The 72,089-nt window shown below is 32.6% G+C and overlaps 5 protein-coding genes and 2 pseudogenes across 7 annotated transcripts; 5 read left to right on the top strand and 2 right to left on the bottom strand.

Moving 5' to 3' along the window:
• The first annotated feature begins 17,065 nt into the window (after window positions 1-17,065).
• Window positions 17,066-18,648, top strand: LOC111986208 (serine acetyltransferase 1, chloroplastic). The gene has a single exon (XM_065772925.1). It carries the CDS (start codon window positions 17,225-17,227, stop codon window positions 18,359-18,361), a length of 1,137 nt encoding a protein of 378 aa, XP_065628997.1. The 5' UTR covers window positions 17,066-17,224; the 3' UTR covers window positions 18,362-18,648.
• A 3,264-nt stretch (window positions 18,649-21,912) lies between these two features.
• On the top strand, window positions 21,913-23,552 carry LOC111986201 (premnaspirodiene oxygenase-like; annotated as a pseudogene).
• Window positions 23,553-29,415: 5,863 nt separating this feature from the next.
• Window positions 29,416-30,532, top strand: LOC112036881 (cytochrome P450 71D9). Its single transcript, XM_065772940.1, has 2 exons — window positions 29,416-30,319; window positions 30,498-30,532. Exons 1-2 carry the CDS (start codon window positions 29,416-29,418, stop codon window positions 30,530-30,532), a joined length of 939 nt encoding a protein of 312 aa, XP_065629012.1.
• Window positions 30,533-42,116: 11,584 nt separating this feature from the next.
• Window positions 42,117-44,511, top strand: LOC111986207 (cytochrome P450 71D9). The gene is made up of 2 exons (XM_024017833.2): window positions 42,117-43,028; window positions 43,795-44,511. The coding sequence occupies exons 1-2, from the start codon at window positions 42,135-42,137 to the stop codon at window positions 44,164-44,166; spliced, it is 1,266 nt and encodes a 421-aa protein (XP_023873601.2). The 5' UTR covers window positions 42,117-42,134; the 3' UTR covers window positions 44,167-44,511.
• Window positions 44,512-46,741: 2,230 nt separating this feature from the next.
• Window positions 46,742-55,410, bottom strand: LOC111986197 (ABC transporter C family member 3). Of its 3 annotated transcripts, none has more exons than XM_065772923.1 (11): window positions 55,079-55,389; window positions 52,755-53,764; window positions 52,436-52,522; window positions 51,673-52,323; window positions 51,329-51,493; window positions 48,556-48,850; window positions 48,207-48,421; window positions 47,791-48,096; window positions 47,572-47,635; window positions 47,250-47,489; window positions 46,742-47,129 (listed from the first exon to the last, which is right to left on the bottom strand). In XM_065772923.1, the coding sequence occupies exons 1-11, from the start codon at window positions 55,149-55,151 to the stop codon at window positions 47,020-47,022; spliced, it is 3,216 nt and encodes a 1,071-aa protein (XP_065628995.1). In that variant the 5' UTR covers window positions 55,152-55,389; the 3' UTR covers window positions 46,742-47,019. The 3 variants fall into 3 exon arrangements, with proteins under 3 accessions (XP_065628995.1, XP_065628996.1, XP_023873586.2); XM_065772924.1 differs by lacking the exon at window positions 55,079-55,389 and adding an exon at window positions 53,854-53,995; XM_024017818.2 differs by having other exon boundaries at window positions 52,755-55,410.
• A 2,431-nt stretch (window positions 55,411-57,841) lies between these two features.
• LOC112021208 (putative pentatricopeptide repeat-containing protein At3g15200) lies at window positions 57,842-59,826 on the top strand (annotated as a pseudogene).
• Window positions 59,827-60,174: 348 nt separating this feature from the next.
• Window positions 60,175-61,593, bottom strand: LOC112021207 (serine/threonine-protein kinase ZRK1-like). Its single transcript, XM_024053774.2, has 2 exons — window positions 61,581-61,593; window positions 60,175-61,205 (listed from the first exon to the last, which is right to left on the bottom strand). Exons 1-2 carry the CDS (start codon window positions 61,591-61,593, stop codon window positions 60,175-60,177), a joined length of 1,044 nt encoding a protein of 347 aa, XP_023909542.2.
• Window positions 61,594-72,089: the final 10,496 nt, after the last annotated feature.

The following is a 72,089-nucleotide window of genomic DNA, read 5'->3' as shown; positions in this document are numbered from 1 at the left end:
CTATTAACCATTAGAGATTTTATCAATTGTGTTAACTGAAACCACGCAATTATTCTTTAATTGATAATAGTTGTTGCTCAAGTAATTCATTAATAATGAATTCTAATTATTTTGACTGATAAATTAAGTATCTTATTACATAAAATTTAATTAGTAGGTCGGTGTTCAAGTAAGATTACTTCAACTTTAATAGAAGAATATTACGGATTTGAAACTTCAATCTATATTTTAACAGGCCCCTCCAACCAGCCTTATAAAGCTTTTCTATTTCCACCAGCCAATATGCGAAACTATAACTATATTATCCAGATGACTAGAACAAAAGATAAATGCTTTTATGAAATAATTTCATAAATTGAAATCCTTGTGTCCTTGTGGGTTATTATTATCATTTTTTATAATGGGACATCTGAAAATTGAAATCTCCAATTGGAGTATGGGCACTTGAAATTTTGAATATGTACCATTGTTTGATTCCTTTGGTGCCCATTATGTCTACGACTCTATCATTGTTTACCAATGGGGTCTCTGATATTCATGCAACAATGGACGGTCGAAATGTACTTAGATAAAGCAACCCCTCTCTCTAGTTCTTGTTTAACAAATGGTACAAATCTTTAAGCAACTAGATATGGCCGAATCAACTATATATATACAATGGAAGGACCGAAGGAGCACTATTCAGCCAAAAAAAGGAGCACTAATTTTTGAACAAAATTTAGCTACAAAATTGATTGTAGCCTTATGCTATAAACCCACTTAATATCTTTTTACTAGAAATGAATTTTGACAAATCTACCATTGGATTACATCTTCTTCTTATATCCTCCATGTTTGCAAAATTTCAAGAAAATTAAAGATCAATAGCTATGTCATCAATAAAATTTTAAATTGCAAGTTTTTGTAATTTAAAATTATGCATAAAATATAAGATTATAGATTAATTTTAAATTGCAAGTTTTTGTAATTTAAAATTATGCATAAAATATAAAATTATAGATTATATAGTAAATTATATCCGATTGACATAAAAATTGACATGTGTATTAAGAGCGTAAAAAACATGTAATTCAACGATTAGATTTTCAAAATATGCAGTAATATTTATTTTATTGAGTGAGTTTGTAGTCTAGAAAGGCTGCAATCAATTTTGTAACTAAACTTTGTTCCTGATTTTTTTTTTTTTTCGTCGAAAAAGATGATTGGAGTACTCAATCTGACTGAATTAACCAACATACACGCAAGTAATGTAGCTGAACTTTTTAACACTTTTGACAAAAATATGATAATAAATATGGATTTTACTAATGTGTGCTCTAAGGGCACACAATAGTAAACTAATTTTGAAAAAAGTTTATTCAAAATTGAAAAAGTTTTGACAATTTTTTTAATTCCCAATAAAACTTTTATTAATGTCTGCCCTAAGGACATACAATAGTAAACCAATTTTGGAAAAAGTTTATTAAAAATTGAAAAAGTTTTGACAATTTTTTCAATTTCCAATAAAACTTTTTCAAAAATATATTTGTTAGGGCACACATTAACCGGACCCAATAAATATTAATAATTACTTTCTTTGAACAATGCTAATATTTTGGTCGCTTAGCGCCAGTATGAATCATGAATTATCTGTGTGCCAACTTTCTCAAAAAAAAAAAAAAAGAATTATCTGTGTGCCAAAGTCATGATTAACTTTGTCCCTACCTAAGCTCCACAATTTTTCTGATTGTCAATGCAGGAGTGGAAGTTGTTGTCGTTGTTGTTGCCTTTTTTTTTTTTCAAAAAGAAAAGTAATTCAACAAAAAATATTAATAAATAATTTGCCATAAACCTGAACTTAATGTGCAAAGGGGTTAATTGTTCAAAATTGAAAATCCAAGAAACAAATTAGCAAGCACTATAAAGTTAACGGCTACAACCTTACTCATTACCTTTTTATTAGAAATGAATTTTAACAAATCTGCCATTGAATTACATTTTTTTTATATATCTTTAATGCTTGCAAAATTTCTATAAAATTAAAGATTAATAATTATATCATCAATAAATTGTTTAAATTGCAAGTTTTTGTAATTCAAAATTTTGCATAAAATGTAAGTTTATACATCATATAGTAAATAATATTCAATTGGCACAAAATTTGATATAAGTATTAAAAACATAAAAAACATGCAATTTAACAATTAAAATTTTAAAATATATAATAATATGAATAATATTGAATAAAGTTGTAATTTTATGCTACAATTAATTTTGTAATTAAATTTTGTTCAAAAGGTAAAAAGTGAAATCAGTGAACATATCTGAATTTAATCAAGCAACAAGAGTCAATTGAAAACAGAGTCAAAGAGAGTTCATTTTAGACATTGGAGTTCCTAAATATTATATATATCGTCTCTTCAGCATTTGAAGGGCCACCCTCCTGGGGTCCCGGGCTCTTTGGATTATGGAAAAGCCCAAAAGTGATGTTGACTTGCGGATGGATTTTATACTTTGGAAAAATGTTAACTAGTTGCAGTATTGGTTAAGAATCTTAAGAAAGTTTTGATATCACTTTTATAAAGAATGGAAAAAATTGTCAAAATATTAATTATTTTTTTTTTTCCCATAAAAACTTTCTTTAATTAAATTGTTAACCAATATCATACGGCACTCGTTGACATGACACTATTCCTTTAGTATTTTTACTAAATATGAACAAACTGTCAACTATCTAAGTGGCTAGGCCCCCAACTAGGATAGCAACAGCAGGCTGATGATTATTTAATGTAGTCAAATTGGAATCATTTTATTTTATTTACTCAAAAATAAATTTAAAAAACTAATAATAAAAGTAATTTTGGTGCCCATTTTTTTTTAGATGGTGCTAAATTGTTAACGATGGTAACAATAACTTTTTGAATAATTCAATAGTTCTAATGGGAAGAGGGAATTTGAAAACCAAAAGATTTTAATTAATTGAGCTACAATAACTTGATGATAGTAATAATAAGATGTCCTAGTAGTGATGACAATGGTGGATGATATTGCTGATTTTCTCATATCACCAAAAAAAAAAAAAAAAAAACCCAAAATTTTGACTTGATACCAAGACCAAAATGTTATCTCAAGATTGACACCAAAATGGTGATTCAGTCCAGCATCTAATCGCATATGGTCAATAAAAATTGAACCGAAAAACCCAAATTGAGTTGATGCTCACCCAAAGCAAAAGGTACGGGCTATGTGGAGCATTACTATATTTGAAGAATAGCTTTAAAAATTGGATTGGACCAGTATTACTATTTAGGCACTAATTTGATCCAATAAAATCCCTTAAAACCAGTCAAAAATAGTTAAGAACCAATAATTTACATGAAAGCTATAACACTTGGCCTTTGAAAAAGTGTCCAAAGAGTATTATAGCTGTATAATTTAGTCTTTGATGTTTGTACCACATTCTTCAATTGATGCAAGTAATTTTCTTCAATTTTGTAGTTGTTGATTCCATATGCATTAGTTATATTATCATTTTTGTGTTTTCAATTTCTCCTTACCAAAAATTACTCTTGATTAAGGCATTATTGAACCCATCAATTTTATTAAATGCTATATTCGTTCCATGCGCAATAAAAATATTTTATGTTAAAAACTGTGATTGAGGTGCCAACAATTGTCAAGATGGTGGTGATGATGGCCATGATGGAGTAGTGTGAAGAATGAAGATACAAGGGTGGTAATGTTGGTAAAATTTGTGCAATACCATCTTTCTCCATCAAATTTGAACATGAAATTTTCAAATATCTAAATTTCTAAGTTCACAATTCAACACAATTTTATAAATAACTTTCTTGCCAATCTAAATGTTTAAAAAAAAAAAAAATTAGAAATTCATACATAACAACTTTAAATAAATTTCATCTCAAAATCCCTTATCCAAATTCAGCATAACAAAACAACTTATAAAAACTCATGGTCCAAATTGTAATAAAACTATTGCAATTCTAGAGAGAGAGAGAGAGAGAAATTAGTAATCACATTATGCACCAGCTTGTTACCAAAATTAAGAAAATTTATTGGTTAGATAGTTAGATTATTAATTTAGTCCAATTATTGGATAAAAAATTCAAATTGGCCCCTCTTCTATCTATTGTATTAATTTCATCCTTAAATTCCACTCCTTTATGGGATTAAAGTGATTATAAATATGTGCTTATGATGTATATTTCGTTTTTTCGAATTAGATGATCTTATTAAAAATTTTAACATAAAGAAAACTTAAAAATTAAATTGATTTCATTTTAAAATTTGAGAAACTAATTAATAAAAGAGATGTTATATCCCAACATTTTTTACAACAAATTATAAGTGACAGGTTGTTACAGATTCTTATTGGTAGAGCAAAAAAATAAGTTCAATGATAGGTTCAAATTAGCACTAATAGCTATAGCAACTAACCACTTATAATTTATTGTGAAAATATTATAAACGGAACATATTGTAAAAATGTGTTACCTTAAAGTCTTAAAGTCTCAAAATAATGGAGGAATCAAGATTGAAATTTGTCAAATAGCTAAAGGATTAAATTAATAATTGAACCAATTTTTTATTACAAAATTTTTTTGAAAGGGCCGAAAGATTGTAAAAGATGGCTTCATTCCCGGATCATGTGTGTACTTTTTACACACCTGATGTAATTGGTTACGTAATAAGGCAGACAAGAATCCTTTTAAACTGGTAATGGAGGAATCGAATTGAATTTTGTCAAATAGATAAAGGGTTTTAAATTAATAATTTAACCAATTTAATTGCTTTTTTTTTTTTTTTTGGGTTGATGGACAAAAGGGATTAAAAGGCTACAAATAGTTAAAGATGGCTTGATTCCCACATCAAGGGTTTTTTTTTTTTTTTTTTTTTAATTTTTTAAGACTATCATGCAACAATTTTAAATTAAGAAAATTAGTAGAAAGAAACTGTAAGACTTTATGTATTTGTGTGGTTTTTTTTTTTTTTTTTGGGTCAATATACGAAATTTTTTTATATTAAATTTTGTATAATTTAAGTTTCTTAATAACCACCTTGAAAAAAAAAATTTCTAAAATCACAAGTGTTCTTCGTCCCATAAAATAAATAAAAAGAAAAAAGTAAAAAACTTATGATCCCAATGAAAAGTTATTGGGTACTTAGTGTTTAAGTGCGCTACACTCCCTTCTCACATAAAAAGAGGGGGGGGGGGGGGGAAGCCTTCACAGTCCACATGAAAATGAAACTTCCTAATCCACATGGACTAAATAATTTTAAGACAAAAATATATTTAATTAATTGAGCCAATTAAAACCCATGCTCCAATAATGCTCCAATTAAAAATATATTTAATTTTATGTCTTTAGAATTGCTCTAAAATAATGTTAGCATTTTTTAAGGTGGTAGATCATGGACCATATTTAAAATATCTACATAGATAAGAAGGTATTATATTTTGGACTTTGGATTTTAAGTAAAAAAATAATGGTTTGGATTTTGTACCAATAAGATGGATTTGGTGGTAGATTATATCATTTAATTAGTTGTGGGGGGGGGGGGTGTTAAAATAGTAGATAGAAGTCATAGAACCATTAAGATAAGATTTAGTGATAAAAATAAAATTGGCATCTTCTGACATTCTTATGAGATTAAATGCAGATGAATGGATTGTATTCACTTCATACTTCCATAAAATTGTTCGGGTAAAGACATCGATGTTTGTCAATGTTTATCCAGGAAAAAAATGTGGATCAATACCAGGAACAAACAAGTACAATTACTCTTTTTCATCTAAGCGCGTGTATAAATACTGTTTATTTATTGAAAATTAAAAATTTATTATTAAAAATACTGTTACAAATTAATTTTAAATGTACGAACAAACCAGTACAATAATAATTAAAGGCTTGATAGGCAAAAGAGAAAAGGACAACTAATAGTAATAATTTGGGGGCCGTTTGCCTTGGCGTTCACGCAGAGAATATAAAATAGTGCACAGCACAAGTTACACGATAAATTTAAAAAAGGAAGGGGTAAATATTAAAAGGATTGGATCATTTATAGATGAAGATGATTGAAGATTACAGATTGGAGATTGTAAGGATTCAACACGTTTCACAACTAGGGACCACGAACGGTTGGTGCGCGTATACGCAATTCACGTTGTTGACTTTCTTCCCTTCATGAGGGGTGGCTAATATTCCTCCTAATTTAATAGATAAGATCAAATAAAATAAAATAGGAATTTAAAAAAAATTGTTATATTTTTGACAATTTTATAAAAATAATATTTAGAGACATAATTTAAATGCTGTTATTTAAGTTTTCATTTTAAAATTCTATGAATTTTTTCTTATAAAATAAAAGTGTATTTTTTAATTAAGTAGTTACATAGCTAAATTTTAAGAAGAAAACTTAAAGAAAAACATCTATTGTACTGTACTCTTAAGTTTTATAATTTTATAATACTTTTACAACAAATTTTAAATAGTAGATTGTTACTCATTATTATTGATGAATAAAAAGTAATTTCAATAATTAATTAAAATTAAAATTATTAATAATTTAACACCTAAAATTTGTGATGGAGATTTTGTAAACTTAACAATTCTCGACTTCTCATTTGTTTAAATGGTGAAAAAAATGAGGTGTATTTTAATTTTTTTTTTTAAGAATCTTATTTAATGTTGTGTCAAATGTCAATTCTTCATATTTTTAAAATGTATCCAAATCTTTTGTCCTATATTTCTTACTCCACCAATATAAATTGGACACATGCCACATCTTTTAATTAAATTCATATTTTTAGCCCTTTTCTTATTTCAATTTCTTAAAATAAATAAAATTTCATAGTGAGTAGGCACTGTATGTCTTCATTACTGTTGACTTTTGGTAGTTTCTTTCGCCTCGTGTCCTGTTTTACTTCTAGCTCTTGTAAAACATGTTAAACTTCGCTTTTGGTTCTTGGAAAAACCAAAACAAAATAAAACAAAAACCTTCGATTGTTTCCAGGATCCAAACGTGTGTTAAAAAGGTAACCACGAGGTGGTGGCTAGTGGGCTCTATTGGGTCCTTTTTTTTTCTTTTTTTCTTTTTGTACTATCGGATGTAGTGTATGGCCACTGATGACGGTTGGCGAGATGTTTCTAGCGGCACCGGCAAAGGACGTTGGTGGTGGATTGGTGGTGAGGCTGGTTTGAATTTTTAGTATTTATTATTTATTTTAGGAACAAAAAAACTAAAACTAAGAATTTATTTAAAAGAGGTGAGTATGTGTCTATTTTTATTTGTAGAGTATAAAATAGAGCAAGAATTATTAGACAAGAGATTTGGACTTAGATCATGTTAATAAATACCCTTAAAAAAATTATTAATAAGCTATTTTAGAAAAATTTTGACACTATTTTTATGAGTAATATAAAAAGCCATCAAAAACATTAATATTTTTTTTAATAAAAGATAGAATTCAACTCTAATTTAATTTAAATGTATATGTGTATAAAACTTTCTCCTCGAGACTTAAACCCGAGTTCTTACCTCACACCCCACAAATACTTATACTTGTAGAGTGATCATCGTGTTAAGAGTGTGCAGTGATAATTATTTTTTTTTCTTAAATTAATGTCATTAGGACATTTGTTAACTTTTCACTTTTAAAATATAACATTAAATTATTGACAAATATCATAAAAATTATAAATAATTATCTTGAGTTGACCCACATAGTTTTTTTCCCTTCTAAATAATTAGAACATTCGCATCAAATCATGCAAAAATATTTGTCTATTTTAGTATGAATTTTTTTAAATAATTATTTTTCAAAATATCTCACATTAAATTATTTATTTTACACCCTGATGAGTTGTGGCTAAAATTGTGCGTGTTAGTGTGGCACCCGAATNTTATTATCGATATTGCAAACTATGTCTCTTTCAAAATTTTAGTTTAATACAATTTTTCTTAGGCTTTTTCTTTTTGTCTATAAAGACATAATATATTGTTAAAGGAACCAAAATTTAAGGAAAAATTTTGGTAACAAACTTAGTTATAACCTAAGGATACAACTCACATTAAACAAATTAACTTCATTACATATTTTGGAAATTTAATAATTGAATTGCATATTTTTTATGTTCTTAAAACACATGTCAAATTTCATGTCAATTAGGTTTTATTTAGTATTTGTACGGTCCCGAGATGTCCATGCCCCCTTTTTGGGCCGTGAGTTGGAGTCAACAACATGGCCCAAAGGACCAACCATCGCCCTACCCAAGACCTCGGCCCAAGCCCACAAAAGCTATGAACCCAAGGATGAGTGTCACTCTGAGGCCCAAGGGTCAACTATCCGATACTCGCTCGCACCTTGCCTAGCCAGCGTGGTCTCTGCTCGGCAAGTCATCCCCGAGAAAGGCTGCGCTAGTTCAGCCTTACCGTCCTCTACATGCCTGGCAGTGTCTCGGTTAACGCCTGTGCAGAACATATTTTCAGGAGTGGGAACCAAGTTTCAAAGCCACTCTCACCACTTTCAACTATCACCTAACCACCCACTTACGGTTAATAGTATTGGACCTCACATTGCACTATCCAAAAAAGCAATCATGATCCTTCCACTAGTTTTGGGCTATAAATACAAGAGTTGGAAGAAGAAAAGGGGGGATGAGAGAGAGAGAGAGAGAGAATAGAGAGAAAAGTGGTCTCATTGAGTTTCTGTGCCGAGAACTGCTCGAAGTAGGAAATCCTAACCCCCATATACAAATAAATAGCCCAAGTGAGATTTCAGCCCAGTAACCTCATTTTTGGCATGTACAGTATTTGATCCATAAACTTATTTTTAATGTATAATTTTAGACTATTAAAACTTGAAATTTAAACATTTGATTTATGTGATAGCTATTGATTTTTTTATCTTTATGAAGTTTTGTAAGTATGGAGGATATAAGAAAAAAAAAAATGTAATCGAATAGTGGATTTGACAAAATTCACATCTAATAAAAAAAAATATTGAGTAGAGTTGTAACCTTAGTCTACAAAACTATAATCAAGTTTGTTGCCAAATTTTGTCTAGAGTTCGATTATGTTGGGTCTAAAAAAATTTAGAGTGGTCACAAATTTTTGTTTAATGATAAAAAAAAAATCATAAATTTTTAAAATTTATATATAAGACTCCAAGTCAGGGTGGTCTTACCCCCCCCCCCCCACAACTAATTAAATGATATAATCTACCACCAAATCCATCTTATTGGTACAAAATCCAAACCATTATTTTTTTTACTTAAAAATCCAAAGTCCAAAATATAATACCTTCTTATCTATGTAGATATTTTTAAATATGGTCCATGATCCACCACCTTAAAAAATGCTAACATTATTTTAGAGCAATTCTAAAGACATAAAATTAAATATATTTTTAATTGGAGCATTATTGGAGCATGGGTTTTAATTGGCTCAATTAATTAAATATATTTTTGTCTTAAAATTATTTAGTCCATGTGGATTAGGAAGTTTCATTTTCATGTGGACTGTGAAGGACTGTGGCCCCTATGTGAGAAGGGAGTGTAGCGCATTTAAACACTAGGTACCCAATAACTTTTCATTGGGATCATAAGTTTTTTACTTTTTTCTTTTTATTTATTTTATGGGATGAAGAACACTTGTGATTTTAGAATTTTTTTTTTTCAAGGTAGTTATTAAGAAACTTAAATTATACAAAATTTAACATAAAAAAATTTCGTATATTGACCAAAAAAAAAAAACCACACAAATACATAAAGTCTTATAGTTTCTTTCTACTAATTTTCTTAATTTAAAATTGTTGCATGATAGTCTCATTATCGATATTGCAAACTATGTCTCTTTCAAAATTTTAGTTTAATACAATTTTTCTTAGGCTTTTTCTTTTTGTCTATAAAGACCTAATATATTGTAAAAGGAACCAAAATTTAAGGAAAAATTTTGGTAACAAACTTAGTTATAACCTAAAGATACAACTCACACTAAACAAATTAACTTCATTACATATTTTGGAAATTTAATAATTGAATTGCATGTTTTTTATGTTCTTAAAACACATGTCAAATTTCATGTCAATTAGATTTTATTTAGTATTTGTACGGTCCCGAGATGTCCATGCCCCCTTTTTGGGCCATGAGTTGGAGTCAACAACATGGCCCAAAGGACCAACCATCGCCCTACCCAAGACCTCGGCCCAAGCCCACAAAAGCTATGAACCCAAGGATGAGTGTCACTCTAAGGCCCAAGGGTCAACTATCCGATACTCGCTCGCACCTTGCCTTGCCAGCATGGTCTCTGCTCGGCAAGTCATCCCCGAGAAAGGTTGCGCTAGTTCGGCCTTACCGTCCTCTACATGCCTGGCAGTGTCTCGGTTAACGCCCGTGCCGAACATATTTTCAGGAGTGGGAACCAAATTCCAAAGCCACTCTCACCACTTTTCACTATCACCTAACCACCTACTTACGGTTAATAGTATTGGACCTCACATTGCACTATCCAAAAAAGCAATCATGATCCTTCCACTAGTTTTGGGCTATAAATACAAGAGTTGGAAGAAGAAAAGGGGGGATGAGAGAGAGACAGAGAGACAGAGAGACAGAGAGAGAGAGAGAGAAGTGATCTCATTGAGTTTCTGTGCCGAGAACTGCCTGAAGTAGGAAATCCTAACCCCCATATACAAATAAATAGCCCAAGTGAGATTTCAACCCAGTAGCCTCATTTTTGGCATGTACAGTATTTGATCCATAAACTTATTTTTAATGTATAATTTTAGACTACTAAAACTTGAAATTTAAACATTTGATTTATGTGATAGCTATTGATTTTTTATCTTTATGAAGTTTTGCAAGTATGGAGGATATAAGAAAAAAAAAATGTAATCGAATAGTGGATTTGGCAAAATTCACATCTAATAAAAAAAATATTGAGTAGAGTTGTAACCTTAGTCTACAAAACTATAATCAAGTTTGTTGCCAAATTTTTTCTAGAGTTCGATTATGTTGGGTCTAAAAAAATTTAGAGTGGTCACAAATTTTTGTTTAATGATAAAAAAAAAAAATCATAAATTTTAAAAATTTATATATAAGACTCCAAGTCAGGGTGGTCTTATGATTACCTTGGACACAATGTGGAGACACCCTTGACGAAAAATATGATATCAAATATTGTCTACCAAAAAGAAGTTTATTAATGTTTTGAATAACACATATTATTGCATGGATGATTAGCTCTCTCTCTCTCTCTCTCTCTCTCTCTCTCTCTCTCTCTCTCTATATATATATATATATATATCTATATCTATATATCTATACTATTATTTAAGGGGCTTCCCTTGTTTGGATTCCTCAATTTTGATGCCTAAAATATCCTCAAATTTACTAGTTTGTAAAGCTTAAATAGTAAGGTTAGACATGTAAAATTATCAATTAAAAAGTCCTAAATTTAATAAATTTGACAAAACATTACCTACAAAATAGGAACACTTCTACTAACCCACTTATTCTAACACACATTTCTAATATTATATTCTTAAAAAAACCTCACATTGAGTAAAAAAAAAAAAAAACTAAATAGTAAAATTTCTAATATTTTATTCTTAGAAAAAACCTCAGTTCAGTAAAAAAAAAAAAAAAAATTAATGAAATACCCTTATTTAATAAACATATCTTTATTTCTAAATCATAAGAAATGGTTTAAAATCTTAAATTGATAAAATGAAAAAAAAAAAAAAAAAACCTAATGAAAAAAGCCACGTTGTATCAAAAAAATTATCTACCACGTTTCTATTTTTAAAAAAAAAATCCTAATTTTGTAAAAAAAAAAAAAAAAAAAAAAAAAAATCCTAAACACGTTTGAATTCCACTCCCACATTTTACTCCTAACAAATTGCTTGAATTCCACTCTCCCATGTTTTACTCCTAAGAAACTGCTTTACTATCAAATTTAAAAATTTTACTTCTCTTTAACTTCTTTTGCTTATCTAGTTTTTATTTTATTTTATTTAAGTTTCATGTTATATCCTCCTTCCTTTTCATTTTCTTCTTCTTCTGGAAATATCAAAAAAAAAAAAAAAAACCCGAATAGAATATTTTTGCACTGTTTTTTAGTTTTCTATTTCTTACATTCAATTGATGCTTTAAAATATTGTATTTGTTTTTGCTCTCAACATGTCTTCTTTTGAGTTCCATTCATTGTTATCCAATTTTTAATGCCCCGAGTTGCAACCATTGTCATATTGAATCTATGGTGAGTAGGGTTGCTTTTTTATTTATGCTGTAATAAATTTCTTTTATAATTTTTTTGAACAAAAATTTAAATAGATTTAATCTCAATTGCAAGCCAGGCAAGACCACGTGTGGTGCTGTTAGCAAACCGTGGAACCCAATATGCAGAGCATCCCTCAAAATCCCTCAAAATCCCATTACTTCTTTGATTTTATAAGAAAATCAATGGAATTCAATGGATGGTTGTGCCACTCGATCATTCCTTTGTGTTAGGATATATGTGATTCATGTTAGGAACATATGTCAATATTTATGTAGTTAGCTAATCCTTTGACAAAACACACTTTACTTGTATTTAGGTAGATCTAGGATGTATTTAATACTTCAAAAAACATTTTATTCAAGTCTAGTATTAAAGCCATGAAGATTGGACCAAGAAACAAGTAAAGAAAAGTTGTTCACTAAAGCTGGACAGATAGCTCAACATCTGCGGACAGATAGCTCGATAGCTACTTGACACCTCTCGACAGCTAGACTATCTATCGAGATTTTCAATGAGTTAAGTGATTTATGACTGTTCTCATATATTCATTTATTTGTTGTGGTTTTGTCACGGATTGCCAAAGGGGAAGATTGTTAGGACATATGTGGATTCTCTTAGGAACATATGTCAATATTTTTGTAGGTTGCTAATCCTTTGACAAAACACACTTTACTTATAATTGGGTAGATCTAGGATGTGTTTAATACTTCAAGAAACATATTGTTCAAGTCTAGTATTAAAGTCATGAAGATTGGATCAAGAAACAAGTAAAGAAAAGCTATTCACTAAAGCTGGACAAATAGCTCGACACTTGCGAACAGATAGCTCAATAGCTGCTCAACACCTCTCGATAGCTAGGCTATCTATCGAGATTTTCAATGAGTTGAGTGATTTATGACTTCTCTCATATGTTCATTTGTTTGTTGTGGTTTTGTCATAGATTGCCAAAGAGAGAGATTGTTAGGACATATGTGGATTCTCTTAGGAACATATGTCAATATTTATGTAGTTGGCTAATCTTTTGACAAAATGCACTTTACTTGTAATTGGGTAAACCTAGGATGTGTTTAATACTTTAAGAAACATGTTGTTCAAGTCTAATAGTAAAGTCATGAAGATTGGATCAAGAAACAAGTGAAGAAAATTTGTTTACTAAATTTGGACAAATAGCTCGACACCTGCGGACAGATAGCTGCTTGACACCTCTCGACAGCTGCTCGACACCTCTCGACAACTAGGCTATCTATCTAGATTTTTAACTTTTTCTTATCGCAATCTCAATAGCTTCTCGATAATTGGTGGATCGATCGAAAAAGCTTTTGTTTCCTCAACAACTCTTCGATAGCTTTTCTATAACTGTATCTATCAAAGTTTAAAACTCGACATCTCCTCGACACCTCCCGATCAATCGAGGTTACGGAAATTCAGATTTTCAGATCTGATTTTTGGCTCATGCTGACATATATGTCTAGGGTTTCTTTTCTCAATACCTTAGACCTATACAAGGCTTATTTTAGAGATCGTCACATAAGAGAATATAAGGAGAACAATTGCAAAAGGTGACCAATGCCTTATTCTCTCTGAAAGAAGTTATTGCGTCTTTACGCCTTAGGGTTTTGTAACCATGTGCTTCTTGATCTTCATTGTTGATGAAGTGAAGAATTTTGCAGCCAACAATTTTCTTCTAGTTGGTGATTAAGTCGCGTACTGGGATCCGCGCAATTGGTTAGTCACATATTAGGATTCGTGCATCATCAAAGGGTGGTGTTCATGTATTGAAGAGTTCAGAGGTTTTGAAGCGGTAGAAGGTTTCTTCTGTGAGTTCATTTACGGGGATTGTAGAGTCTAGAGACAAAAGTTTTGTACTAGATCTGAAACTTCTCTTTACTATAGTGGATTGCTTTTCGAAAAGATTTCCCCTCAAGTTTTTTACTGTGAAACTGGTTTGTTTCATTGATTTTCTTGGATCATCATATCTTGTCTTATTTACTTTTCCACTGCACATGATTTTGACATGATATTGATGTTTGTTTGTTTTAACAAGTTTTATTTATAATAAATCCAATTAACAACTTGGGTTTAAAACTTATTAATTCTATCAATCAAGGTCTAAATTTTCCGACAAGTGATATCAGAGTGGGTTCACTCTAATTGGATTAATTTCCTAAGTGTGATCCTTGACCCCTATTGTCATGGATCGTGGACAATCTCTTTTGATTCCTCTTTTATTTAATGAAACTAATTATGCATACTAGAAAGTTCGTATGAAAGTTTTTTTGCAAACTTTAGTTGAACAAGTATGGCAAGCTGTTGAAGTTGGCTGGATTAAGCTAAAGGAAGCGCTGATGGATTGGGATGATGCAATAATCATAGCAACAAATTTCAACAGTAGGGCTTTGAATGTTTTGTTTTGTGGAGTGACCAATGAGAAATTCAAGAAAATATCATCCACGGAAGTTGCCAAGGAAGCATGGACCATTCTTGAGACCACCTATGAAGGTACCAAGACAGTAAAGACTATGAAGTTTCAATGACTCACTAGTAGTTTTGAAAAAATAAGGACGGAGGAGGATGAGACATTTGATAAGTTTTATGCTAAACTCAAGGATATTGTGAATTTTGCTTTCAATCTTGGAGAATTTATAGCAGAATCCAAAATTGTTAGGAAAATTCTTAGGTCCTTACTTGAAATATTCCATGCCAAGATCACTGTCATTGAAGAAGTTAAAGACATCGATCAAATTCCTTTGACTGAACTTGTAGGGAATCTTCAAACCAATGAGATGAGATTAGGCTCAATAGGAAAAGGTGGAAAGAGTAAAAACTTGGCTCTTAAAGGTATAGAGGAAGAGATTGAAGACTCTGAAGATGAAGATGATGATGAGGATGAGGGTCTAACCTTCATAACTGATGAGATTATCAAGCTTCTTCAGTTTAGGAAAAATGATAAAGGCAAACCTCCTAGGAAATCTAAATCCTCTAGGAAGGGTAAGAATGAAAAACCCCTCATCCAATGCCATGAATGCAAATGTTTTGGTCATATGAGGATAGAGTGCCCAAACTACCTCATAAAGGAAAAGACCGAGAAGTCAAAAGATAAATGGTTGGTTGCTACTTGGAGTGATATTGAGAATGACTCTTTTGATGAGTACATGGGTGAATGTAGTCATGTTATGGCCTTTGCTGTCACAACTGATAAGGTGATTGTGGAGAGTACTAGTGACAGTGAGGATTCTTCTGATGATGAAGTACCCACGAAGTTGACTCTTCAGGAAGCCTATGATAAGCTATGCATTGAAATCATAAAATCTGAAAAGACTTCTCATCTTTGTAGAAAAAAAGTTTATGAGGTAAAAACTGAAAAACTAATCTATTATTCAAATTAGATGAGACTACAAGGTTAATTGAGACTCTTATTGTAGAGAACACCTCATTAGAAGAGAAAGTAAAAAATCTCGAGATTAAACTTAGTCAAGCTAGAACTTAAATAGAGAGGTTGTCTAGTGCAAAACTTGATGAGATATTGAGTGCTCAAAAGTTTAGTTCTGATAAAACTAGCTTAGGATATGTTGTTTCCTTCGGCCCCTCTTCTTCCACGGCTTCTGGATTAAGGATTGTCTTTCTGCCCCAATCTAAAAAATGTGATAAAAGTATGAAATCCAAAACTGATTTGGCTAATTCTAAATCCTTTGTTAGACCTCATGTTTGTCACCATTGTGGTGTTTCTGGACACATTTGTCCTAATTGTTTTAATTTGTATCCTCATAAGCAATTGTCCAAACAGTCACAAGTTTCCTCTCAAGGACCTTCACCTTTGTTTGGAGAGTTATTAAAAGTTTTGAGTTTTTTAACTCAATTTCAGGAGAATTTTAATTCTTCTATTTCCTTTAGTAAACATACTAGGACACGTGCCTTTTCATTTTCACGGCTGAAAACTCGTGCTGTATGGGTGAGAAAGGAGTTTAAGACTTAATTGTCTTTTCTGTTTATCCTCTCCTTTAATTTTTTTTATCTAAAGTAGGACTCTTTTTACTTGATTTTTTTTTTTTTGGAATCATGTTTTCATGCATCTGCACCTTTCTATCATGCCTTCATGTATATGCATCTTTCTTTTTGCTTTCATGTTGTTTGTCTGTTTTTGTTTGGTTGTTTAGTCTTTATTTTGTTTGTTTTTCAAAAAAAAAAAAAAAAAAAAAGAAGAAAAATACAAAAACAGTGTTTGTTTGTGTACATTGGTACTTATTTTATACATAAAATAAAAACTTGAATTTAAACAATTAATTGGTGACATGATTATTTGTGAGCATGGAGAACGCACAAAGATAATGTAATCCATTAGTAGATTTGTTAAAATTCACATTTAATTAAAAAAATATTGGGTAATGTAACATTTTTTAAATTTATACCAAGTGCTTTCTTAAAAAAAAAAAAAGTTATACCAAGTGTAATTTAAACCTAATCCATATGTATGTATGTATGTATGTATATATATATATATAGAAAGAGAAAGAGAGAGAGGTGAGATTGAACCTAGATTGCTTATTCAAGTTAAAATTTTTTTACTAATTAAACCAACTTTAACCTATAATATTAGTTTTATATAAATTTATTATTGACACTATTTTTATTTTACACCAATTAATTATTCCATAAAATACTTTTAAAAATGTTTATATTTTTTTATAATAAAAAAAAGGATAAAAGAAGAAGATGGTCCACCATTTTGGTAAAGTACTGTATGCCTTCCTTATATAAACCGCGTGGTTTCCTCCACAATTTCAAACCTCTCCTTTTCTCAAAAAGAAGGCAAAATTTTTTTCAAACCTCGCTCTCTCAGCCGAATATCCTGGTATCCACACGAATAAACCTTATTGTTAATATTATTATTTTATTACTATTTTAATAATATACATAAAATTTTCTCGGGAAAATTTTTTCATTTTCCATGAAAGTTTTTATCCTCCAATCTCGCTACCTGTCCCTTTCCGTTTCTTTATATAACAAAGCCGGCCCTTCACTCTCAGCCCCAAATGCTATCTCACCTAGCTTTCTTTCTCTCACAAGTCTCTCAAGATTGAAACAGAACCCAATGGCCGCTTGTATTGGAGCCTCAAGAACTGCCATAACCGAACCCAACCCACTTTCCTGCGACCCAAACAGGTCCCAAATCGAAGACCAAACTTACAATTACGTGAAATTTTGCCGACCCAGTAGCGCTGATCGTGTTTCCTATGTACCCTTTTGCCCAGACAGGTCAAAGACCACGGACGAGGTTGATCTATGGCTGAAAATGCAAGAGGAAGCTAGGTACGATGTGGAGCAAGAACCGGTATTGTCAAACTACTATTACAATTCCATTTTGTCACAGGTTTCATTGGAAAGGGCGTTGGCCAATCATCTTTCAATGAAATTAAGCAATTCTAGTCTTCCTAGTGGTACTTTATTTGATGTTTTCCAAGGTGTTGTTGTAGAGGATAAAGAAATTATGATGGCTGTGATGGATGATCTTAGAGCTGTGAAAGAGAGAGACCCAGCTTGTGTGAGCTACGTGCATTGTTTCTTGAACTTTAAAGGGTTTCTTGCTTGTCAAGCGCATAGGGTAGCACATAAGTTGTGGTCACAGGGTAGAAAGGTGTTGGCTTTGTTGATTCAGAATAGGGTGTCTGAGGTTTTTGCGGTGGATATTCATCCAGGTGCAAAGATTGGGCGTGGGATATTGTTTGATCATGCAACTGGTGTTGTGATTGGTGAGACTGCTGTGATAGGGAACAACGTGTCAATCTTGCATAATGTGACATTAGGAGGGACTGGGAAGGCGTGTGGGGATAGGCACCCAAAGATTGGAGATGGGGTGTTGATAGGCGCAGGGACTTGTATTTTGGGGAATATTAGGATTGGGGAAGGGGCTAAGATTGGAGCTGGGTCTGTTGTGCTAAAGGATGTGCCAGCAAGGACAACAGCAGTTGGGAACCCAGCTAGGTTGATTGGAGGGAAAGACAACCCAACTAAGCTCGATAAGATTCCTAGTTTAACCATGGATCATACTTCACATATATCTGAGTGGTCTGACTATGTTATCTAGAGGCCTAGCTAGCTATCTCAGTTGTTTTTTTTTTTTTTTTTTTTTTTTTTTTTTTTTTTTATTTTAAAATTAATAAGTTTCTTTTGGCATTTTTCTTTAGTTTCTTTCAAAAAAGCGGCTTCTTTGTTTGTGTTATAAGTGAGAATGGAAGTTCTCCTATTGGCAAACAAGAGTGCCTTGAAAGTTGAAGCTATTACATATTTCTATGTTAAGAAGCTGTCTTGTATTGGTAATACTGCAAATTGCCATGACTGTTGTGCTACAATACAAAAAGAATTTTATGCTTATCATGGGATGATTTTCTTGCTAACTTTATGCTTTTTATATATTTATTTGTTTTATGATCACGATGTGTTTTTGTGAATTCAAAAGTTAGGCCACTAAGTTAACCTCAATGGGTAGTATAATTAGCTGGGGATCATGCCTCATGAAGCTGAGGTCAATAGTTTGAATTAGGCCACTGGGTCATTGTATTTATAGTAGACATTGAGTGATTAAGTTGTTCTGTTACTGAGATATGCTTTTAGCAGGCCTTTACTCTCTATTTGTAAGTTGCTGATCTCTATTTCTATGCTTGTGGCAGTCATTTTATTACTGTTTGTAATTAGTAGATCACTGTCTCTAAAGGAAGATTACCTTATAATTGAGAAAACAGAAAGTAGATTGGCAAAAAAAGGGGAAGAAATAAAGGAAGTTCCACTTTGTATTTGTAGAGGAAGTAGTCCTGCTTTACATGTGCCAAGTCCTAGTTTTCACTCTTCACCATTAGGAATGAAAATTTTGGAGAAAGGTTTGGGCTACATACTAGGTTTTTGGATACGATTTTGATTAGGATATAACTGAAGATGATTACTACATTGCTGCACCAAAAGGGAGTGCTGTAATTGTTTAGATTTCACAATCCTTGTATGAGAGGATATGGTTGTCTTACCACCTGTCAAAATTAAAGTAAAAATATGTAACTATAAGCTGCAGGGGAATGCAATTACTATAGTTAATATAGTTGAGAGAATGTGGAACGGAGGTACTTGAAACAGAGAAGATATGGTGGGATTATACTTGCATTTAGGTGTTTCTTTCCAAAAGGGGAAGAATAACATGCAATTACCAAGAAACAAAAGAAGAGTGTGAAAAATGTTGCAGAAAATGAAAAGTTCTGCTATGTTTGTTATAGGGCTACCTGAGTTGATTGTCAAGGTTATATGGAGGAATTGGAAGAAAATTATGTGGAAATGTATGACAGGATTTGAAAATTAAGCTGGCTTGAGAATTATTTAGTTTATGCCAGTCTAAGTTATGAGTTGCACTTGAAAGTCCAATATATCAAGGGTTTACTAATCTACTTTTAGCATAGTGTGTAGCCTATTTGTGCAGAAATAAATCTTTAACAGAATTCATCACCTATTTGCTTCCTTTATCTTTTTATAAAGCAAGCTTTTAAATTATTGAGCTTTGGCTTCTAAGCACAACACGAAACAAATTAAAACATTGAGTACTCAATCTAATTCTACACGGATGAACATTAATGATGCATGTCAGGACAGGCACTTTTGAGGCAAATTTTACAATGGATGACAGAGCATTTGAATGTATCATTGCAACGATATATTATCTATTCTAGTTTCTGTCACATTTTTTCTTTTTCTTTTTTCGTAAGGGGTTCATATAAAAAAAAAAAAAATAATGAAGGTTATGCTAATGAATTAGTCATGACACCAAATGGTTTTGAGGAATGTCAATGATTCCGATATTTTCATTCTTAACACATCAGAAAAAGTTGATTTCCTTAGAAAGTCCAATTATTTTTTTCCTGCCATTGAGACTCTTGGCAAGTTTGGAGGGTCATTCAAGGGAGAAATACTTTATAGCCAACAAGATCACTTCCAATTGCCTTCTTTGTAATTCCTGCAGTTTCCATCACAGCATTCCATTGCAGCTGGTCTCTCCATCTACAGTACAAGAGTAGCATTTTCCATCACAGCATTCCATTGCAGCTGGTCTCTCCATCAACGGTACAAGTGTAGCATATAACCAATTAAAAGAAAAGTTATTTAAACATTCATTTATTATATCGTGTAAGTGACACCGATTATATTACTATCACATCATGTTATAAGTTTTTTGTTGTAAAATTTGTATTAGTTTTAGCATTTTTCATTCACTTAATGGAGATTAGGTTGCATTTCTATTAATTCATATATATATATATATATATATTTTTTTTTTGGGGGGAGAAAATGCTAAACTTCCTAAACTTTTAGCATAGTGTGTAGCCTATTTTCATTCTTAACACATCAGAAAAAGTTGATTTCCTTAGAAAGTCCAATTATTTTTTTCCTGCCATTGAGACTCTTGGCAAGTTTGGAGGGTCATTCAAGGGAGAAATACTTTATAGCCAACAAGATCACTTCCAATTGCCTTCTTTGTAATTCCTGCAGTTTCCATCACAGCATTCCATTGCAGCTGGTCTCTCCATCTACAGTACAAGAGTAGCATTTTCCATCACAGCATTCCATTGCAGCTGGTCTCTCCATCAACAGTACAAGAGTAGCATATAACCAATTAAAAGAAAAGTTATTTAAACATTCATTTATTATACTGTGTAAGTGACACCGATTATATTACTATCACATCATGTTATAAGTTTTTTGTTGTAAAATTTGTATTAGTTTTAGCATTTTTCATTCACTTAATAGAGATTAGGTTGCATTTCTATTAATTCATATATATATATATATATATATATTTTTTTTTTTTTGGGGGAGAAAATGCTAAACTTCCTATATATTTTATTACAAAAAACTTACAAATTGATGTGACAATAAGGTAACACTTTAACAAAAGAATAAATGAATATTGAATTACTTCATATGATTAGTGACATATCAATTTATAGGACTTATGTAATAAAACTTATAATATACTACCATAACTCTAAAATTTTAGGCTTTGGGGAAAAAAAATTGTACGCCTAACTCTCATTTTTTCTTTAATTAAATAAAAAAAAAAACCTTACTGCCCCATATTTGGGGGCCTTTTCATGTTAGGGGCCATGGCCTAAATGGCCTAGGCATTGGGCCGGCCCTGTTTCCCAACTTAGTTTGTAATTCATAATTGCCAAAGACAGAGAAGCCATACAAAGCAAAACTACACTGGGTGGATTCAAGAGAAATGTTCACATGAAATTTATTGTTTCCTATAAACTTATTCAGTATATAGTTATCTTGAAGAATGTGTTATTATGCAACATGGGATGGCTCCCCCCTTCCCTTAATAAAAGGATATATATTAAAAGAAAGATGAAGTTATCGGACCAAACACATCATTACAGCGGACAAGGAAACAGAGAAACCTATGACATCAAGTAAAAACAAAGTAACAAAAGACTCTACGTTCATAGAATCTGACTATATGTGATACCAATTTCTAGATGTGGCTTATACCAATTTTTGTCTTTTAATCATTTCTAACGAACCTTTGAGTTAAATTAATCAATAGTAAGCTACTTTGGACTTTTATCAACCTAAGTTCTTCGTATTAGAACCATGATTCGATATCATGCCACTTGAATACAGTACTTCCAGCCGAAAGAGAATCTCCCATGATACATGCTCCTAGGCTAATCAAGATGCCTAAAAACTTACATAAAGTGCATTCAGTTTCAATGTTAAACTCATTTCACTTTCTCTAACTTCTCCATTGTCTTTCTCAAAAGAAAAATACTTCTCCATTTTCAAATACTTCTCCATTTTCTTCATGGAGCTCCAAGGCCCCTCCTTTCCTGTCCTCCTCACTTTCTTCGTTCTTGTCTTCATGTTTCTGAAAGTAGTGAAGACATACAAAACCAACAACTTGAAACCAAAGCTACCCCCGGGGCCATGGAAGCTACCTATCATTGGAAACATGCTCCATTTAATTGGCTCTCTACCCCATCACTGCCTGAGAGACTTGGCCAAGATGTATGGACCCTTGATGGACCTACAACTTGGTGAAGTTTCCAATGTTGTTGTTTCTTCAGCAGAAACTGCCAAAGAGGTCATGAAAACCCATGACATCCTCTTTTCTAACAGGCCTCATCTCCTTGCTCCAGATATCATGTCTTACGGTTCTACAGGCATTGCTTTTGCACCATATGGAGATTACTGGAGATACCTGCGGAAAATTTGCATAACGGAGCTGCTAAATTCTAAACGTGTACAATTATTTCAATCTATCAGGGAAGAAGAGGTATCCAATTTGATTTGTTTTTATCTCTTCAAATGCTGGATTACCAATCAACCTCATTGAGAAAATTTTTTCCTTGACATTTGGAATCACTGCAACAGCAGCCTTTGGCAAGAAATGCAAAGACTAAGAAGCATTTATTACACTAGTTAAGGAAAATTTAGAGGTGGCTGGAGGCTTCAGTGTTTCAAATGTGTTTCCTTCCCTTAAATTTCTTCATGTCGTCAGTGGATTGAGATCTAAACTAGAGAAAATTCATCAAAAAATGGATAAAATACTTGAGAACATTGTCAATGAGCATAAAGTTAGGGAGGCAATGACAAAGACTGGCAAGGGAAAAGCAGATGATCTGGTTGATGTTCTACTGAATCGTCTGGAGCATGGCGATCTTGAGTTTCCTTTAACATCCAACAATATTAAAGCGGTTATCTTGGTTCGTATTTTTCTTCCTGCAACATACTATGTGAACAAGAAATCTTGTCTACTTTATGTAACAATATTTTTTTCATGTTTTCTTGTTCTCACAAAGCAATAAGCAGAAGGAAAAGGGCTGCCTGTTCTCTTCTATAATCCCTTCTGCTATATGTATTAAAAAAAAAAAAAGTTTGATTATCTAACTCATGAATTTCTAATTTCAGGACATTTTCATTGCCGGTAGTGAGACATCATCAACAACTGTAGAATGGGCAATACCAGAAATGCTGAAAGGCCCGAGTGTGATGGAAAAGGCATAAGCAAAAGTGCGCCAAGTTTTTGGTAGAATTTCATCGTCATCATGAGTCGAATTTTAGATTTGAAATTTCTGAAATCGTAGATCTCAATAGATCAAGCTTGTGTTGAGCTTCTCCATTAAACTTCAATAGCAGCATCTGTCGAGCTTGTGTTGAGACATAATAAAACAACTTTTCTTTACTTATTTCTCGGATCAACCTTCATGTCTTTAATGATACTATATGATATGCTTGAATAACATACTTTTTGATACGTTAGACCCAACTTAGATCTATCCAATAACAAATAAAGTGCATTTTATCAAAGAATTAACCAATTATATAGAACATATGACCCTAACAGATATCAATATGGTTTTGTGAAGGTTAATCATAACGGGTTATCAAGGATGGTTACTACTGAACCATTATAGGCAGCCAAATTCGTAATATTAAAAGGAAAGCTCACGCCATTGTGAGTTCCTTGTGGATTGAACGATGCAACTCAATATTGCCATCCTTGACATGGGCTTGGTGTGGAGAGCGGGAGTAGTCACCTCCTTTAGTCACAGACTTGGATGCCTGTTCAGACTCCAAAGGGCTAACAAACAAGATGTTTTTTGTGCTAATTCTAATAAAATAAATAAATAAATAAACCATAATGTTTGTCCACTGTGACCAATTTGAAATTGACTTTTTAAATTTGTCATCTTATATCCCAGATTTTGTATGTCATGATTTGTCTATATATGTTAAAAACCATTAAAGAAGAACATGTTTTTGGAATTTATGTCTTCAATTATACAATATTCAGTATACACTCTTTCTAATTTATTTTCGGCTAAATTTCAAAACTAATCTTCTAAGTTTCACTATCTTTCGCCAAAGGTTTTGTAATTGAATTGACACCCTAGGGGGAAAAGGGTTTGAATTGCGAGGTTAACAGCGTGTTGTAATTATTTCTCAAAAAAAAAAAAAGTTTCACTATCTTTCATTTCAGTCTTTTAAATTTATCATCTATCATTTAAGTCCTTTAAGTTTCAAAACACTCTAATTCAGACTTATGTTATTTTGTCATCCATTCTTGTCGTTAAATTACCAAAACTATGTTATTTTGCCCTTAATTAAAATCTTATTATTATTTATTATTTTTTTTATGTGAAAATTTTTATTATTTATTTCCTAAAAAAACACTAATTTAAAATATATCCAAAAATTTAAAAGAAAAAACTATTCGGTAAACCCACCCTCCCCGTAAAACCAAATCCCCAAAAACTATTCCGTGAACCCAATCAAATTATAAATCACAGGGAGCCTAACACCACAAGCAAGTCTGACAGTTTCAAGTTGCAAAGTCTAGGACGCTCATGTTCCACAAAACTAATTCAGATAATGACCTCGGTTGCAACTATAATAAGTGACCAGCCGTAATTTAGAGGCAAATGTCATAGCAATCTAAAGACTAAAGGTAATTTAAATGCATGCGAAAGTATTGCAGGGATGGCCATCCCCGTTTTCTTCTATCTGTGTCAATGTGATAGCATTTAAAAGGTCTACGGCCTCCAATCAAATTGATCTGTAAAAACTGTTCTTTAAAACCTCATGCTGTCGTGAAGCTCTTCCAATAGGCGTAGGTTTTCTGTCTTGCACACCCCCAACTAAAGAGATACCAAGTGATTTCCAAACTAATCTCCTTATGATTTATAATTTGATTGTGCTCGCCGAATAGTTTTGGGGATTTTGGTTTTACGAGGAGAGTGGCTTTACCGAATAATTTTTGGATATTTTTTTAATTAATTGTTGAGGAAATAAATATTAAAATTAAAATTAAAAATTTTAATTAAGAGCAAAATGAAGTAGTTTTAGTAATTTAACGGCAAGAATAGATGACAAGATAACGGTAGTCTGAACTGGGGCATTTTGAAATTTAGAGAACTAAAATAACAGGTAATAAACTTGGAAGACTAAAATAAAAAATAGTGCTGAAACTTAGAAAATGAGTTTTAAAATTTAGCCTTCATTTTAATNCCAGAAACCCAAAAAAAAAAAAAAAAAAAGCTAACAATTTATAAATAAAGCAAACAAACAAACAAAAAAACAGGGAAATTAAGTCAAAATAACCTAAAAACCTAATTGGCAGGCGGATAACCAAAAAAATCACTTCATCATTCAAAACCCACAATTTTTTCAGATTCATTCAAACAAAAGCCCAGCAAATCTAGAGCAAAAATAGAAGCATGCTTCAGTTTTTCAAATTGAGAAGTAAAAAAATTGGGCTTACATTACTTCCTTTCCAGCGAATCGGCGATCTGAGAACAGCAATCGGCGACTCAGCGACTCTAAGATAGAACAAAGAGGAAATCGGCAACTCGGAGAAAAATGGAACAGCGAAACGGCAGTGTCAGTGCATTGAGCAGAGAGGATAGAGCGAATCGGTGGGGAAAGGGAAGAAGAAAGAGTATGGGAGAGTGAAGATGGAGGCGGTGAATAACTGAAGGAGAAGAAGAAAGAGATATGTGAGAGAGTGGAGATGAGGCGGTGAGCTGAAGGAGAAGATGAAAGAGATATGAGAGAGAAAAGAGGAATAAAAAAGAATAAATACATATGCCACACCGGTTCCGTACAGTGGCAAATATATGATTGTACTGTAGCATGTTGCAAAAAATATGAGATACGACCCATCTGATAAATAGGATTAAATGGTGTTTGATGTGCTAAATGTGCCAAATATTTAGCATTTGGCGCATATGGCACAGCTGATAAAGATGCTCTTATAGGCAGCCAAATTCGTAATATTAAAAGGAAAGCTCACGCCATTGTGAGTTCCTTGTGGATTGAACGATGCAACTCAATATTGCCATCCTTGACATGGGCTTGGTGTGGAGAGCGGGAGTAGTCACCTCCTTTAGTCACAGACTTGGATGCCTGTTCAGACTCCAAAGGGCTAACAAACAAGATGTTTTTTGTGCTAATTCTAATAAAATAAATAAATAAATAAACCATAATGTTTGTCCACTGTGACCAATTTGAAATTGACTTTTTAAATTTGTCATCTTATATCCCAGATTTTGTATGTCATGATTTGTCTATATATGTTAAAAGCCATTAAAGAAGAACATGTTTTTGGAATTTATGTCTTCAATTATACAATATTCAGTATACACTCTTTCTAATTTATTTTCGGCTAAATTTCAAAACTAATCTTCTAAGTTTCACTATCTTTCGCCAAAGGTTTTGTAATTGAATTGACACCCTAGGGGGAAAAGGGTTTGAATTGCGAGGTTAACAGCGTGTTGTAATTATTTCTCAAAAAAAAAAAAAGTTTCACTATCTTTCATTTCAGTCTTTTAAATTTATCATCTATCATTTAAGTCCTTTAAGTTTCAAAACACTCTAATTCAGACTTATGTTATTTTGTCATCCATTCTTGTCGTTAAATTACCAAAACTATGTTATTTTGCCCTTAATTAAAATCTTATTATTATTTATTATTTTTTTTATGTGAAAATTTTTATTATTTATTTCCTAAAAAAACACTAATTTAAAATATATCCAAAAATTTAAAAGAAAAAACTATTCGGTAAACCCACCCTCCCCGTAAAACCAAATCCCCAAAAACTATTCGGTGAACCCAATCAAATTATAAATCACAGGGAGCCTAACACCACAAGCAAGTCTGACAGTTTCAAGTTGCAAAGTCTAGGACGCTCATGTTCCACAAAACTAATTCAGATAATGACCTCGGTTGCAACTATAATAAGTGACCAGCCGTAATTTAGAGGCAAATGTCATAGCAATCTAAAGACTAAAGGTAATTTAAATGCATGCGAAAGTATTGCAGGGATGGCCATCCCCGTTTTCTTCTATCTGTGTCAATGTGATAGCATTTAAAAGGTCTACGGCCTCCAATCAAATTGATCTGTAAAAACTGTTCTTTAAAACCTCATGCTGTCGTGAAGCTCTTCCAATAGGCGTAGGTTTTCTGTCTTGCACACCCCCAACTAAAGAGATACCAAGTGATTTCCAAACTAATCTCCTTATGATTTATAATTTGATTGTGCTCGCCGAATAGTTTTGGGGATTTTGGTTTTACGAGGAGAGTGGCTTTACCGAATAATTTTTGGATATTTTTTTAATTAATTGTTGAGGAAATAAATATTAAAATTAAAATTAAAAATTTTAATTAAGAGCAAAATGAAGTAGTTTTAGTAATTTAACGGCAAGAATAGATGACAAGATAACGGTAGTCTGAACTGGGGCATTTTGAAATTTAGAGAACTAAAATAACAGGTAATAAACTTGGAAGACTAAAGTAAAAAATAGTGCTGAAACTTAGAAAATGAGTTTTAAAATTTAGCCTTCATTTTAATATTTATTTTAGAAGAAAAAACTAAGATAAAGTAATTACAACTGAGCCGTGAATTTTGCACAAAGATGCTCCTAGATTCCACGATATGCATATATAAGATGCAATATTCACTTTCATACCATGAGTCCATGACCCGAAAGAGGAATATTTTAGTAGGTTTTTTTTTTTTGTGTGTGTGTGTGTAAGATTGATTATATTTTGCGTGGTGATTGTAAGTTTTTATAATTTGGAGTGCAAATATTGCAAGTACCTCTATATATTTGGGTGATTTTTTGTAATTAACCCTAATAAGAATAAAATTGAAGTTGAGCAGAATATCATAGCTACAAATAGAAGCCACTGGACTAAGACTTTGATAGCTAAACAAAATAATAAATAATAAAATATTATTATTTTAACATTTTTAAAATTATTTGATTAAAAAAAAAACATATATATATATATATATATAAAACGTAATCCTATTAAAGAAAACAATAAACAAATTATAAAGTCTAGAGTTTACTATGACAAATTTAGAAAATTAAGATTTAATTTATACCCAGAAGCAAATTCCGGGATTTTATTTCGGAAGCCTTTAATAAATGAGGGTAGGTTGATGAAACATGCCTTAGTGAGAAGAAATATAAAACAAATAAAAAACTTTTGTGGGTTTTAGTTGTTTAATTAGCACAGAAATTTGTTGTGCAACAAAATACTAGAAAACCTTTTTTTCAGTCTCAACCAGATAACAGGAAACAAATCGCCTTTGTTGAAAAATGATTTTCATTAAACATTTTCCTAACAAAATATTGTACTCTAAAACAAACGTAACATAACAAAATATATAATGTACTTGGATCAAAAAGATTACTTCACCCAGAAGAATATTACAAAGTCTTTTAGAAGAAAAAACTAATTTATTCTCCAAGTCTTCTTTCTTGAAGATGCTTGCAAGCAGAGGCAAATCTTGAACTTAAAGTTAGGAGGGCGGCTTTGCTATTAGTTATATGCAATGATTTGGGCCTCCAACTTTATTGCTACTTAGTCACTTAGTTGCTAGTTTAAAAATTTTTAAAGAGTCAAATTGTTTGTTTTAGGTAAAATTGGTTGATTTTTTTTTTTTTTTTTTTTTTTTACTAATGGTAATTTTTGTTATTGTACTAATTTTTTTGGGATTGTATATTTCTTTTTTAAATTTTAGACTTATAAATATTTTTTAATAGTCCTTAAAATGAGGAAAATGTTTAAACTACAAACTTTTTTTACAAATTATTGATAATATAAGTGATAGGCTCAAATGCGAACTAATAAGAATTTGTTATCCTAACAGTTTGTAAAATTATTATTAAAAAAAATTTGTGACTATAACAATACTCTTAAAAGAGTTGATAACATTTTTAGGAGAGCAAAAATGTAATTTTTTAAACAAAATTACTAAAATTAGTACTCATAATATAGTAATATTTTTATTAAAAAAAAAAAAAATTGGGGCGGGGCATTAATGCTCCCCAAGTCCAGCCATGGCTCCGTCCATGCTTGCAAGTGATCCTTCGTTAAAAAATGCATATATATAGAAAGAATCTAGATACACAGCATCATCAGGATGCGCAAAAGTCCAAACTAAGATAAAATAATTACAACTGAGGCGTGAATATTGCACAAAGTTGCTCCTAGATTCCACACTATATATGCATATATAGGATGCAATATTCGCTTCCAATCTAATCTACTTTCCTCATTCAGCGAAAAAAATCTAATCTACTTTCCTCATGGAACTCCACGCCTTCTCCTTCCCAACACTGTTCACATTCTTGCTCTTTACTTTCATGGTAGTCAAACTATGGAAGAGATCCAAAACCAACCACTCAAATTTGAATCTACCCCCAGGGCCATGGAAGCTACCTATTGTAGGGAACATGCACCAGTTTGTTGGCTCTCTACCCCATCGTGCATTGAGAGAGATGGCAATGAAACATGGCCCCCTTATGCACCTTCAACTTGGGGAAGTTTCTACCGTTGTGGCTTCATCACCAGAGTTTGCCGAACAGGTGATGAAAACTCACGATATTAACTTTGCATCAAGGCCCAGTATTATAGGTAAAAACATCATGTCTTATGATTCTACGGACATAATCTTTGCACCTTATGGCAATTACTGGAAACAACTACGAAAAATTTGCTCGCTGGAGCTTTTAAGTCCAAAGCGTGTTGAATCTTTCCAACCAATTAGAGAAGAAGAACTATCAACTCTCATTCGTTGGATTGCTTCAAAGGAAGGGTCTACTATCAATCTTACAGAGAAAATGTTCTCAACAGCATATGGCATCACTTCAAGGGCTGCCTTTGGTAAGAAATTCAAAGACCAAGAAAAGTTCATATGCGTTGTGAAGCAAGCGATAGAGTTGGGTGCAGGTTTCAATGTAGCAGATTTTTTCCCATCTGTTAAACTGCTCCATCTGGTCAGTGGGGTAAGGACTAAACTTGAGAGGATGCATGAAGAAGCTGACAGGATTATGGAAAATACTATCAATGAACATGTGGAGGTCAAGGCAACAAGAAAAGCAGATGATGATGCAAGAGAAGATCTCATAGATGTTCTCTTAAAATTTCAGGACCGTGGTGGTGACAATGAGTTTTCCTTAACTACCAACAACATCAAAAGTGTCATCCTGGTTAAGTATATATACCAGTTGACATTATGTTTTTTATACTTCCATAAAATTTTCAAATGCTTTTTACCTTTATAGAATTTCACACATTAATTTTGTTTCTTATCGGTTTTCGAGGTCATAAAAAATTGAAATGAAATAGAAAAGATAAATTTTAAAGCAAGAGAATAAACTGCTAAGATATATTTTCTCCGCAGGCGTGTTTGGAAGTTTATAAAATATAGAAGTGAAATAAATTTATAATTTTTGGCCTTTTATATTTCTTTTTTTTAAAATAAGAATAAAATTTACACACAAGAACATAAATATTTACATGGAAAACCCTTTCTCTTTGAAGGGAAAAACTCCGAATAATTTCATTATTATCAAATCAATTACAATAGTTCTTGTATATGTCTCACAGCTAAAGAAAAATCTCTCTTGTTTTTCTTTGCTCTCTCACACACACTAATTATCTCTTTCAAAGGCAGCCACACTTTGCTCACGCCACCTTGGCTATCTTCTCAAAGGCAGCAACTCTTTGCTTCCTCCTCCTTGGTTATTTTCTTGAATGCGGAAATACCTTGCTCTCTCCTTTCTCTTGCGTTCCTTCCAAGCAAAAATCCCTTTTCTCTCTTGGTTTCACCCTCTATTTTCCCTCTCCCCATAGGGAGGATCTTTGGGCCAAAGCCATCAAATTTTTTGTAACATTGTCTATTTATAATACTCTTTTGCTATTTCTTCTTGGATTAGGAATACATTGCCTCTTTAACAATGAATCTATTCCTTCTTGGATTAGGAATACATTACCTCTTTAACAATGAATAGATTTCCTTCACACCAAGGAATAGTCTTTCCTTCTACAACAAAGAAACCCAAATTAATTTTTCCTTCTTCAATTAGGAAACCTAATTGACTTTCCAAGTCACAATTGGAATTTGAGGCAATTTCCCAACAATCTCCACCTTGACTCAAATTTCATCAATTGTCCTCAACTATCTTCTTTCCTCTTGGGATAGCTCCTCCTTAATCAAAGCAATCTGTTCTCTTTCATCTTAATTCACACAAAAAGTCATCCACTAAATCAACCTAGCTCTAATACTACTGTTGGTACTTTTTTTCACAACATTGTGTGCAATTGATCTTGACAGAGTTAATCGAATAACTCCCAATACTTGTCTATCAAGAAGGTTCCAGTTTTCATCCTGTATGGTTCCAGGTTTCATCCCCAAAAGAGTCAGATACAATTTCTTCCCATAAAAATAATCTTCAATTTGCATCCTCCAATACGCAAAGTCTATTCCGTCAAATTTCTTAATTCCTGAACCCTTGCCTTCTTCTCCAGTAATCGCTTCCACTCTAACCTTAGCTCTGATACCACTTGTTGGATCTCAAATAATATTATCACAAATATTAGCAATCCAAAATAGAAATCATACATAAGAATACAAGTATTTACGTGGAGAACCCTTTCTCTTTGAAGGGAAAAACCACGGGACAAACTCCGAATAATTTCACTATTATCAAATCAATTACAATAATTATTGTATATGTCTCACGGTTAAAGAAAAATCTCTCTTATTTTTCTTTGCTCTCATGCACACACTAATTATCTCTTTCAATGATAGCAACACTTTGCTCTCTCCTTCTTGGCTATCTTCTCGAAGGTGGCAACCTTTTGCTCTCTCCTCCTTGGTTATTTTCTTGAAGGCAGCAATACCTTACTCTCTCCTTCCTCTTGCGTTCCTCCCAAGTGAAAATCCCTTTTCTCTATCTTAGTTTCACGCTTTATTTTCCCTCTCCCCATAGGGAGGACCCTTGGGCCAAAGCCAACAAATTCTTTGTAGCATTGTCTATTTATAAGACTCTTTTGCTATTCCCTCTTAAACTAGGAATACATTATGTTATGAACAGAGTTGCTGAATAGTTGAATTCGAGGTCAACCAATCCTCCAAGAATAGAGAAGAGAAATGATTGTAGAAATAGAGAGGAAATTAGAGAGAGAAATTGAGAATAGAATTGAAGAATTGGAATTAAGAATCAAGTTCTGATCAAGCTCTTCTCTTCCTATCCTTTTAATACACTCTCCAAGCCTTGCTCTTTATCTGCCTAATGGCCAATCCAGCTGTCAACCAGCTGCCACTACTCTAACAAACTAACCGTATTTAACTAACTCTTATTTGGTATAATCACTAGTGCCAACTCAGCGTATAATGCCAACTAAGCAATTACACTCAACACCACCTGATGCACCTCCTGCTGCCCAGTTCATCAGCTACTCCTGTGTGCCTCATCAGCATCTCACCAGCACTCCACATGCAGCATCACATACAGTAACATACACATAGCTACCAACACCACACACCATCCCTTATTAACATACTCATACTAACGTAGTCACACATTCTAACAATTTCCTCCCCTTCAAGACACCTTGCCCACAAGGTGAGGGAATTTCTGTTGCAGCCCAAAAAGACTCTCCCAAGAAGCATCATCCTTGCTTTCATCTTGCCATTGCACTAGCACTTGAGTGATAAGTTTACTCCTCAGCTGATGTGACCTGGTTGCTAAAACAGCCACTGGTTCAGGATTAGGAACCTGATCCACAGTCATAGCAGGTAAAGCAGGCCTAGGAACCACCAGAGCACGCAATTTATCTTTGATATTGGAGACATGGAACACCGGATGGATTTGAGAACCTTCATGCAAATCAAGCTTATAGGAAACCTCTCCCACTCTCTGCACAACCTGGTAGGGTCTATAAAAACGAGGGGCTAGCTTGCCAAACTTCTTGGACTGAATTGAGGACTGCTTGTAAGGTTACAATCTAAGATACACCCAATCTCCCACAGCAAAGGACCTATCCACCCTCTTCTTATCAGCAAACCACTTCATTCTTTCTTGTGCAGCCACCAAATTGTGCTTGAGTAATGAAAACAGTTGCTGCCTATCCTGCAGAATTGATTCAACAGCTGCAACCCTTGTAGTTCCTGGAACATAATTCACAAACTTAGGAGGAGGATATCCATACAGAGCTTCAAATGGAGTCAGCTTAAGAGAAGAATGAAAGTTAGTATTGAACCAAAACTCTGCCAAGGGAAGCCAGTCCACCTAAGCTTGAGGTTTGTCAGCCGCAAAAGCTCTTAAATAATGTTCCAAACTTTTGTTCACAACTTCAGTTTGGCCATCAGTTTGAGGGTGGTAAGAAGAGGACATAGCTAAACTAATACCTTGCAATTTCATTAATTCAGACCAGAATTTAGAGGTGAATACTGGGTCCCTGTCACTTACAATGGTGGAAGGCAGTCCATGTAACTTAAAAACGAATTGCATGAACAACTGAGCCACCTTAGTAGCAGTGTAAGGATGAGCCAATGGGATGAAGTGAACATATTTGGTGAATTTGTCCACAACCACAAACACCACTGACTTCTGCTGAGATTTAGGTAGCCTTTCCACGAAATCCATACTAATGTCAAGCCAAGGTCTATCTGGAATGACCAAGGGCTGTAACAGCCCAGCAGGGAAACAGGTCTCACTCTTCAACCTCTGACATACATCGCATTCCCTAACCAAAGTCTTCAAGTCCTTTCCCATTCCAGACCAATAGAAGTCCTTCTTAAGTCTATGGAAAGACTTTAAATATCCAGAATGACCTCCTAAAGGACTATCATGTACTTGCTGCAAGACAAGAGTCTTCAAAGACTGGTTTGAACTCCCCAAGTATAGTCTACCCTTATAAAACAACAATTCATTACAAAGTGTGAATCCCACTGGAACATTCTGCCCTGATTTAATGGCCTGAATTGTTGGCTGAATGACAGGATCAGTGTCATAACTTGCTTTGAGATCATCAAGCCAACTAGGAGTAGGAAAGGAGATAATGCATAGAGTACCAACTCCACTGCAATCAGCATAAACATTCCCAGTAGCTTCTCTTCTGGAAAGGGCATCAGCAACTAAGTTTTCTTTACCATGCTTATACTCAACTATAAAGGCATAACCAAGTAATTTGGTGATCCACTTTTGCTAAGCAGGGGTACCAATCTTTTGTTCCAGCAAGTATTTCAGACTTTGATGGTCTGTTTTGATTACAAAAGGTCTTCCAAGAAGATGGATTACAAAGCTGTTTTTGCTACTCCTGAAGGTCTACCTCCCTTAAGAGATCATGAACATCCTATCACATTGAAGGAGGGAGCTAAGCTGTATCTCAGAGGCCTTACAGGTATCCCTATTATCAAAAAAATGAAATTGAGAACATTGTTAAGGAGTTGTTGTCCGTGGGGTTTATTAGAAATAGTAGCAGTCCATTTGCTTCACCTGTTCTTCTGGTGAGGAAGGCTGATGGCTCTTGGAGGATGTGTATTGATTATAGAGCCTTGAATCAAGAGACCATTAAAGATAAGTATCCCATACCTATCATTGATGAATTGTTAGATGAACTCTTTGGTGCCATTGTGTTTTCTAAGTTGGATTTAAGATCCGGATACCACCAAATTAGGATGAAGGAGGAAGACATTCCAAAGACTGCCTTTAGGACTCATGAGGGTCACTATGAGTTCTTAGTAATGCCATTTAGGTTAACCAATGCACCCTCAACGTTTCAGTCACTTATGAATTCAGTTTTCAAACCTTACTTAAGGAAATTTGTCTTGGTATTTTTTGATGACATACTTGTGTATAGTAAGGATTTGGCTGCTCATGTTGGTCATCTTAAATTGGTGCTGGAAACCTTGCTGCATCATCAATTGTATGCCAAACAATCCAAGTGTGTGTTTGCTTGTAAGGAGGTAGAGTATTTAGGACATTTAATTTCTGGTGAAGGGGTGAAAACTGATCAAGGAAAACTGCTCTATGCAACAGTGGCCTATTCCTCATGATGTGAAGCTTTGAGAGGGTTTTTGGGTTTGATTGGCTACTATAGGAAGTTTGTGAAAGGGTATGGTTTAATTGCAGCCCCTTTGACTGCCTTATTAAGGAAAGATTCATTCACATGGACTCCTGCAGCTTCACATGCATTCCAATTGCTTAAAGATGCTATGTCTAGTCCACCTGTGCTAGCCCTACCTGACTTCAGCAAACCATTTGTTGTGGAATGTGATGCCTCTGGGTTGAGAGTGGGTGCTGTCTTGATGCAGAACCAAAGGCCAATTGCTTTCCACAGTCAAGTTTTGAAGGGCAAAGCACTTGCCCTTTCCACTTATGAAAAGGAATTGTTAGCTTTAGTGGTAGCTGTGAAGAAGTGGAGGCCTTACCTTCTTGGAAGACCTTTTGTAATCAAAANGGATTTAGAACTTTATCTACTAGCTGTGTTAAGAGAAGTGCAAATTCTGTAGCACATTCTCTAGTAAAATATGCTAGACAAATTGTAGAAGAGTTAGTGTGGTTGGTGTTGGGAAATTGCCTCAAATTTCAATTGTGACTTGGAAAGTCAATTAGGTTTCCTAAATGAAGAAGGAAAAATTAATTTGGGTTTTCTTGTTGTAGAAGGAAAGACTATTCCTTGGTGTGAATGAAATTTATTCCCTGTTAATGAGGTAATGTATTCCTAATCCAAGAGGGAATAGATTCCTTATTAAAGAGGTAATGTGTTAGAATGTGTGACTATGTTAGTATGAGTATGTTAATAAGGGATGGTGTGTGGTGTTGGTAGCTATGTGTATGTTACTGTATGTGATGCTGCATGTGGAGTGCTGGTGAGGTGCTGATGAGGCACGCAGGAGTAGCTGATGAGCTGGGAGCAGGAGGTGCATCAGGTGCAGGAGTAGCTGATGAGCTGGGCAGCAGGAGGTGCATCAGGTGGTGTTGAGTGTAATTGCTTAGTTGGCATTATATGCTGAGTTGGCACTAGTGATTGTACCAAATAAGAGTTAGTTAAATACGGTTAGTTTGTTAGAGTAGTGGCAGCTGTTGACAGCTGGATTGGCCGTTAGGCAGTTAGAGAGCAAGGCTTGGAGAGTGTATTAAAAGGCTAGGAAGAGAAGAGCTTGATCAGAACTTGATTCTTAATTCCAATTCTTCAATTCTATTCTCAATTTCTCTCTCTAATTTCCTCTCTATTTCTACAATCATTTCTCTTCTCTGTTCTTGGAGGATTGGTTGACCTCAATTCAACTATTCAGCAACTCTGTTCATAACATTTGGTATCAAAGCAAGGCTTTCTTCGGCCATGGCAGAAACATGTTCAACTACTGCTGCAATTCAGGAGGCTCTAGCTTTACTGAGAACTTCAAGTGATCATCATGATAAGGAAATTCAAGAAATGCGGAGCCATCATGATAAAGAAATTCAGGAAATTCATGTTGTCCAAGGAGTACATACCCATTGCTATACATCTGATGTCCCCATAAATGTGGCCTAAACTAGAACAAGTAGCTTGTGGCGACCTTAAAGATTGCATGATTGTCACATTATCACCTTCCAAGATCAGATCCTAAAATCCAGCTTCCCTTGCAAACTCCAATGCCCTTTAGGAAGGAATAGAATTGAATATGAGCTTTTCATTCTTCCAAAAACATAAGTCAATGGTGTCTCCCACCATTGACTTATGTTTTTGGAACCTGTAACCACTGCAAGTATTCAAACAGGAGAAGTTTTTTACATAGTCGTATAGATATATATCACTGCCCTTAAAAAAAAAAAAAAAATCTGAACTTTGCTACCACGATTAGCTCCAATGGTCCGGCCTCCAGACGATGACAGGCAACTAGCAGATCTTGTATCTCTCTCTCTCTGTATAGTGTTTCTTCTCTACAGTGTTTGTTTGATAAGTGTTGAGTGTGAGTGTGCGTGTGCGTGTGCGCACGCGTGTGTGTTTTTTTTTGATAACATGATAAGAACTGTTGTGTGTGAATGTTTTTTAGTGAGACTGTGGGATACAGTTTCGTCTTTTTAGCAGGATTCAGCTTGCATTATAATATTTCATTGTATTTTATCTTTAAATTTTATAATAACTAGCCGCGAACCCACGCGTTGCGCGTGATAATTATTTTTATGGTGGTTTTATTAATTTTTTTATTTTTACAATTTAAACTAATCTAATAATGAGTAATGTATTTTGTAATTATATTTTTATTTATTATAGGAACAATCATAAATGTAATATAGAAACAATCCAAAACACCAAAAAAAACTTAAACTTAAAAAAATTAATAAAACTTAACAATGATTAATTGAACCAATATTAGGATAAAATTTTGTTTTTGATAATCTATTAAGGTTATTTTCTTTGTAGAAATTATAATTTCGGCCACCCAAAACATATTATCAAATAAACAATTATTAGCAAAATCTAAGAATTAAATTTCTATATATGCATTGTTATAAAATAATAATAATTAAAATAAAATTGCAAAAGTTAAAATTTGTCACCTATCCAATTATTTTCGTTTGGCTAACCTTTACTTTTCTTTAAATAAATGGCATTATAGAGTACTTTTTCCACCACAAAGGATTAGAAAATAAACAAAAATTAGTAAAGTCTCATAGTTTAACATCTAAATTAAGCACTATAAAAAATCATGCTATGTAACAGAATAAATAGTAATTATCCAAATCATGCTATGTAATAAAATAATATTATATTTTTATATGCTATATTTAATTCTTTAGAACACAATAGGATAACATTTAACAATTAAAAAAAAAAAAAAAAAACTAAATCACACTATCCCAAAATAGAGTTTTAAAGAATATAAAAAATTATCAACCTAAAGTAGAGATGCAAGAAAAATTAAAAAAATCCACCAAAAAATTTAGAGAGAGAGAGAGAGAGAGAGAGAGAGAGAGAGAGAGAGAGGGAACCTTTTTTTTTTTTTTTTTTTTTTTTTGTGTGTGTGTGTGAGGGAAAACTATGCATAGAATAGAAGAGATAGTGACAAATTTATAGTAAGATGGTGTGAATAAGAAAAGAAAAAAAAATAAAGGAAGATGAAGGAAAAGAGGAAGAATGATATTAATGCAGAGGGTAGTGGGGAGATGAAAAAGTAAGGGAGGGAGAAAGATTGAAGAAGTAGTGGGTAGATGAAATGGTAAGGGAGAGAGAAAGGTTGGAGAAGTGTAATATTAAAAAAAAAATGTTAAAAACAATTATAGAAAAATTGGAAAAACAAAAATCCTAAAGCTTGAAAGGCTTCAGCATTTTTTTTTTTTTTTTAAGCTGAAAAGGCTTATACAAAACTTTAAAGTTAAACTGAAAAGGTTTTGGGTTGGGCTTGATAGTGGAGCTAAATAAATAAGAGGCGGGCTGAATTAATTATACAGATTTATTATAGAGTGATAGTGGAAGTAAATAAGTAAGTAGTGGATTGGATTTATTATAGGGTGATAGTGGAAGTAAATAAATAAGTAGTGGGCTGCATTTATAAGGCTGAAAATTGTAAAAACCATTTTAAAATTGTAGGAAAAATTATATTAAAAAAAATAAATAAATGACGTGGCAGCTGATGTAGCGCAACGTGAGAGTAGCAGCATTAAACGCTACGCTTCAGTTTTATAGTTAGAGGGTGTGAATAAAAAGAGACAAAAATAAAGGAAGATGAAGGAAAAGATGAAGAATGATATTAATATAGAGGATAGTAGGGAGATGAAAAGGTAAGGGAGGGAGAAAGATTGAAGAAGTAGTGGAGAGATGAAATGGTAAGGAAGAGAGAAAGGTTGGAGAAGTGTAATATTAAAAAAATAAATGTTAAAAACAATTATAAAAAAATTTGGAAAAAAGAAATCCTAAAACTTGAAAGGCTTCAACGTTATTATTATTATTTTTTTAAGCTGAAAAGGCTCACACAAAACTTTAAAACTAAATTGAAAAAGTTTTGGATTGGGTTTGATAGTGGAACTAAATAAATAAGAGGTGGGTTGAATTAATTATACAGATTTATTATAAGGTGATAGTGGAAGTAAATAATTAAATAGTGGGCTGGATTTATTATAGGGTGATAGTGGAAGATTTCTTATATGGAGATAGTGGAATTAAATAAATAAGTAGTGGGCTGCATTTATAAGGTTGAAAATTATAAAAACCATTTTAAAATTGTAGGACAAATTATATTATTTAAAAAAAAAAATGATGTGGCAGCTGATGTGGCGTAACGTGAGAGTAGCAGCATTAAACGCTACGCTTCAGCTTTTAGTAATATATAGATATAGATATAGATGATCTGCTATTCTGTCTATTTGAGAACCATGGCTGAAGGAATTAAATTATTATTATAATTTTTTGGCTGAATTTAAATTATTGTCATAGTGAAATGTGTAATTATTATATTGAAATAAAAGGCAATTTCACTTAAATTATTTGATGTTTTATTTGACACCATTCAGTTTACTAGTTAATTAAACAAAACTTTTTGGCTTTTGCAATCATGAGACTCGTCAAAATGAATCTTCATAATAAAACGGAAAACTAATCTATGAGTAATTATTTAACAATGTATAAAAATGCTTAAAAATTCAATTATAAATTATTTTATTACCTTAAAAGAATATATGACACAGCTTTGTTAAGTGAATGTTAATCAATTAAGTCCCTCAAGTATGGTTAGAAGATTGTTATAATGTTATATTCATAACATTTTCATAATAATTTAATAATAACAAATCTTATATGGTAAGTTGTTACTGATTTTAATTTGAACCTAATACTAACATCAATTTGTACCCACCAATAACATCTTATCACATTCTCCTTAGCGGTGCCGGCATAAATGCTCACTTTTGTTTTGCAGTCGCAACAATTTTGCTCTCTTTAGCGACTTGACTCATAGTTGTAGCAAATATCATTCATTTATCTCTCTATCTCTATCTCTCTCTCTCTCTTTAATTTTCTCTTCTCTATTATCATTTCAAACTTTTTTTTCACTTTATTATTCTTATCTCAACATTCTCAGTTCTCACTTTATCTCTTCTCAGTCTTTTTTCTTCTTCTTTATCTCTTAATTAGTAGAAAGAAAATATAGTACTACAAGTATTTGTGTGTGTGTGTGTGTTTTGTGGTGATGATATATTCAAGTTATTTATTTAATAGATTTTGTATCATTTCTAAAGCCACTTATTTGTTTTTAAATAAGCCTGTAATTCCAAAAGAAATTTCTTTACCTGTTTCAAATAATATTAACTTTTCTCTAGTTTGGTTACTCAATTTATTATATGGGTTGTAAATTGTAATGTTGGATAGCATTGAGCAAGTTACCGTGCTTTTAATTTATTTTAAATAAATATTCTATGGTTGAATGTAACACCCTACTACCTTAGTCTAATACTATTTGTTTTTCAAAGATAATTTTATAGTTACAACAAGAATGGGGATCTGAATCTTGAATATTTCTGTTGAAAATACTAAAAGGTGTCAACCAGTTGAGTTATAAAACTCTTGGTCCTAAATACATATTTTTACTCCATTTTGCAACGAATACACTTTACATGTTGAAATTTATCTGAGCTAAAAAAGATAATAATAATGATGATGAAAACTTTTGTGCAAAAGTTATAATAGTCCCTCTGAGATGCCCTAGTTTAATTGATAGTATGACTAGTCCTTTTAAAGTATAGCGCAAATATTATCAGTATTTTTCTTTAAGTCGTTACATATAATATCAAAACCAACCCAATAATCTCTTGTAGGTTAAGAGACACTACTCCACAAAGTGGACCCTAACAAGGATGTTATGGATTTAAATAGGGGAGATTGAGGCAATTTAAGTAGGGAAGATTGCGATGCCCTAATTTGATTGATAGTGTGTATTTTTTGAGTGTATGATGAGCTTTATTAAATATTTATTAGGTAGATCTTAATCCTTTTAAGGTATAGTATTGATATAGCTATCTTTTTTTTTCTCAAGTCGTTACACCCTTTACATTATTGAGTTGCAAATTTTACCTAGATTTTGAGGCATTTTCACCACATGAGCCAATAAAATCAACTGCAATTAATTCTCCTGATGAGTGATCGATTTTCTCACTCAAAGTGTCAAATAAGCACCGGAATATGAAAGGGATGTTGATAAGGTGGGGCCAACAAGTCATTAAAAGTTTAAAACAATTTTGGAAAGAAGATGCAATGCTTCAGATATTTTAAATAATGAATGGTAGAAATTATGCTTGAGATATCTTATCAACTAGGTGATGGTGATTGGTGACAATCACAAGGATGGATTTTTGGGGGCTTTTCAGTTATATTAAATAATAAAGTCTTTTGTTTTTAAATAAGATATTTGGAGCATAAGTGCCGTTTATCCTAAAAAATAAAATTTAGTTACAAAAATTAGTTATAGTTTAAAATTACTGTTTTACTAAATATTTTTTTTATTAGAGATGAGTTTTGACTAATCCATCGTTACATTTATATTCTTCATACAACCTTACTAAATATTTCTAAAAAAATTAAAGATCAATAGTCATCTCATCAATAAATTGTTAAAATTCGAAATTTTTGTTGTTTAAAATTATGTATAAAATATAATCTTAAAGATCATATAGTAAATAATATCTTATTAATATAAAATTTGACAAGTGTATTAAAAACATAAAAAACATGCAATCAAGTGGCTAGATTTTCAAAATATGCTGTAATGTTAATTTTTTTAAGGAAGTTGTAGCCTTAGGCTACAACTAATTTTGTAACTAAACGTCCTACATCAAAAACCAATTAACAACGAGTCTCTCTTATACCAAAAACTAATTAATATCTCAACATATTATAAGTTAAATTCTATTATATCTCAAAATATTTTTTTTTTCTCATGAAAAATTAATATGTAACAATTTAAAGCTGGTACAGAACATGTTGAGAACTGTCAATGAACCCATAACATTCTCATATTTGCTTCCATTCTCTTGAACTCATGGAGTTTCAAATTCCCTTTCTTTTTGTCCTTTTTACTTTCTTCCTCTTCCTGTTAATGGCAACTAAAATAGTAAGGAAATCAAAAACTAAGTCAAGGTTGCCCCCAGGACCATGGAGATTACCACTCTTAGGAAACTTGCACCAACTTGTTGGCTCACTACCTCATCACTCTTTAGGAAAACTTGCTAAAAAATATGGACCCTTGATGCACCTACAACTTGGTGAAGTTTCCAACATCATAGTATCTTCACCAGAAATGGCCAAAGAGGTTATGAAAACACATGACATAATCTTTGCTAGTAGGCCTTATCTTCTTGCTGCCAAGATCTTGTCTTATGATACTAAAGGCATTGCCTTCTCTCCATATGGAAGTTATTGGAGAGAGATTAGAAAAATGTGCATGGTGGAGTTGCTAAGTGTAAAACGTGTTGAATCATTCCGATCAATTAGAGAAGTGGAGGTGTCAAATCTTATCAAAATGATATCTGCAAATGAAGGTTCACCAATCAATCTTAGTGAGAAGTTCTTTCAATTAGCATATGGTATAACATCAAGGGCTGCCCTTGGTAAAACAGCCAAAGACCATGAAGCATTCATATCAATTGTCAATGAAGGTACAAAACTGGCATCAGGGTTTTGTGTTGCTGACATGTTCCCTTCAATTGAAGTGCTTCAAGTTATTAGCAGTTTGAGGCATAAACTTGAGAAGCTACATCAAGGGATTGATCAGATACTACAAAAAGTTTTGAATGAGCACAAAGGCAACAATTTGGAAGCTAAAAAAGGCGATGGCAAAGCAGATAAAGATATTGTTGATGTCCTCTTAAGGCTCCAAAGGCATGGTGACCTTGAACATCCCTTAACTGACAACAGCATCAAGGCAGTCCTCTTGGTTAGTATTTTAATTTCTGATTAACTATGCAGTCTGCCAAAGTGTGTCCATTATCCTATAATGACATTAGCTCTATATTTTAAACCCACTAATAGTTTGGTAGTCTTATGGAAATTTTATCTGAGCTACTGAGCAAAATTTTGGTCTTTGTAGTGTAGATAGAGATCCTATATTTTTAATCTGGCATCAAAAGAAAGACTAGAGGTTGAAGAATGAGTATAATATCCATAGGCTGTCTCTGAAAAATTGATAGTACACATGCAATCAGGAAGAGGTTGTGTTACTGGAATTATATATTAAAAGTTATTTTGACCCCTGCATTGTGGCTTGAGGTAAGGCGATTATTAGACGCCTTGAAGTTATATTCACAATAAGTTAGTTTCTTTTTCCTTCTTTGTAAAATATAAATCTTAAACAGTATCAGTCAATGAGCTTTCCTTTATGACAATTCCTTCTTTGTAAAATATAAATCTTAAACAGTATCAGTCAATGAGCTTTCCATTATGACAATATTGAGATAGAGCAGGTTTCTATTATAGCTACATGAGGTCCATCCAGGTAATAGTCTTATAGATAAAGGTACTTTCTTTTTTTGGTTGGTAATAGACAGATATGAACAAGTTGTACAAATTGCATCCTTAGGTGTTTGAATTAATATGGTGAAACGAACATGATATTTTGTCATCACTTTCAAACAGAATTTCCATTAGATGCCCTTGAAAATCATTGAAAAAAATAAACATAAATACCATTAATCTTCTTTCAGGACATATCCAGTGCTGGGAGTGAGACATCATCAACTACTCTAGAGTGGGCAATGTCAGAAATGGTGAAGAACCCACAGGTGATGGAAAAGGCACAAGCTGAGGTGAGACAGGTCTTTGATGGAAAAGCATATGTGGATGAAACATACCTTCATGAATTGAAATTCTTAAGTTCAGTTATCAAAGAAACTCTGAGGCTGCATCCTCCTATTCCTTTGTTACTTCCAAGAGAATGCAGAGAGAGTTGTGATATTAATGGATACAAGATACCTGTCAAGACCAAGGTCATTGTTAATGCATGGGCTATTGGAAGAGATCCAAGGTATTGGACTGAAGCTGAGAAATTTTACCCAGAAAGATTCCTCAACAGTTGAATTGATTACAAGGGGACAGATTTTGAATACATACCTTTTGGTGCTGGAAGGAGGATGTGCCCTGGAATTACATTTGCTATGGCTAATATTGAGCTTCCACTTGCACAATTACTATATCATTTTGATTGGAAACTTCCCAATGGGTTGAAGCAAGAAGATCTAGACATGACTGAAGAATTTGGATTGTCTTTAAGAAGAAAAAATAATCTACACTTAATTCCTATGCCTTATCATCCTTTGTCTGTAAAATAAAATCAGCATTTCTTACTATCCTTTGTCTGTAAAATAAAACCATAAATGGTATATTATTGTATGCTCACTTTGTATTGCTATAAATGTAACCAACTAGACTTTTGAGATTATGTGATGTAGGAAGAGCAAAGAATTTTTTATTTTTTATTTTTAATTTAATTTGGAGTCCATTATATGTTTATTTAATTTCCTAAAATCATTGGTATTTTGTAATTCAATTACTAATATTTCACAAGTCAATTTGAATTAGGGTTTCCCTTGTCAATTAGGATTAGGGTTTCTATATAAGCCAAGCATTGTTCTTTTATTGAGGGGGGATTATTTGATGAACAAAATTTCTATTAAAATCATCACAAATCTAGTGCAAACTCTAGCCAACCCTAGATGTTGACTCCTAGATTATCTTATTTGAGAAAAATCTAGGGACACAACTTTCATGTCACAACTTTTGGTCGATGGTGAGTAATGAAGAAAAAGTTGTGAGTCCATATGAAACTGATTATCAACCACTCATTATTGTCTATTACTTCATCAAGCTGTGGCAAATGGGGTGATCCTATAGGAACTATTTTTATTTTTCTTGGTACTAACTCCAAGCAAGCCTAAGTTCTGATTCCTAGATTTTTTATCTTTATATTTCTTGTTCTTTAATTTCTGTGTTGCATCATTCTAGTGTGTCCTACATCATTATGACCTCATGCTCTTGAGGTAGGACAAAACCAAAACTGATGCAAAACCAATATTTTCAAAGAATTTGATGAACAAGGAAATAAAATAAACTTAGAAATCAACAGCTAGACTTGCTTAGAATTAGTACCAAATAAGAAAAAGAAAATATAACCACATAATTGAGTTAATTAACACCTAAGGTTGGTTGAAGTCAACATTAGACTACTAGAAAAATTTGAACTAAAAATTTGTCGAATAAGAGACCTAGGCTTCAAATTCTGCCTACACCAAAAACTAATTGGTGTATTAGTTTGATAGCAATGAGCAATTATCATGGAGCAGATGCCATATATTGAAATTCAATCCTATCTATCCAAAAAAAAAAAAAAAAAATTGTAAAGAATGTTTAACTCTTGGTTCTTTAAATAAAGTTCCAAACTTACTATCCTAGTAAGAAAACTCTACTAACCTAGTAAGAAACAGACAGACTTTATTCCTAGACCAAGTAAAAAACAGAAAATAAAAAAGTTTAATCAATTACAGAAAGTAAATAAAATAAATCATAGGTATTAATTGATTAGGGCTTAGGCCCAAGTGGTAACAGTCATCCACTGTTACCCAAAAAAAAAAGTCATCGACAAGCTCACTGGTTGGGCAATGTGGTGTTTATGTCCATAATTGGAGGCCTGTATCTTTTGTCAGCACAAGCTCCTCTGATACTTCTTAGGGAATGTGGGTGTGTAGAAATGATATCCTGATATTGGAGGAACCTGAGAACTTTGCTCCAGAGAGGTTCTTTGATAGCCATATGGCCTACAAGAGGGCCAATTATTCATACCTGGCCCTGCCTTATACCCAGTTTAGTTATATAATCTGAGTAAGCCTCTTCTTGCATTGTTGTCGTACAACTTCGATTGGTAACTATCCAATGAAGTGAAGATACGGACATGACTGAACCTTCAGCATGACAAAAGAAAATGAAATCCGAACATTATCCCCATTGCTTATCAACCTTTAACAATTGAATGTGTTTTCAGAGATATGAACAGGACTGACTGTGTCAGTGTCTATTTCCTATGTCTGTCCAAAGCTTTTGCCAAGGTTTTATTTTAGTACTCCCCTGATTCTCCCCACACTGGGAAAGTTGGTTGGTTAGGGAGCAAGATTTATTTATTTATTTGGAAGACAAGCTTCCATTTTGAGAACAAGGGGTTGAGAAATTTCTTTGAGTATCCTTTTATTGGCTTGTGTTGATGTCTGGCTGTAGAAACAACTTCTACACTGGATTCTAGTTTTTCTATGCTATCAGAGAGTAAACATTACCATGAGCACATGGGATTGAATGTTCAGTTCACTATGTGGGGTATTTTCCCTTCAGTAAGTGGTACTGGTATATGAATATTTGACTTTCTATCAGCATATATGTTGTCTGGTAACATTGGAAACTAAAATCTACTCTGATTATGTTCCTTTCAACACCAGTTCAAAGGTGCAAGCTAATGATATCCGTATAATAATTTCGTCCCAAATAACTTGACACCAACAGCATAGCGTTAAGCAAAAGACACATAAGGGAAACATGTTTGAAAGAACAAAATGCCATCAATCAAGTCCAGATCACATATAGCCTCTTTTCAAGCATAAATATTCCAACTTAGTCTATCAATTTCTATATTATCTGCTATTATCAAAAATGTACTGTGTACACCATTTGTTCATACAATATGCCCAAAACACACAGCAACCACTAACTAGTTCACCCAAAAATCCCTCTAATATTGTTCAACGCAATTCATACAAGATCTAAGAGGCTTGATTCTCCACACACAAAAAATAAAAAAATAAATAAAATAAATAAAAGGTAGCCTAATTTTCGTCATTGTCAAAAAGCCTGCCAGAGTTGAATAATGCCTAAATAAGCTCATCACTTAACTATTCAAAACTGGAATTCGACCTCAGAGTGTACTCTGCTACAAGTTGAGAAAAAGACGATGATTTGTTTTCTAGCAATCTTGTTGGAGAATCATATTCCTCTATAAGCCCTGCACCAAGATAGAGAGAATCTGCTTAGCCATAGCATTACAATGAAATCATTCTAACCATGAAAGAACTACAGGAGCAGAAGCTATAGGTAGTAAGCAAAATCATATGGTCATACTAACCATTGTTTAGTAGCAGAACCATGTTACTATCAAGAATGGAAGTTATCCGATGTGCAATGGTAATGACCGTACAGTTGGAAAAATGTTTCCCTAGCGTTTCCTGGATTAGAGTATCTGTAGCAGTATCAACAGATGCAGTAGCTTCATCCAGCACCAACACCTTACTTTTCTTGAGCAGCACACGGCCAAGGCAGACCAGCTGCCTCTGACCCACACTCCAATTCTCTCCATTCTCACTGACTGCAGCATCCATAAACATATAACAACAAATTTCCACAATATGGTTTTGAAATATTCTACATAATAAGCTGAATAGACAAACCTGTGGAATCTAGTTTTCTGTCTTTCTTCCTAACTTCATCTCCAAGTTGACACTTATCCAAAGCCTAAAACAATTAGAGGTGACAAATTAAAGCCAAAGAAATAAATAATCAGGTTCCGCACATTGACTACAATTCCTAAGAGCAGTGCATGTCCAATCTAGGAGGAAAATCTAGCAAAGAAAAAATTTCTTCAAACACCAAAGAAGAAACCAACCCACCTCCCAAATTTGTTCATCTGTATACTCTTCTAGTGGATCCAGGTTGCTTCTTAGAGTCCCTTCAAACATTGTTGGGTCCTGAGGGATGATGCTTAGTCTAGATCGCAATTCATGGAGTCCAATCAAGGAAATGTTTATGCCATCTATCATTATCTGACCAACGGCAGGTTCAACAATTCGGAAGAGTGCTTGTATGAGAGTTGATTTTCCACTGCCTGTTCTCCCAACTATACCAGTTTTCATTCCTCCATGCAAAGTGCATGTGAGGCCTCGCAAAACAAGTGGCATATGTGGGGCATACCTCACCTACATTGCACCCATTACCCAAAATTACAGACATTGCATAAAAATCATACCCATGAATGACCTTACATATAATCTCTTGGTTTTTGCATAATAAACAACTAAGAACTGACCTGCAAATCACGAATATCAATTTCTCCTTGTGATGGCCAGAATTGATCAGGTCGGTTTTCTTCTGTCACAAGAGGTGGCTCACTTGGTATACAAGTGTATTGAAGTATTCTCTCTACTGATATAATTTTGTTCTCCATTTGGCAAATGTTCCATATTACCCAGGCCTGTAACATGTTTAGATTAAGTCCATATGTCACAGCTAAGCCCGCAATGCCTTCAGGAAAAATGTGGACCAAAAAAAAAAAACATGAAAATTAGAAAGGTATAAGTTCTTTTACCAAATGCCAATTTAAGTCAAGAGAAAGAAACTGTTGTGTGTTAATGAGACACCAGATGTGAATTACCTACCTGGATCAATGACTCCTTCTGGAATAGAGATTAAGAAAACCAAGGAGAAGGCAAATGTGATAGAGGATAACATATCCAATCGGAAGCACAACCACTCCATAGCACCAGCAATATTGAATTTTGGCCGAGAATTCGCATCTGTCAGTTTCATATTTGTGTCCTTAAATCTTGATTCTTCATCAAAGCTCCTGATAGTTGTTGAGCCTGAAATTGTTTCAGCAAAATGTTGTATCAATGGAGCTTTGCACACTCCAACTAGTCTCGCCAGTTCTCGCGCTGAAGGTATGTAATATTGCTGCAAAATCATAAGTTTGTGTGAACCCCTTGTAATATTACAGTAGGAGTTAGGCTTGATGGATTCTTCTCATAAGTAGATCTTTCCATAGTTCTAACCCAGAAATTTCTGAAAATTGAAGGGCAAAGGGCAACGAAAAATACACTACATTTGTCTAGCTACTTGGCAAACATCTAACTTAAGAAAACATATTTTCAACAAGAATTAATTTATCTAGCAAATCGGTGTATTTTTATATCCACATGATAGCAAAATTCGGCTTTTAATAGGTTTTACATTTAACCTGTGCAATTTTGTAGCATGTACAAAGTATATATTCTAAAGATTGCACTAATATAATGATGTAGGACACAATTTACTATTTTATTATTGTAATTTATTATTTTTGGTATTTTTATGTAAAAAAACGTTATTTTAGGTTTAGGTGATTTATTTTCTTGTTTTTAGGTGCATTTAATGCTTTTTAGGTCAAATTTAATTCCTGTTATGGTTAGGTATCAATTAGGAGTTAATTTAAATTATATTTTCTTGTCAGTCAAGTTTTAAGAAGCCCTTAAATAGGCTCCTAAGTCTGTAAACGTTTTTCATAGACTATTATCAATAAACACAGATACTTTGTCAAATTTTTTTCTGGTGGATTCCAGATCTATCACCTTGTAGATTCAAGGAACCCCTCGTGGATTCGAGGTTTACTATTAGGAACTAACAGTTTAGTTTCTGTTCCATCAAGAGAGCATCATGTGTGCTTTTCTTTAGGCTTCCGCGACATCAATTGGTATCAGAGCCTTGACTTACCCTGGTCTGATGGCTAACCGGTGAGACGGTGACCACCACAACAATGACGGCGGTAACGACGTCAACAACCCAGTCCTCACTAGGGCTGAGTTCCTTAATTTTCGTGATGAGAATCACCAATCTTGTGAAAAGAGTTAAAAAGTTATAGGCAAAATCCAGCAAAAGATTGCTACTCTTCTTGCTAGGAAATCATCTTGCAGCAACAATGTTCGATATATTCAAAGACACACTCCAAACTACAAGAAAATTCCATTCTTTGACGGAGATATGTGTAAGATGGATTTTATTGACTGGCTTCTTGATTTGGAAGAGTATTTTAATTTTTGGAAGATTTGTGATGAAGAAAAGGTGCAGCTTGCATCTAATAAATTAGACAATAAAGCAGAAGAATGGTGGGAAGACATTCAAATTGATAGAAAGCGACGAGGTAAGCATCCAATTCGCTCTTGGCAAAGAATGAAAAGAGTATTAATTGATTTATGGTTTCCTAATGACTATTATGATATACTAGATTATATAAGTGTTGATTATAAATCTGTATATTCATATGAAAAGCAATATATTCAAAACCAAAATTATGATAGCCAAGTCCATGTGTCAAGTAAAGGAAAGGGTTTGAGGGTTGAGAAGAAGCAGTATATTTCTAAAGAAAATTTTGAAGTGGTTAAAAAAGATCAAGATTTGCTACAAGTTATTGAATTGAAGATTGAAAATACCACTTGTCAAAAATTTGAAGAAGAGGTCAAAGAAACGAAGGTTGAGTTGATTGTGAATAATGTCAGGAATGAAGAGGTGGTAATTATTGAGAACATTGTGGAAGATTCAATTGAGGTCAAATACGAGGATGAGTCCACAACTCACAATCCTCAGGTCTCAGTTGATTTGTTGAAGATGACTACACAATATGTTGATTTTCTTGGAGTAGAAAATTTTAATTTTACTATCAACCTTTTGTTGATTAATGTTGCAAATAAAGTGAAGATAGATGAGAAGAAATTTTATGCTACACTTTATGACAGATTCAAGTTTCAGAACCGAATCAAGTTATTAAAACATTCAAAGTATTTGTTTATATGGAGTGGAAGATTTCAGATTTCAAGAATGAACTCGAGGACGAGTTTATTTCAAGTGGAGGGGTTTGATATAGGACACAATTTACTATTTTATTATTGTAATTTATTATTTTTGATATTTTTATGTAAAAAAAAAACGTTATTTTAGGTTTAGGTGATTTATTTCCTTGTTTTTAGGTGTATTTAATGCTATTTAGGTCAAATTTAATTCTTATTATGGTTAGGTATCAATTAGAGTTAATTTAGATTATATTTTCTTGTCAGTCAAGTTTTAAGGAGCCCTTAAATAGGCGCCTAAGTCTGTAAACGTTTTTCATAGACTATTATCAATAAACATAAACGTTTTGTCAAATTTTCTTCTGGTGGATTCCAGACCTATCACCTTGTGGATTCAAAGAACCACTCGTGGATTCGAGGTTTACTACCAGGAACTAACAGTTTAGTTTTTGTTCCATCAAGAGAGCATCATGTGTGCTTTTCTTTAGGCTTCCGCGACATCATATAAACACAAGATCATGTCATTTAAATTGTCTAATATGTGATGTGATTGAGGCATTTTTCAGCATAATATGGCAGACATAATTTTGATAAAGTCAGATTGTATACTAACCTGATACCAGATACAGGCTGCAATCACTGGGACAAAAATGAAGAAAACCTGCCATGCAACCTGAGACATTACTGCAATAATTCCAAGCAGTTGGATCATTGAGAATGCAACTGCTGCAACTTGATATTGAATGTTCAAATCTACTGCACTTTGGTCCGTAGAGACCTGCAAGGAAACATACATATAAATAAATTTTTTTACACCTATTATGTTTATCTGAAAGAATGTTTGTGTGTGTATTTGAGAGAGAGAGAGAGAGAGAGAGGAATTTCTTAAACTGAAGAATAAAGCTATAGAAAATTAGCAAACTATGCTTGGAGTACCATACACATCTTTCCACTTACTCTGTTTAGGATCCTCCCACTTGGAGTGGCATCAAAAAATGACATGGGGGCACGGAAAATGCAAAAGTGCAATTTACTGAAAAGTTGAGTGGCAGTCTCATACCCAGCCACTGCAAGAAGCGAGGCTCTCAAGAGGATGCAAAAAGAACTTCCAATGGCCAAAGCAACATAGACAATAATTAGGGTAGAGCTACCAACAGGAGGTTTTATGTTTTGTGAGATAGGGCTTGCCCAGGCCATCCAATAATTGCTTCCAATTTGAAGAAGCTGAAAGAGAACATGCGCCAGCAATATAAAGGGCACAAGAATTCCTCCGTATGCCATAGTGATATACTTCCAGTAGACTAAAAACCCAACTTTACCTTTCTCTCTCTCTTCTTCTTGGATTATCTGTCCTTTTGACCCAACCATGTCATCTGTTTTCTCAATTTGAACATCTGTGTTTTCTTGTTTTTGCTCAATCCCATTGGAACTAGACATATTTCCAACATCCTTGCTCATACTCGTACTCTCAGAAACTGATGCTGCCTCCACAGAATCAAGTGCCAACAAAGCCTTCTTATGCGCCCCCACAAGTTCCATAAAATCAGTTCCTGAATTAAGAATATCATTGTACTTTCCAGCTTGAGTAACCCTCCCGTCTTTCATGACCTAACAATGATTAATAAGTTGAACTCAGTGATATAAAAGAGCAGAAAAATCCATCCATAAGTGGAGTTAAGAAAAGAAAAGGTCAGAAAGAAACTAATTCTGAATGGCTCACCAAGATAAGATCAGCAGCAGGTAAGAACTCTACTTGATGTGTAACATAAATCACTGTTTTTGAATTCAAAAGCCCCAGCAAACATTCCTGCAATTTACAAGAAAACATAAATATCAAAGAAGGCTACATAGCAGCTACAGAAAACAGAACAACCAAAGTGCAATGGTATTGTGAGAATTTCCAAGCATCTCAGCTCACACACATGACACAATCACTCATCTTCAAATGTGTATATCAAAAACTTTATGTACATAACAAACTGGAAAGAAAACAAATTTTACAGTGAATATTATAGCATTATAATGCAGAAATAAATTACCTTAAATAGGTGGGATCCTGTATGAGCATCCACAGCACTAAACGGATCATCAAACAGATAGATGTCAGCATCTTGGTACAGAGCACGCGCAATTTGGACTCTTTGCTTCTGCCCACCACTCAAATTGATTCCTCTCTCACCTATGACTGTCTGATCCCCAAATGAGAGAATTTCCAGATCCTTCTTCAAGGAACATGCTTCGAGGACCCTCTCATACTTTTCTCTTTCCATCTCCTTACCAAACAATATGTTCTCTTCAATCTTTCCACTTTGTATCCAAGGTGACTGAGCAACATATGCCTTTGTCCCACACAACTTAACAGTCCCAGATATCTTGGGTACTTCTCCCAGGATACAGGAAAGCAAACTTGACTTGCCTGAGCCGACAGTCCCACAAACGGCAACCCTCATGCCTTGTTGCACTTTCAAATTTATATCTTTTACTGCTGGATTTGAGGAAGATAAGTCCCAAGAGAAATTCCCATCAATAAGCTCTATTGCTGTATCAGAACTACCTCTTGGAAGCCTCTCTATCACATCAGACTGCAAGTCATCAAGACGAAGGTACGATGCAATTCGATCAAGGGACACTTTAGTTTGAACTATCATTGAGATTGTGTCAGGAAGATTATAGATGGGCTCCTGGAGAATTCTAATCGTTGCGAGTGCAGATAAGATCTTCCCCGACTCAAGTGGGATTCCCATCAATATACAAGCACCAAATGTGACCACGGACACAAATGTGGGGGCACCCCAAAAGAGAAATGAGGTCATTGCATTAGTGTAAAGGTACTTCTTCAACCACCCTGCCTCAGTCTTCCTGAGCTCCACGATTTTAGATAGAAACTTCATCTCCCATCCTTGAAGCTTGAGAATCCTCATGTTCCTTAAAATCTCAGACGTCATCTTCATCCTTTTGTCTTTTGATTTCATTATCTTGTCTTGAAAATTCTCTAGTAATGTCCCCAAAGGAACATTAGCCAACATAACAAGTATGGTTGCCATAAAAGCTGCAATTGAAGCAAGCCCAAGATTTTTATACAAAATTAACAATGCAATAATAATTTGAACAACAACCATCCAAAGGTCATGCATATACCAACTGAAGTCGCCGACCCTCTCAGCATCAACAGTCATGAAATTGATTATCTCGCCACTAGTGTGACCCTGCTTTGACTGGCTTGAAAGGGTCAGACCTTTATTATAGACCATTGCGATCAATACTGATCGGACCCTGATTCCAACCTGCTGCACCCTAAAGAACCAGTGCCTCTGAGAGAGGCATTCAACAAGTTTTGCAGAAAAAAACACTGAAACCAGAACATAGCCCTCATTCTCAAACTCCCGTCGCCCATTGAGGTATTGAACAAAAGTATCAATAAGATATGGTCCAACATAGGAAGACAATGTGTACATCATCACAAAAAGGGCTGTCAAAAGAAAATCTTTCCATGCCAAGGAGAATAATGACTTCACTAGCTTCAGTGTGGTCACTCCATTAATTGTACCACACTCTGCCTCAAGCTTATTTCTAAAACTTGCAAAGCCCACAACTACACTATCACTGGGATCAAGTTGAGGAACATCCTCAAGGTCTAAAGTCTTCTTATTGCCAACAGAAATTAAAGGACCCATCCAAGAGAAAGTAAGAATGCTGAAAAATCCAGCATTCGAATAGGGTGTTATATTTTCACCCCCCTTAGACTTATTTGACTCTGCTTTATTGCATGCACTAGAATCACCATTCAAAAGAGGCTCTTCAAGAAAGGCATTTCCACCCTCATTTTTCCCAAAAATTCCCACACAACATAGGAACAGACCAGTGACAACAGAGAAAACATCAGAAACTATATACTGAACTGGTAAATTGACATGTTTCCTATAAAGAACAACATCTATAACAAGGCCATAAAAAGAAATAATGAGATAAAAACCCCACCAAACTCTCAACAAAATTGGGTACTTTTGTTCACCAGAATTAAACAACTGGATACGCAAATAAACACAGACTGCACCCCAAGCAAGTGTCCTAATCGCAAAATCGAAAAGGGTCACTAACCCTTCATCAGACCAACCATTTCTACACCAATAAAAGTAACTCAACAAGCACAACACTAAACTAAACACAGAAATACCCAAACAACAAATTTGAGCTAGTTTATAGCACAAACACCAGGTGTTCTTAAACCTTTGCTTTGAGGCTTGCCTTTTACCCACCATAAATTTCTTGCACACCCATGAGACAAACAAAACGAGTAACAAGACCAGGTGTAATGAGCCAGAAAACCCATGTAGGAAAACGGGTTTAATGAGAGAAAAAGTACCTGAGTACAAGAGTGAGTAGTAATTTGAGAATAAACTGGGCAAACCGTTCTCTGTGGATTCAACAAGCTCCATATTTTTGTCAAAGCTTTTGTGGGGTTCTAGACGAGACGGGTGTGAGTGTGTGCAATTAGATTCTATGTCAGAGTAAAAGATCTTCTTGTGAGTTCAATGATACATATAGGATTGTTGTTCCAAAATGAGAGAGAGAGAGAGAGAGAGAGAGAGAGAGAGAGAGAGAGTCAAAGGTCGCTTTCCTTAGGCGTAGGATTAAGATTACGTGGTGGGAAAGACTCAAAGGTCGGAGAGTTGAGACTAATTAAATTCCGACAGAAAAGGTTGGGTGTCTTTCCATGATTGGAACTGTATCGCTGTATGCGTGTGTTATTTATTCTATAACTCCTCGTTGAGTTCTACTTATTTTGCTCAAAGTATTTATAAATAAATATAAAAGTAAAAATAAATTAAAATAATAATAATTATAAACTGAATAGTAAAGTAAGTTGGCAAAAATAATATTTGCCAAAACTCACACTTTGGATTTTTCATTTTCTACCATCTCTGCCAAAATCATGCTTATTTTGTCTGAAGTTACAAGGAATGTTTTTAACTAATAATAAGAACCAAAGATGGCAAACTCATAAATATAAATTGTCAGAAAAATTTTGCTTATTTCAAATAAAGGAAGGGTAAAAGGTAGCGTGAAACCTGAAAATTGTATATAAAAATAAGTAAAAAACCAGCTTATAATCACTCTCTAAACTCAGTCTAAATGAAATTGTAACGTGAGGGGCATAGTGTGAGTCTATTCTTTTTTTTTTTTTTTTTTTTGGATGGGATAGTGTGAGTCTATTCTAAGCTAGGGGTTTGTCGATTATGGCATTAGCTTATTTTGTTTTTTTGCTAATTGTGTTTTACTTAAACATAAGATTTTAAAAAGTTGTACATAAGTAAATTAAATGAAAACAGCCAATAACTAAGCATCTCTAAGGGTGTATTTGTTAAGTGAGAATAATGATTTCATATCAAGTTGACATTTCTATTGTATAACAAAGATACAATGGTGCATTTGCATTAAGTAGGCACTTATATTTGTGCCAGGAAGAAAATGTGAATCAGTAGGCATTCCAATTATACAATTGTGGTATAATGATGCCAAGTTAAAAAAAAAAAACAAAAAAAATATATTTGAGTCCCTTATTAAGTGGCAGCTCCAGAAAGTTTTTTCAGGGTAGTCATTAAAAACACTTAATTTTAAAAAAATTATTAATAATAAAACTTGAATATATTAACTTCACAAAATAAAAACACATTCAAATACATAAAGTTTTAAAATTTTCTTTCACAAGTTTTCATATTTTAAAATTGTTATGTGATATGATAGTTTCATTATTAATATTATCGGCTGCATCATTTTCAATTTACAAAACCAAGTAATTATTAAGTTATTGATCTTCTATTCAATTACTAACATATTTCCTAAATAAGTACTAATATACAGAATACATTATTTTTTTGAAAAAAATATATCACATAAATCTAACAAATTCGACTAAAGATTAAAACAAATTCTAACAGACTAGCTATTTGAAAAGTGTGCATTTTTTTATATTAAAAAATAGAAATTTTAAAATATGTCAGCTGAAACACAATTTAAAAAATCACAATTAAATGTTTGATTTGAGATTTTAGGCTAATATGTTTGTTTGAACCATTTTTTAGAAGTGTTATGTTCACAGCATTTTTGAAATAGTTTCACAACTAAACCTAGGTTGTAAGTTTTTACTAGCTCTAATTTGAAGTTACCATTGAAATTATTTTCTATTCATTAGTAACAACCTCTTATTTAGGATTGATATGAAAATATTGCAAAAATGTTGTGAAAATAACATTTCTTGCAATTTTTTTTTTCAACATTCAACGGACAAAAATTTTGGAGAGATTGAATTTTATTTTTAAGGGGCTCAATTGTTATTAAGGGTGTTCAAATGTTTTTTTTTAGGGTGGTCAAGTTTTTTTTCTAGAGTGGTCAAAAAACCCATATTAATTTAAAACTCAAATTTTTTTAAGTTATATTAAAAAAAAAATACGGAGTGGTCTTGTGACCACCCTGATTAACATTGGGCGCCGCCTATGCCCATATTCTTGTGAAATTATGAATATTTTTTTCCTTGAAAGTCATTCCTAATAGTTAGAGGTTACTGACCTATGTTGCTTCTTGTCATACATGTATGGGGAATACATTATCTGCTAAAGTAATTATCAAGGGCAAAAATGATTTAATATATATATAGTCTATACTAACAACATGATAGTGGCACATGAGACTTCAATCAAGTGGCAGATGAGTTGGCCCATTATGCTCGCAGGACTGGAAATTCTCATCTTTGGATGGGTGTAACTCTCCCTTGTATTTCTTTGTTAATTCAATCGGATGTTGCTTAATTTGTAATCTGTCTGGTTCTGCTTCTGCAGATCATTGTATGGTTGTACCTTTCTTTATGGTTTAATGAAAACCAAGTACATTTTCCAAAAAAAAGAAAAAAAAAAAGTTGTTAGTATGGTCATTTTGCAACCATGCGCGTGAAACGGACGCATGGGTTGCAAAATTTTCATATACATCCTATGTGACTCATATGTCAATTCCACATTATGTGCATGAGACAGGCGCAAGAGATATAGTCTTAGGTGGCTCATTTTTACTCTTTTTCCTCCTTTTATTTTAGATGAATTGAATCATAAATTCAGGTTTTATAATGCTTAATGCCTAATCTAACTTATCTTACATTTCTACATGAACTGTCTTTAGGCTTTTTGGGGCTTATGTCAGGGGAGGCGGTGCATGGGCATTTTTCCTTGATAGATGTTATGCAAAGCAGTCCACTCTCCAACCGTAGAAGAACATTTTCCCAACTACTGAGAATATATTTTACCAAGAAAATATCCAACAGATATTCAAATTCAATTTCCAAACCCAAGTACCCAACCCAGAAACCATCCTTCTCAGTTCTCACCTTCCCATTTCACACAAGCCCCTTCATTTCCTTGGCTTGATTCACATGGCTCAAATAACCCAAAAGCTGAAACTTTTTTTCCAAAATAATCAAATGTAATTTCCTGGGCATAACCAACACAACTCGGTTTGTGCATTCAATTGCAAATTCTGACAATTCCATCGATTTTCAACACCAACCGACCATTTTTGTTCAAAACCTCCTCAAGTTTAGAAGGGACAAACTGGTTACTGGTGGAGATAATTGAGCAAGCTCTCGATCTCTATGTGTATATTTTTCAACTGGGTTTGTAGAAAGGGAGGAGAAGTAAGTGGGCATTTACTTGGGTGTAGTGCTTACAATGAGACTCTTGTCATCCTTCAGAAATCACAACGTTTCAAGGAGGAGCTCCAAGTGCTCGATGAAATGTCAAAGAAGGGACGCATGGTGTCTTGCTTAATAGATTTGCGGCTGCTCATAAAGTGGAGGAAACAATTGGTGTATTCAATAGGAGAAAAGAGTTTGGATTGGAGAATGACTTGGTTGCGTTTCAAAAGTTTTTAATGTCATTATATCGGTATAAGCATGTGGAAGCTGTTGAAACTTTGTTGTTTCACTCGAACTGAAATGGGTTTTGGTTGCAATAGCAAGACGTGGAATATCATTCCCAATGGTTGGTGCGTATTGGGGAATGTATGAGGCAAAAAGGTTTGGAAATTATTGTATATAAATGTGAGCCAGATATGTTTACACGTGAGACATTTATAAAAGCCTTGACAAAGAATGGAAAATTAGGCACTGCAATTAAGTTGTTTTGACCCATGTGGAAGAATGATTTTTACCTATATGTGGTGATTTGCAATTGCATCATTGATGCACTTTTTTCAAGAAGAGGATTCCAGAAGCTTTGCAAGTTTTTAAGGAAATGAAGAAGCAAAGTTATCCCGGCCATCAAATGCAGCAACTTACAACTCATTGATTAAGAATCTTTGCGAGATTCGGAGGATGGAAAAGGTTTACGAACTTTTGGATGAAATGGGACAGAAGAAAGGAAGATGTTTGCCAAATGCTAGAACTCACAACTACTTGCCTAAGTCCTTGGAGAATCCAGAGGAAGTACCCGAGCTCTTGGAGAGGATATAAAGAAATGGGAGTAGGATGACTGCTGACCCTTACAACTTGATCTTGAAATTGTATATGGATTGGGATAATCAGGGACGAGTAAGATATACATAGGAGGTGATGGAAAGAAATGGGTTGGGACAAGGTCGACAATCTTATAACATTATGATACATAGGTTTTATGGCAAGGGAAGAATACAAGGTGCTTTGCTCTTTTTCAATGCTATGACATTAAAGGGCATGGTGCCAGAACCAAGGACCAAAATATGGGTATATGACATGAACATTAAGTTGAAGGAGAGTAGGCAAAAAAGAGGAAACAATGTTAAGGAATAAGGATGGATGATTGTTTATGACTAGCATTTATGGGTCTCATCCTATCTTCCATTTGACAAAAGAGGTAATGCTTCATCTGACTTTGAACTTCACGTGATTTGGTAAACACTTTCATAAGAAAGGAAAAAATTAATTCCTTAAACATTTTAGACGTGCTAGACTTAGGCATCTGATGAAAACTATCTTTGGTGAAGCATTCTTAAGTGGTTAATACTTGAGAAATAACATAGACAAGATTATTACATAGAGCTTAATTGTCAATTGATCATGAATTTGCAATTGGAAGTAAATTTACTCTCCAGACTTCTTGCTAATTTTTGTCTAATACGTGTTTATCAGGATTCTAACTATTTTTGAAAATATGACCACAGTATGGAGAAGTATTGAATATAAGCGCTATATGGAGAAAGTGCCTAACGATTTCCATGTAGAACCGTATACATGTCAGGTGTAAATGGTTGAAATTTATATCAATATCATGGCATGGATTCAACTTGAATATCTCAGTATCAAGCTTCATTGTATTCGGATTTAAGTATTAATTGTATTGATCTGAACCCTTACCAACAACCTGTTTTCCTTTTTGCTTCTCCAAAAATAACATCAAAAGTAATAAGATGAAGTTATATAGATAAAGCTATACATGATTATAGGACAAGCCTCTCAATCCGCATGAGTTCTTTGGTAACATCCACCATAGTTGGTCTTATCTCCGATTCTCTTTTTCTACATGTGAAGGCAAGGTCTACCACTGCTTGCAATTGTTGCTCTATAGTACTAGCTCTCCCTTCCCCTGCCAAGATTGTAGGATCCACAATGCAACGACCTTGAGCACCATTTTGCATACATACTACTAATCCAACACACTCTTTTTTTGGTTTGGAGAAGTCCACACATTCTCCATTATTCAATTGGGTAAAATCATTTAAATTTTGATCAGTTACAAGTTCTAAAAGAAGTGCGCCAAAGCTATAAACATCAACTTTCTTTGTTACCTTACCTGTAGCAAAGTATTTTGGGGACATGAACCCTACACACCAAGACAAGATATCAACTTGAACGTGAGTTTCACCTTTGGGGACTGATATAGAAAGTTCGAAGTTGGATAACTTGGCAACATCATGTTGATCTAAGAAGATATTCCGCATATCTATATCCCTGTGGATGATGGCGATGGGTCTAGAGAATGCAGTATGGAGATATGAAATTGCATGACCAATCTCCCTCGCAATCTTTAACCTGCTTATCCATGTTAATGGCTGATGTTGTTGACTGCCACGAGTGCCCTGAATCCGATTGGCAAGGCTACCATTTGCAGCAAATTCATGTACTAAAATGGGAGGTCGAGTCTCGAGGCAGCACCCTATAAGCTTTAGTACATTGTTGTCAGCGCTTATCTTTGCGGAAATCACTAGATCATTGAAGATATAGTTGGACAATCCCCGGCCTTCTATAATGTGTACACTGCCTTCAAATTTCCTAATGGAAACAAGTCGGCCGTTGAGAGAACCCTTGTACCATTTCCAGTACAACTCATCTTGGACTATAGCAAGACGAGCATCATATTTGTTGGTTGCCTGCTTGAGCTCTTCATCGGAGAAGCTACGAATGGGGATGGACTTGCCATTACAAAAGGCAATCAGCTTTTCCAGTAGCATGCTTCCATTCTCAAAAAATGCTTTTTATAATATTAGCCTTCTTGTGACTTTCGGAGTTTTTAGAAGACCGCTACCGAGGGACAATGGCCTACGCATTCAACACTTCACATGACGAATGCATGGGATCAACTCGGCAACTCCTGTGTGATGCTTGCCACCTTATAATTGAGTCTCAAGTTGCACTAATGAACTAGAAAAATTGAACTTAAACTACGGAATGTATAACACATGAAAACTTCCTAGTGCTTATGATGAATCAAACTGCACTATCATAAATATAACAGAAATATAAGAAACCAACTAGGCTTTGAATTTCTTTTATCATTGCACACTTTCAATGTTGCACTAGAATCAAATTACACATCGAACAAGTATATACGTTATGATGGTCATACAGGCATTTAGCATGGTTTAGTTAGTTAATGGTTAATTCATGTGGTGAATTTGGATGACAAGATTTGGGCTTGTGGAGTTGGAGTTGAGTGATTAAATCCAAATACCTTGTTTGGATTGTTTTAAGAGATTTAGGAGTTGGATTTGACCAAATCAACCAAGTAATCTATCTATCTATCTATCTATCTATATATATATCTAAAAGTTGAAGCGTATGATTTATTGTTGTTGTACTCCAATTGAGCCACATTAGCAGCCATGCCATTATTTTCTTTTCTACCCTACATATATATATATATATATATATGTAGAATAATGCTAGAGATAAAAACTATTTTATAAAAAAAATTTATAAACTTCTGATGTGATGAGAGATTATTGGTAAATGAAAAAGTGATATCAATGATAGGCGTAGATGAAAACTAATAAAAGGTTGGCTACATCAATATTTTGTAAAAATGTTATAAAATAGTTTGTGTCTGTAGCATTACTTATATATACATACAAGATTGTCAAAAGCGGGATCTTACGTAAGATCGATGAAGGTAGGTGGGATCGTAAATCGTAGGATTGGATCGTGAATTGTAAGATCCTACATATTTTCAAATTTAAAGCAAAAAATACATTGATAATGACTTTGTATGTTGAATAATCACGTAAATTATAAATTCATCCATAAAAAAACTAAGATTTGCATCATATGATGTAATTTGCATATCATATATTGCTAAGTCTATACTAATGAAACAAATATATTTAAGTTTTAATCCAATGTATCTAAAAAGTTCAATAAATGTTTAATTAGCAGCCAAATACCAAAATATTTATCAAAACATATGGAAAATATTTTCCAAGTTCTAGGTTCCAAGTTTGAAATCCAAAATAAGTTAGCAAATGGCAACTAGCTAACTACAATATGAAATCCAAAAGCAAGATGAATATTAAGGTGAAGTGAACATTTAATTATTTTCATTCTAAAGTTCTTATAACCACCGTCCTAAATTCCTAATAATCATCATCCATTTCATCATCTATGTAGACATTATATATTTGTATATAAGAGCTGCAAAAGACATCAAGATACAATTTTACACTCAACTATTCAAGTTATACCACTCAGCAACAATTAAAGTGCATGCGCTAAAAACTCAATCAATCAATATACAAATACAATTGTACAAGCATAATTGATAAAATTATATATATAAAAAAATATTTTAGTAATATTAAAATACAAATTAGTATATTGATCAAACAAATTTAACAACATTATAGCTTAAAAGGTAGCAAAACCAACATCAAATTCTTCATTAAGAAATGAAGAAGCATTCCTTCATTTTGATTACAAGTGAACGAGAAATTAAAAAACATTTTCTTAGGTTAACATAATTTTATAAAAATAGAATAAAAAGTCATTCCATCACAACATGAAAAAATAAAAAACCCTTAAAACTTCATCAAAACAAAAAATTTATCCCATAAAAAAACAAAAACAAAAAAAAAAAACAAAAATTTATGTTTTTGGCAGGACCGGTAGGATCCCATACGATCTTACATACAATCCTACATACGATCCTACCATTTTTACGATCCTAGTGCGATTCTAAACATTTTGGTGAGGTGAGATCGTAAAATCATGTGATCCTACGATCCAGATCATGATTTTGACAACCATGTGTGTATATATATATATATATATATATATATATATATAGATATATTGCATCATGTGATGTAATTTGCATGTCATATATTGCTAAGTCTATACTAACGAAACAAATATATTTAAGTTTTAATCCAATGTATCTAAAAATTTAAATAAATGTTTAATTAGCAGCCAAATACCAAAATATTTATCAAAACATATGGAAAATATTTTCCAAGTTCTAGGTTCCAAGTTTGAAATCCAAAATAAGTTAGCAAATGGAAACTAGCTAACTACAATATGAAATCCAAAAGCAAGATGAATATTAAGGTGAAGTGAACATTTAATTATTTTCATTCTAAAGTTCTTATAACCACCGTCCTAAATTCCTAATAATCATCATCCATTTCATCATCTATGTAGACATTATATATTTGTATATAAAAGCTACAAAAGACATCAAGATACAATTTTACACTCAACTATTCAAGTTATACTACTCAGCAACAATTAAAGTGCATGCTCAAAAAACTCAATCAATTAATATACAAATACAATTGTACAAGCATAATTGATAAAATTATATATATAAAAAAATATTTTAGTAATATTAAAATACAAATTAGTATATTGATCAAACAAATTTAACAACATTATAGCTTAAAAGGCAGCAAAACCAACATCAAATTCTTCATTAAGAAATGAAGAAGCATTCCTTCATTTTGATTACAAGTGAACGAGAAATTAAAAAACATTTGCTTAGGTTAACATAATTTTATAAAAATAGAATAAAAAGTCATTCCATCACAACATGAAAAAATAAAAACCCTTAAAACTTCATCAAAACAAAAAATTTATCCCATAAAAAAAAAAAAAAAAACAAAAATTTATGTTTTTGGTAGGATCGGTAGGATCCCATACGATCTTACGTACGATCCTACCATTTTTACGATCCTAGTGGTGAGATCGTAAAATCATGTGATCCTACGATCCAGATCATGATTTTGACAACCATGTATATATATATGCAATAAATTTGGATACCTAATCATTGTGCTACATCATCCACTTATTTTCTACATCTTCTTTTCCCTTTTAAACTTTTCTTCTCCCATCTATTTATCTATATTATATACTATATATAATAGAAGAAGACTTTTCCTCCAATTAAGACGGTGCTACCATGTAGGAAAAATACCCATCTAAAATTTTGCTACGTTTAAGTTAAAAAGCGATAAATTACATTGTTTGGTAATGCTACAACACCGTTTAAGAGTCTCTCACTATAAATAACAAAAAAATAATTGGTTAAAATTAGATGTACACCAAGATATAAATAGAGAAAGGTGATGAAATAGAGAGAGGCGATGAGGACACAGAGAAAGAAGTAGAGAAAGAGAGAGGTGATGAAATCAAAAACCTAGGCAGAACGATAAACAGAAAAGGCATGGAGTAGGGATTGGGGAGAGAGAAGAATCTGCCACCATCAGAGAGACAGGCCATGTACCCATAACCGGTAAAATTATTGTTTCTGTTATTTTTTTTTCCTTTTCATTTTCAAATCTGGAAATTGAATATAATTTAGGTTTGAATTTCTTGGTTGGATTGGTTTAGATTTAGATTTTTTAATAATTTACTCATACGCTGCACATAACCTATCCCCCCTCTCATTCGTCTTTCTTCTTGCTGCCACTCTCTAATACGCAAACCCAAATCATGAGATACAGTTCGTAAGAGGAACAAAAATCTATGTGCCATTAACTTCGTCGATCAGGCCATTTACTTGCCATCGGTAAATTTTTCCTCTTTTCTTAGATCTGGTTATGAAATATGACTTAGTATTACTAAAAGCTGAAGCATGACATTTATTGCTGCTGAGCTCCTGTTGCGCTACCTCATCGCCATGTCATTTGTCATATAATTATTATTTATTATTTATTCCTATTTTTTTTTTACAAACATATATATATATATATATATATATAAATTGATTATTGACTTTACATATTTATCTTTGTTGGTTTTGACATCTATATATTTCTTTTTATTTCCAATTTTCCTATAAATTTATTTATTTATTTTACATTCACTTATTTTTTAAATATTTATACTTTTTTCAACTTTTCTTCTTCACTTACCTTTTCATCTCCTCATTACTCTCAACTTTAATATTCTATTCATCTTTCTCCTTATCTTTATTTATTTGTCTCTTCTTATCCNTTCAATTACTCTCAACTTTAATATTCTATTCATCTTTCCCTTTATCTTTATTTATTTGTCTCTTCTTATCCCTTCACTCTTACTATAATTTGTCACTGCATAGTTTTCTCTAACAAAAAGATTCACCCTCTCTCTCTCTCTCTCTCTCTCTCTCTCTCAATGTTTTGGTGGATTTTTTTTTTATTACATCTTTGCTTTATGTTGATAAATTTTTTGTGTTTTTAAGAACCCTAATTTAAGTTGATACAATTTAGTTTTGTGTTTAAGTTATTATTATTATTATTTGCTCTTTGATTGTTAAATTTTATCCAATTACATTATAAAAAATTACAGATAGTAGATAAAAATAAAATAGTATTCTATTACATAGTCATCTTTCCCATTCATCTTCCTTTATTTGTCTGTTTTTATCCCTTTCCTCTTACTATAAATTCGTCACTCCTTTCCATTCTTTGCATAGTTTTCTCTCACAAAAAGTTCTCTCTCTCTCTCTCTCTCTCTCTCTCTCTCTCTCTCTCTCTCTCTCTCTCTCTCTCTCAATGTTTTGGTGGATTTTTATTTTTTATTGCATCTCCGCTTTAGGTTGATAAATTTTTGTGTTTTTAAGAACTCTAATTTAGGTTGATACGATTTAGTTTTGTGTTTTAAGTTATTATTATTATTATTTTGCTCTTTGATTGTTAAATTTTATCTGATTACATTATAAAAAATTAAAAATAGTAGATAAAAATAAAATAGTATTCCATTACATAGCATAATTTGGATAATTTAGTGTTTATTGTTATATCTTTTAATTCTTTTCTAATTCTTTTCTTCTCTTCTATTTTACTCAATATTGAAATTCAACCACATCCTCCTTATCATTAAATTATTTATATTTTCTCTCTTTTTTTTGTTTTAAAAATTAAAAAATGTAATATTTTACTTAAATTCAAATAAAAGAAAATTGTAATCATCAAATTGTACTTTTTTTTTTATAACATTTACACTTTCTCTAACATTTGCACTTTCTCCAATATTTCTCCTTCTCTTTACCTTTTCATCTCCCCAAACATTCTACCTTGATATCACTCTTCCTCTTTTCTTTTATCTTTCTTTATTTTGTTTCCTTTTATTATCATCCTTTTAGTATAAATTTGTCATTCACTTTTCCATTCTTTACATAATTTTTTCTCACAAAAAAAGTGGTTATTTCCCACTCTTTCTTCCTCAATTTTTTGGTGGATTTTTATTTTTACTTTTCTTGCATCTCTATTTTAGCTTGATAAATCTTTGTATTCTTTAGAACTCTATTTTGGTTGATGGGATTTAGTTTTGTGTTTTAAGTTTTTTTTTTTTTTTTTATAAATTTTTTTATGACTTTGATTGTTAAATATTATCATATTGCATTATAAATAATTAAAAATAGTATATAAGAATGTACTATTATTATATTACATAGAATTATTTGGATAAGTTAGTGTTTATTGTTATGTATTTTATTTTTATTTTTTTCTCATATCATTACTTAACATTTAAATTCAGCCACATCCCCCATATATATCATTAAATTATTTATATTTCACTCCTTTTTTATTTTAAAAATTTAAAATATAATATTTTGCCTAAATTAAATAAATAAAATTGTCCACAATAAGTGGAGTAATGCTAGGGAACACTCATTCTCACACCCAATGCATCAAAGGGAGAATGAAATACAAAACAAATCAAGTTAGAAACACTAAATTAAAATAAATAAAAAACTAATAATGCATATTTAATGTCATAGAATCATCAACAAATTTTGGAAAAGAATAGGTTGCTAATGGAGAGAGAGAGAGAGAGAGAGAGAGAGAGAGAGAGAGAGAGAGAGAGAGAGAGAGATGGTATAGAAAAAAACCAATACAAAGTAATAAAGAGTAGATAAAGAAAAAAAAAACCATGCGTCAATTAGTAATTGTTGATTGGAAAACAAAGAGGTTGTAAGGAGAATTAAAAAATAAAATAGAGATTACCGTGTGAAGAACATTAAAAATGGTAAAGTGTAGTAACATAAACCATTAAATTCACTTAAAAAAAAATTAAATCAACAATCAACAATTAAATACAATCACAGTACTAAATATAAATTTAAAACTAATCAAACTCTAACTATGGAAACCATATTAATCATAACTGAAAAAGAGGTGCTCTCTGATAGTAGTAGAAATTACATAAGAAATAAAGTTAAAAATTTAAAAATCCATTTTTTGACATTTCATTTGACCTTATTTATAATATATATATATATATATATAAATGAGAGGTAGCATTGTTCATTAGATTTTTGAAAGTAATAGTGTATGAAAATTATATATATATAATTTTCATACACTATTACTTTCAAAAATATAATGAACAATGCTAACTCTCATTTATCGTTTTTGTTATGCAAATCATCAGTTAGTAAATATATGATAATGGTGAAAAGCGTTACATATGAGATCCCTAAAAATAAAAAATAAATAATTAGTCACTATCATTATGGAGTAGTAGTCTATAATTTTACGCAACCAAAAAAGTGGAATATATAGAGTTTTCTTAAGGTATGTGTAAAGATTCGCTCTATATATGTGTGTGTGTGTGTGTGTGTATAAAGGTAAAAAAAAAAAAAAAAAAAAAGGTATATTTAAGGTTTTTATTAACTTAAAACAAATGAAAAACCAATGGTTAATAACTAAAATTATAGTATTAATAAAATTTTTAATGAGACCATCCTAAAATAATTATTACTTGCAACGTGCGGGTATGCGACTAGTATATATCTAAAAGTTGAAATATAGTATTTATTGTTGTTACGCTTTTGTAGAGCCACCTCACCTGCCACATAATTATTTTTTTGAAAATATTAAATATATAAATAGATTGACTTTACAAATTCATCTTAGACGTTTTTAACTTTACATATTCATCTGCATTAATTTTGATGTTATAACTAAATGATAAATTAGTGAAAAATCTATATATTTCTAAAAATTGAAGCGTAGCATTTATTATTGCTACGCTTCTGTTGAGTCACCTCACTTGTAACATCATTATTTTTTTTCTTACTTATTTTTTAACTTTAATTTTTTTGAAAATATTAAATATATAGATAGATTGACTTTACAAATTCATCTGTGGGCATTTTTTTTTTTTTGAGAAGAATCTTAGGTGTTTTTAACTTTATAGATTCATCTACATTAACTTTGATGCTATAACTAGATGATAAATCAGTGAAAAATAAAAAAAATTTCTCTACATTTTTCATCTTTGGCGGTTTTAATTTTACATATAATTATGTCTTTATATGTTCATATACTTTAATTTAGATTTTTATAACTGAAAAATGAAATCAATCAAGAATAAATGTCTATAAAAAGGTATTCACAAGTCTTGCTTAATCTTTGATGGTGAAAAAATACAACCTGACAATTGCCCCATAGGAGGAGTCCAAACCAAGCACGTTACAGATATCCTACTAGAGGTTTGTACCCTCATTGTCCTATTATCAACTAATTTACGTGTGTTCCTTGAAGCAAGTTTTTTTTTTAATCATTTCTTTATTTGGAAAACAACAGGATAATCTGAACAATGTAACGAAGAAAGTCTATGTAGTTGAAGAAGATGGTCTTAATTTATGCAAGTTCCTTTCACTATTTGTAAATATGTTATTTAAAAAATTAGCAGCAAATTGTTATGTCTTTTTTATACGGCATTCCTAGATACTTAAGTGATTTTTTTAAGCATTTATGAATATTTTACATTGCTCTTCATCATCCTTATCTCATTAGTGTATTTTTTTTAAGATTAAAAAAAAAAAAACATTCAATTTTGTGTTTAAAATTATTTATTTATCTATTCATTATTCACATGTTGGATTAGATTATGAAAGTATTTACTCAATACTTCTTCTTTTTTCTAAAATATTTCTCCACTTTTTTCCTCTTTGAAATTGTACTCTTGAATTAGATTATAATCATCATGTATAAAGCTACAACCGTCACTTTTGCTTGGGATTAACCACCTATTTCTATTGTATAACTTCAAAGTCCTATTAAAAAAATTGAATTTGATTTTGCATTGGATATTTAGACTCGATCACATCACATTTTATGTTTTACATATTCAGGAGAAGGAGTTTGACTTTGATGTGAGTTCTATTTTTCGATTTCTTTTTTATTTTGAATGGTAGTTTTGTTGAGTTTATAAATTTTTTAGATATGTTTTTCAGTTTTTCAGAATGTAGGGTAGGAACATTTTGAATGATACACAAAATGTTATACATAAATTTTATTAAAAAAATGAATATTTTCGCTAACTTACCTTTGAATTCCAATGGAAAATTGTTTTATTTTCATTTTGGTACGACAAAAATTATATGTATTAATTACATTTGTGATTGTTCTTATACTAAGTGAAATATGATCATGAAATACATTACTTCTTATTAAATTAGTCCAAACTGCAAAAAATAAAGTTAATGAGACCACCCTAAAACAATTATCATGTACAACACACAAATCCACGACTAGTTCTCAATGAAACAAAATCAAAAGCAAAAGCAAATTTCATGAACAACAAGGCAACTGCTTATATTCCTTCGAACGTCCAAATTACATGAATGGTCAAGGAATAGAGGAAAACTGGAGTACAGAAATTTGCTCCGTCCAAACATACAATGGACTAAGAAACAAAAGAATGACTGTTGGACCCATAAAAGTTCATTCCTCTCCGGGAAACTTTACGAAGGCCATAAATTAAAGGAGCACACTAAAGAGGTCCCAAACGGCTACAAGCAAAAGTCTATATAAAGCAATCCCAAGAACATAGAAAAGTACACATTCATCATCAAGGAGTTCTTTTCTCATTGTGTAGGTTGTGTTTGATCGTCTTATCCGTATAGACAAGGATCAGTACTAACTTCAGTGCATCATCAAGTTTTATTAATAGTACTCACTCTAAGCCAAAAGCCTTATAGCTAAATTGTCACCTTCCCATGCACAAAGTGCTTAAGGGTTTAAGGGGGAAAGGATTCGAGTTGCGGGATTAACAGCATGTTCTAATTATTTCTCAAAAAAAAAAAAAAAAAATAGTACTCACTCTAACAATAAGTTTGGGAATAATTTATTTTCAGTAGTTTATTTGTATAGTATTTATATTAAATGTTTGACAAAAAGTTAAAAACTAACTTATTTTCAAAACTCTCTAAATTGTATATTATTTCCAAAAAATTTGACACAAAAAGCAAAAGATTAAAAACAAATAAGCAAAACCCAAACCCACACCAAGACCCAACATATGTCAAACAATATATATATATATATAAACAATATTTAGAATAACTTCATGTGATGGGACCTAAAAAATGCAGTATGCTTTTGGAAAGCAATGGATATACAAAATATTGGACAAAATTGGCCTCTGCCCTTTTCAGGAAAAATAAGTAGCATTCTGCCCCATTTCCCAAACTAATTAGGAAAATGTCATTCTTTTGAAATTTGACTTACTCAAAATTGAGTTAAGATAAAAAAAAAAATTCAGGAGCCCTATAGTGGCGTTTTAAGGAGCTTATAGTGATGTTTTAAGGATCTATAGTGGCGTTTTGTAACTCGAGCTCCATGAAATTGGTGAGCTGTCGTAGGCAAACAAAAATAAAACCTATACTCCTAAAAATATATGTAGTAGTGCGAGTAAGAATCGTTCCCACAGAGAGTATCTAGCCTAATTTTAAGCTACGTGAACAAGGAGGGGGGGGGGGGCTTGAGTATAATGAAAACAATTTTAAGAAAAACAACTAAGGAACAATTTAAATTAAAGTATCAAAATCAATTAAGAGAATAAACCTTAGTCCAAGTCAACATTCACCATTAGAATTTTACAACTGATCATTGATGCAAGTATATATCAATTCACACTTTGAATATTCACCATTGGAACTATTTTCCTATCTCTCCTTAGTTGCAGTTAATTAGAAAACAAGCGATCTAATTAACCCTAACTACTAAACAACCCAAGACAAGTGCTAAAGGTTTAATTTAGTAGCAGCCTTCAGAATTAGAGAGATCGATGAAGCTAAACAACACAAACACAAGCGGTTGCATTTAATTTAGTCGAGCGTTCTTCCTAAGATCTAATAATTTCTGACGTAGCAAATCATTAAATCTTGGTTGCTTCACAAGTTAGAGAGATCAAACAATTACGGATTTGATATCTAATCTAGCAGTCGATTGAAACGAATAATAAACTAGTAGGCCTCCTAGTAATTAAACGAGACAATCATGAGAATAGGCACAAAAGAACATCCGATATTCAAAGCATAAATTGAACAATAAAAACAAATTAGATCTCACAGTTTTATTGATTCCGAGGCTTCAGTTTCCTTCAACCAAGTATAAAAGTTTTAGCCACGCAGAGCCATGACAGAAAACTCAAAGGAGAAAATCAGAGAAGAGGGGAGAGAGAGGCGTGTGTGTGTAATTCTGATTTCTCCTCCCCTTTTACACGTTAATTCCCCCTTTCCCAAGCCTACAAAATCTCCTAAAAATATTCTAAATAATAACATCAAAATCTGATTAATTAAGGAAAAATATTAAAAATAAAACAAAGTCCTAATATAACTAGGAAAGTGGTGTTTTTCAACTAGAAA

This window comes from Quercus suber, unplaced genomic scaffold (genome assembly GCF_002906115.3).
Source record: "Quercus suber isolate HL8 unplaced genomic scaffold, Cork oak 2.0 scaffold_66, whole genome shotgun sequence".
In the NCBI taxonomy this organism is placed as follows: Eukaryota; Viridiplantae; Streptophyta; class Magnoliopsida; order Fagales; family Fagaceae; genus Quercus; species Quercus suber.
Note: the sequence above shows the minus strand (reverse complement) of the source record. Positions and strands in the feature narration are given on the sequence as shown.

Excerpts from the sequence above, each read along its gene's own strand:
- LOC111986208 (XM_065772925.1), top strand. The coding sequence starts at position 17,225 with ATGAAAGTTTTTATCCTCCAATCTCGCTACCTGTCCCTTTCCGTTTCT.
- LOC111986197 (XM_024017818.2), bottom strand. The coding sequence starts at position 55,151 with ATGGAGCTTGTTGAATCCACAGAGAACGGTTTGCCCAGTTTATTCTCA. Across the intron at positions 48,851-51,328 it reads CAGCCTGTATCTGGTATCAG|CAATATTACATACCTTCAGC; the intron begins GTTAGTATACAA and ends ATGATTTTGCAG. Across the intron at positions 47,490-47,571 it reads CAGAAAACTAGATTCCACAG|TCAGTGAGAATGGAGAGAAT; the intron begins GTTTGTCTATTC and ends TGGATGCTGCAG.
- LOC112036881 (XM_065772940.1), top strand. The coding sequence starts at position 29,416 with ATGGAACTCCACGCCTTCTCCTTCCCAACACTGTTCACATTCTTGCTC. Across the intron at positions 30,320-30,497 it reads CATCAAAAGTGTCATCCTGG|ATATTTTCTCCGCAGGCGTG; the intron begins TTAAGTATATAT and ends AACTGCTAAGAT.
- LOC111986207 (XM_024017833.2), top strand. The coding sequence starts at position 42,135 with ATGGAGTTTCAAATTCCCTTTCTTTTTGTCCTTTTTACTTTCTTCCTC. Across the intron at positions 43,029-43,794 it reads GCATCAAGGCAGTCCTCTTG|GACATATCCAGTGCTGGGAG; the intron begins GTTAGTATTTTA and ends ATCTTCTTTCAG.